The sequence below is a fragment of the Psammomys obesus genome, unplaced genomic scaffold (genome assembly GCF_907164565.1).
Source record: "Psammomys obesus unplaced genomic scaffold, mPsaObe1.curated_primary_1811, whole genome shotgun sequence".
Classification (NCBI taxonomy): Eukaryota; Metazoa; Chordata; class Mammalia; order Rodentia; family Muridae; genus Psammomys; species Psammomys obesus.
The window spans coordinates 24,652,562-24,718,675 of record NW_026596057.1 but is presented as its reverse complement, the minus strand read 5'-3'; the positions used below and the strand labels follow the sequence as shown (position 1 = coordinate 24,718,675).

General features: G+C 36.2%; 1 pseudogene; it reads right to left on the bottom strand.

The window, feature by feature from the left end:
• Positions 1–5,546: 5,546 nt before the first annotated feature.
• On the bottom strand, positions 5,547–51,248 carry LOC129689284 (splicing factor U2AF 65 kDa subunit-like; annotated as a pseudogene).
• Between the last annotated feature and the right edge of the window lie 14,866 nt (positions 51,249–66,114).

Sequence of the window (66,114 nt, the reverse complement as noted above, 5' to 3'; positions counted from 1 at the left end):
TCTATCTATCTATCTATCTATCTATCTATCTATCTATCTATCTATCTCTTTCATCTATCTATCTGTCCGTCTGTTTGTCTGACTATCTATTTATCTATAAATGTGGCAAAGGAAACAAAACCCAAGTAACATATAAAGGCAGACCTATCAGAATCACACCAGAATTCTCAACAAACAATGAAAGCCAGAAGGGCCTGGGCAGGTACCATGCAGACATCAAGAGACCAGCCTACTATACCCAGCAAATTTTTCAATCCACATAGATGGATAAAACCAAATATTCCATGACATAACTAAGTTTTAAAAATATACATGTAGCAAAGGAGCCCTACACAAGATACTAGAAGGAAAACTTCAACCCAATGAGATAGACTACACCACAGAAAACACAGGATAAAAATAACATCACACACACACACACACACTAAGCAAAAGAAAACAAGCACACAAATACACTATCACCACCAACTCCACAATAAAGGAAATTATTAATCACTGGTCACTGATATCTAGCAACATCAATGGACTCAACACTTTGATAAAAAGATACAGAATAACGGAATGTTTGTGGAAACAGGATCCAACATTCTGCTGCGTTCAAGAAACAACTCTGCAGCAAAGATAGACACCACCTCAGTATAAAGGACCAGGAAAGGGTTTTCCAAGCAAATAGACACAAGACACAAGCTGGAGTAGCCATCCTAACATCTAATAAAATAGACTTTTAACAAAATTTAATTAAAAGAGATGGGGAGGGACAATTATTTCTTATCAAAGAAAAGTCCACAGGACATCACAATCTTGAACATCTGTGCTCCAAATACAAGAGTTCCTGCATTTGCAAAAGAACTTTGGATCAATGTCACTGTCAAAGTTATGTTTTCCAATGACTCTCATTGTCAGTAAGAGAATTACTGATGTAAGAAAGTATTGATATAAACAATTATAAATCCTTTTGGAGAACAACAGTACCACAAACAAAAATTAATAAAAACAAATTGATCCATGTTAATCTTTAAAATCCTGTGGGTCCTCTAATTTGTATATATGAAAAATAAAATGAACAATATCCATAATTCTAATGTTGATAATGCACTTATTTTAAAATATAGCAAAAAACATGAATAAAAGTATAGGGCACAATCTTTCAATTAGTCACTTAATATTAGAAGACTGTCTATTTCTGTAATGTTATAAGTTACATGCACAATTGTATTTGCACACATATATATCCTAATAGAGTATAGACTTACATTTGATAATTTTCAACATCCAAAAAATGCAAAACAGCTGAGTTTTCTGTACTTAATAATAGACATGCAAAAGTGGAAAGGATAAGTCTCATGAGGCCTTAAACCTGCAGAAAGAACTAAATACAAATAAGGAAGTCTTCTTTAGGGAAGAACACATGAATTGATTATCTAATATTAAATGGGAAGCCCTATACACAAATACACAGTAACATTATAAGACTAAGTACGTAGTATTTAGAAATGTGTGTGTGTGTGTGTAATAACAATAAATGAAAAAAGAGGCTATGAACCTAAAAGAAAACAAGGAATGGTATATGGGGGATATTGGAGGGAGAAAGACAAAAATTACTATTGTAATTACATTATAATTTTGAACAAAAGAAAATTTAAAAGTGGTAAGTAAAATGTCTTTCTTAAATAACACGTGTTAAGTAATAGATATAAAATGAGAATACACACTTCCAGAGTGGTGTTCACACCTTTTTTTTTTATTATGGTACATGAGAAGTTGTCACAGCCCTAAGAGCAGGAGGCAGGGACTAGCCAGGTACAAGACAGTTCCCAAGCTGTTGCACTGACCCTGTGCTTTCTGGAAGAGGAAATTTAGAGGTATTAATGCTTTGTCCCTTGTCTGGCTCCTAAGTGACTTAAGAGTTATTTTCACAGAAGAGAATGGGTATGTAAAACCTCATCAAGTAGGATAGCACCCCAAAGCAGCAGGTCAAGGAATATGCTAGCTGAAGACAGGAATGTCAGAAGAAACTTCTGTCTCTTACTTCCTAAATAAGCACTCCTGTCTAAAGGCCACTTGTGCCTGAGTCAGACCTGGAGAACACCAGGTGAGCCACCTGCACCGAATAGCTTATCCCCTTCCCATAGTTTCTTTCCATCTTATCCTAGTTTCTGGTAGAAATCCTTTAAATGACCCAGGACAAGGAGCTGGATGAATGGAACACTTCCCTCTTGCTATTTCCCCCAACTTCTGTCTCTCTTATCTTCCCTACTTTCTTGTCTTCCCTCTCTCCATGTTAAACTCTTATTTATGGATCTGAAATAATTTTTTTCTTTGAAATTTACCCTCTGTCTTCCATAAATTCTATTCCTCAAATTCTTTAGTGAAGTCCCAGAAAGATTTACAGAGACTTAGGGCTTACTTTTTTTTTTTACATGCATATTTTAATTCCTTTTTTGTACTTATTTTAAAAAAGAATTTATACAATATATTTATCATTTTTTCCTTCCTTCAACTGCTCATCAATCTTTTTTTTCCCTTAATGGAGGTAATTTTTTTAATTCTTTATTAATTACACTTTATTCACTTTGTATCCCCCCTTGTGGTTCCCTCTCTCCTCCAGTCCCAATCCCTCCCTTCTTCCACCCTCTGCATGCATGCCCCTCCCCAAGTCCACAGATAGGGGAGGTCTTCTTTTCCTTCCTTCTGACCCTAGTCAATTAGGTCTCATCAGGAGTGACTGAATTGTCTTCTTCTGTGGAGCACAGGGGTCTTTCCTGAGACTGATATTCCAACCAAGGACTATGCATGGAGATAACCTAAGACTCTTGCACAGATGTAGCCCATGGCAGTTCAGTATCCAAGTGGGTTCCATTGTAATAGGAACAGGGACTGTCTCTGACATGAACTGATTGGCCTGCTCTTTAATTACCTCCCCCAGAGGTAATTACCAGGCCACTGAAGAAGACAGGGCTTACTTTTTTTGGTTATAGTGTTTCCAAGAACCTCTGAGAAGAGATAATTCTTAAAGATTCATAATAATCTCACATCAACAGTACCTAAATATCCAGTTTAGTGATTTCTCCTTGTATTTCACACCAGGCTCTGAAAAGCCTAGAACAGGTGGAGATAGATTTCCTTGAAATATAAAAGTAAGAAGTAGGCTCATTAACTTACATTTTACTGATATACTAGCATATTTTGCACTACAATTAAACTCAAATATCACTACTTCATTTAACAATTTTTCTTCAAGCAGGAGATTTAAATGTCTATTAATGATATAATAAAAAAAGACAATTGCTTTTATGTTTAATAAAGTACTATCTATAATATTTTATTTATACAGTGTTATCCTTTCCATTTTAAGCTAGAAGATATAAAATAATTCTCATTCACATTAGTATTCCTGCGATAGTCTTTTAGAGAGAAATCCTAGGGACTTTGGAGGAAGTAGTTAAATCATGAATACCAAGTAGATTAGGAGAACAATTTAAGACTGGGCTGGCAATAAAGCGTATGATTAGCCTCATGTGCTTTTAGGAAAGTTTGTTTGGATTTCATACAGAAAAGTACCCTTTGTTCACTTCATACAGAAGTTTTTATTGTGGGAGTGCAGCAGATAATCAAAAGAGGACCAGAGATTCTCTCCAAATCTTCTTTAACTGTTGACAGGCACCCCTGAAGAAGGCAATTAACCACTCCATGACTCAGTGTATTACTCTGTGACCTCCTAACAGGGCTGTTGGTGATTATTGAATAATCAGATTTCATAGAGGACTAAACAGAATGGAGGGTGTTTGTCAAGCAAAAAGAAAATGTTAATGAATCTTTAAAAAAAATGACATGTAGACATGTTTCTCCTCTCCAATTATGTCCATCAACTCTCTTTTTTCCTATTCTGCTTTTTTCCATTTTCTTTTCTTTTCACTTCAGTTATCTCTTCTTTTCTTTTTCATTTTTCTGTTATTTATTTTAACCTTTCCTTTCATTTTTTCTTGACTAGGAAACCATTCATAAAGCTTATCCCAACACTCTCAATGACACCTTTTTTCCTGATAGATGTGTAATACTTTACTGCATGTTCATACATATGAAGGTGCACATGTGTGTGCCAGTGAGTGGACACATGTGATCACATCTGTGGAGAGGCCTGAAACTTACCAAGTAGAACAGTCAAACCATTATGAAAACCTCATGAGTTCTTCTGACACATGCACTTTCTAAACAAGCTCTTTGCTAACAGACTTATCTTCCCTGTCTTCAGAGAAATTGGTTTTGGATTACATCAATCATCGCAAACAAATGGCACAAAACTAAAAAAAATCTGCATGTATCTCCATGTTTGTGGTGTTTTCTGATGGAATAAACCCTATCTTCAGCCACAACCTATCCTCATAACCTTAGAACTATCTCTCCAACCTCTGTTTTGTAAAATTTTCCCCAGGAATCTCTGCCACATAACTATGCATTAGTTTAAAATTAAACTGAGAAAAAATAAGGATACAGAAGTTGCAGTTATATTTCATGGCCAGTAAGTAAATCCAGACTATCCTTTCTGGCTATAGTACTTAGCAGCTGATAAACAAAAGCCACTTAATTTTACTTTTTTTTTCCCCTAAGTTTTTGTTTATTTATGACTAAAAGTATTGCTGTGAGTTTTATTTCTAATTCTTCCATTTTTAGAGTCCATGAATCCAGGGCTGAATAGCAGTTAAGTGGAGGCTTCTGTGAATACTGCTGTGAGTGGAGGGCAATGCATATTTGCAACACAGCTTTGCTGTGTCAACTTCCCTGTTGAAATCTAGAAATTAGAAAATCAAAAAGGAAGCAGATTTATATAATCTGAAGCAGGGCTCATAAGGGCTCACAGGAACTGAAGTAACAAATACTGACCCTGTGTGGGTCTGAGCTAGGACCTCTGCATATAGTTAATGGTTGTGTAGCTAGGTGTTAGTGTAGGACTCCTAAGAGTGGGAGTCAGGGTTGTCCTTGTTTTGCCTGAGCTTCTGACCTGTTTCCCCCCATTGGGATTCCTCATCCAGCCTTAACTTTTGTGTTTAGTTTCATTGTAACTTGTTATGATGTGTTCAGTTGATAGCCTTGGGAAGCCTGCTGTTTTCTGAAAGGAAACTAATAACAATTATATATATATAATGAAAACATATATATACTAGTCTGCATGTGGTGATATCAGGTTGCTAGGCAAGCTAGAGGCAGGCTTGTGAACTAAAAGAAACTGAGTAGGAGGAGTGGATTTGGGGGAAAAGAATGGTTCCAGGAGAGGCTGGAAGAATAAAGAGGGCAGACACTGTTGTAGCGATGTGTATGAGAAAAAAATAAAACCAAAAAATAATTTTTCTAATTAAGCTAAATGTGAGAGAAAAAGAAAAGTACAAATAAGTGTGTGTGTGTGTGTGTGTGTGTATGTGTGTGTGCATGTGTACACACATATATCAGATTAAGAGGCCTCCTTTCCTTTCTGCTGTCATGTGCATGTGAAGCCAAGTCATTATATTTATTGTCCAATGTTTTCACAATGACTGCTCCAGTTGTTAGTGTTAAATCCACCTGTAAAAGACGTAGGAGGATGAAGATAACAGATCACGGGAGCAGTTTGCACTCTGCTTTTCTCACCACAGCAGCCTCCTCTTAAACATCCCGGTGACTGTCTGAGTCAGAACCATCCAGACTTGGTTCAGCTTCAACACCTGTTCAGAAATCTGGGAAACTGCAGAAGACTCTTCATACTCAGATTTCACAATACTGTTTAATTTTGACCACACATTAAAATCAACTGGGGGTCTTTAAAATGCTGATTTCTGAATCAGTTTATTCAGTTACTGAAGTAGGGTAATTGCTGTTATAAAACAGAGGTCATGTTGAGGAGTCACCATTCTACACACCATATTCTTTAGGATTGTACAGCACAGTGTGATAACTCAGGGCTCCCTGGCTGCTCATAAGAAGAGAAGAGAAAGGAATATTGTTTAAGCATTTAAATGTTTCTCCTTCCAGGAGTACACAAAAAGTATGGCATGCAGAATCTGATAAATCAGGTGTCTGGATGTGATCCCAGAAATGGACAGGGAGCAATTCCTGAGGCAGCTACTTAATGAATTTGTTGAGAGAAAATCTGATCATAAGACACATTAAAAAATTTTTACAACAACAATGTGGGAGCATGCCCTTTTATCTAATGTGTTTTAATAGCTTCGTAATCTTTCTGTCACTCTAAAATGTTAGGTAAGTTACTTCCTTTTTTTCTAAATTAATCAGAGATCATGTTTACCACATGGATATAAAAAGGAAACATCTCCTATCAGGGGACTTGGAAAGGGGCAAGGAGGAGACCAGGGAGGGAGTGTGGGGTTGGGGAGGGAATGAGGGAGCGGGATACAGCTGGGACACAGAGTTAACAAAATGTAACTAAAAAGAAAAATAAAAAAAAAGGAAACATCTTATACATGAATATGAAAGTGACCTTAAAAACTGAATAGAGTTGAAGGAAATACATCATGGCCAAACATCACACAAAATTATTTTTGGTGGCAAAGGAATAAACTTTGACAAATGTATAGACAGATGAGAGAAAGAGGAGACAATTTTAAGCAAATGTGTAAAGCCTACAGATTGCTTGATACTGACTGTATGGAATGACTAGAGTTTGGATTTATCCAACACTCAAAATATCGGTGGGATACCTCTCTCAGAATTATTAGTCAGGGAGGTCACATGGGTTTTCACAGAAGTACTTAAAATTCCCTTGCTCTTGATTACTCATCATAAGTACATGGTAACATCCTATTGCTGAAGATACTACGCATTTTAGGTCATGAAAATAGAGAAATCTGTTAGTCTGTGTGTTCTTATAGGATAGTTGAGTCCACTGATGCTGATAGATATTAGTGAGCAATTATTGTTAGTTCCTTGTACTGTGCAGTTGGTGGTGATTGCATGTTTGTATGCTTATTTTCTTTTGCTTTTTTGTGTGATGGTATCTTTATCCTGTGTTTTCTTGGATGTAATTTATCTCAATAGGTTTGAAGTTTTCCTTCTAGCATCATCTATAGGGCTGGGTTGCTGTGCATATATTGTTTTAATTTGGTTTTGTCATGAAATATTTTGTTTTTTCCATGTATGTTGGTTGAACATTTTGCTGAGTACAGTAGTCTGGGTTGACATCTGTGGTCTCTTAGAGTCTGCATGATCTGCCCAGGCCCTTTTGGCTTTCATAGTCTGTGTTGAGAAGTCTGGTGTGATTCTGATAAGTCTGCCTCTTTTTCTTTTCTTTATTTTAATTTTTTTATATTAATTACAGTTTATTCATTTTGTATCCCAACTGTAGCCCCCTTCCTCATTTCCTCCCAATCCCACACTCCCTCCTTCATCTCCTTGTATAACCTTCTCCAAGTCTACTGATAGGGGAGGTCCTCCTCTCCTTCCATCTGACCCTAGCCTATCAAGTCTCATCACTACTGGCTGTATTGTCCTCCTCTGTGGCCTGGTAAGGCTGCTCCTGCCTCAGGGGAAGGTGATCAAAGAGCCAGACACTGAGTTCATGTAAGAGAAAATTCTGTTCCTCTTACTAGAGTACATACTTGGACACTGAGTTGCCATGGGCTACACCTGTGCAGGCATTCTAGGTCATCTCCATGCATGGTCCTTGGTTGGAGTATCAGTCTCAGAAAAGACCCCTGGGCCTAGATTTCTTGGTTTTGTTGCTCTCCTTGTGGACCTCCTGTCCCCTCCAGGCCTTTCTATCTCCCCCTTCTTTCATAAATGCCCTGCACTCTGCCCAAAGTTTGGCTATGTGGTTCAGCATCTGCTTTGATACAGCATCTGTTGGCTAGAGTCTTTCAGATATTACTTGGCCTTTTTCCATTACCGAAATGGAATATTAAAAAATTCCATTTTAATATTATTTTTTTTATTCTGTAGATTCGGTGTTTGGTTATTATGTGACATAATACAATTCTTTTCTGGCCTAATTTATATCAAATTTGCAGGTAAATGGATTGAACTAGGAAAGATCATTCTGAGTGATGTATCTCAGAAAATGAAAGACATACATTGTATATAATCAGTGATGTGAATATTAGTCATATAATATAGGCCAAACATATCGAAATCTACAGATCTAACGAAGCTGAACACAAGGAGGACCCTAGGGAAGATGCTTACTTCTTATTCAGAAGGGAATACTGAATAGACACAGGAAGCTTTAGAAGAGAAGGAACAGGACTGGAGCCTACCACAGATGTCTTCTAAAAGACCCCACTCAGCAGGGGATCGAAACAAATTCAGAGACTCGCAGCCAAACTTTAGACAGAGAACATGGAGTTTCCATGTGTGTCTCTTAGTAAGGGGAGAAGAGACAATCTCTGACATGAAATCAGTTTCCTGCTTCTTCATCACTTCTCCCTCTTGGGGTGATCTAGCCAGCCCACAGAGGAGAAGGATCCAGGAAGTCCTGATGGGATCTGATAGCTTAGTGTCAGATAATTGGGGAAGAGGACAAAGGAAGAGTGATGGGGGGAGGAAAAGGGAGGGAGAATAGGACTGAGAGGAGATGAGGGAGGGGTCTACAACTGGGATTCAAAGGGAATAAATTGTAAATAATAATAATAATAATTAGAAGAAGAAAAAGATGCATGAGAAGAAGAAAGAAAGAAACTTCGAAGAAATACAGGGAAATCTTTCTAAAAGCCTGGACAAAAATCCTTCCTGTTGGCTAGTTTTGATAGTGCCTGAGGGTGTTCTGTAGCCGGCTGGAAGAGGAAAGCCATCCATTTCTTACACAGTGCTGGACTCTTGAGTGCTGCAGTATCAAGTTGCCAGACAAAATGTGTCAAGTGGTGCAATAATGACACGACTGTTAAGGGGTAACTAAACACTTTCTGGTCCGATTTGAGGGCTGCTATACAAAATGGAATTTCTCACCTCGTTGCATTAATCTTGGGCCACACCCCACACCGAGGGAGCTCATACATTATCGCAGGGTAGAACCTAGTCTTGATATTTTGCTAGATAAACATGTTTTCAATTTGTCTTCTAAATATTTATGTTTATACAAGTAAACACCGGGAGTTCCCAACCTTGGTCATGAAAGTTGTTTTTTTGTGGGTTTTTGTTTGTTTGTTTGTAGTGGCCAAGAGATGAGCACATTTATACACTTTTCTTTCTTCCCTAAGCTATAAAAAGACAGAGATTCTTAGAAAAAAGACAGAATGGATAGAGCATAAATAAAGCAAAGGGAAGAAAAGTAATCAGGAAAAAATCTATTTAGTGAAAGACACTCAAGATCATAAATATAGTGTACAGTTAGGATGTATCCCTTAAAAGTTATATGATAGAATATGAGAATCCATGTTCCTATGCTAATGGATTGGTGTCAAGAATCCTTGGATAGTGATTGCATTAAATGATTACATGTGCGTGATCACATGTTAACGTTTTCTGACTTTTGTGTCATATTTTTTTCCTTTCACTGAGTTTTGCTTTTCAGACTTTGACTATAATCAGTCATAAAACAGTGCAAGTAAATTTTGTTAACAAGGGTGGTCTTTGAAATCTCATGCACACTTGGATATTTAAAGTATAAATTGTTGTAAATGTCAAAAACATTTATTCAATTACAGTGGGAATGCATAGATCAAGTTATGGTAACACATTTTATTAGAAGTCAGCCATGTCTATTTTGGATCTTTACTTAATGAGAGTAAAGATGTTTGAAAAGAATACACACACACACGCACGCACACACACACACACACACACACATATACATTTTAAAACACTCTCTTCTTATTAATATATTTTACTAAAGAATAGTACTGGATCTCAAAGGAGTCCCCAATGTCCAGTGGTACTACAGATCCTAAGTGTATATGTAACTGAAGCAAGGCAGGGCATGTGTGGTGTATATGTACGAATGTGTTTGTGTGTTTGCTTGTTGAGTGTACGATATATTATTGTCTTGCTAACAATTCTGAATATATCTTAAAGGATGGTTACCAATTATTTTAAAATCAGACATTTGGTAGACTTTGGTATTTCATCATGATAGGAGCATTAATAGAAAATCAGCTTATATGACTCATGATAGAGTTTTAGCTTACTAGGAAAAATATGAATTTAGGAACTTCTGACATTTTTCTCAAGAAAGACAAGCTATTTGTAACTATGAGAAGGTAGCAGGCTCAATGCTGGGGACAATGCGAATAAGAAGAACCAAGGCTGATGACAGAGATGAGATGGTGGCCAACCAGTGTGCACATACTAGTAACACCTAGATACAACAAATGTGAGCTCACTGGGAAAAAGAAGATGCAGAAACAGCTAAAGATCTTAAGGTGAGGTAATCTTTTCTTTCTGGTAAATAGATAAAAATTTAGCTTAATTGGGGTGATATGTAAATCATCAGATATGAAGAAATCAAGGACTTGGAAAATAGAGGGTGACTCCTTCACATATATGAAGTTTGTTGCATCCTAGAGAAAAGTGGAAGTACTACAGAGCACAAGGAGACAGAGTCCAAACAGTATAATGAATACTTTTATACAATACGTATTTGAGTCATAAATTAAAAAATTAAATGTAAGTTAATTTCAAACTCTTATTTTATTTCTCCTACTTAAAAAAAATTCATTGATTTTATTCAAAATAGAATTTATTCATTTTTCTTGCCCTATTTGCTCTCCCTGGACCATCCCAGTCCTCTGAAACTTCTTTTATGGTCCCCTATTCTCATATTGAGAGTTATTTTTATTTGATGGCTATTATTACATATATGCTATTATTACATTCAAACATAAATATATATGTTTATTCATGTATTTATACACACACATATATAAACACACACACACACACTACCTCTATTACCTCTATCACTGCTATGAAAGTACTGGAACAGCATAATTTTTTAATACATTGTAAGTTATCTTATACCTACAGATAAGTGTAGCTAGCACTCTTACTCCATAGAAACATATATTTGCAACATGTGAAATTTGATTTATTTTTAATTTTAGTTGTATGTGACAAAGAGAGACATAGAGGGACAGGGAGAGAGAGGAGGGAGGCAGAGGTTTGGATATGGGTGCTTGAAAAGTGGAAAAGAGAGTTAGATTCCCTGTAGCTGGAGTTACAGTGGGTGATGAGCTTTCTCATGTGTACTGGGACCCAAAGTTTGGTCTTCTGCCATAGCAGGAAGCACTCTTAACTGTTGAGATAGAGTCATCTTTCCAGACCCCCAGCTGGATACTCAGAAACAGGTTAATTTTTAATGTGATGAAGCTGATTACACTGACAATAATACTCTTATATTTAAATATCTTTTTCTTTCTATTAATTAATTAAAATTTCCAAATTAGAGTAGTTTTATTTTGGAACACTTAGACATATGTCTAAATATTTTAACAAATACTTCTTTCAGAAAAGGTATTGTCTTGTATATTATTTTATGTTACTATGACTTCTACAAAACTAAATATAAGCTCTGCCTATAACACAGAAATGGGGAGATGGAAGGCAACACTTTTAAAAATAATGTTTTTATTTTTCTCTCATATATTATATCCTGACTGCAGTTTCCTTTCATCCCCTGTTCCTCCAGCCCACCTCTACACTTCCCCCAACTCTACCTCATATCCACTCTGTCCTCCATCCCTCAAGGAAGAGCAGGGCTCCCAGGGATATCCTCCACAAATGGCATAACATCATGAAATAAGACCAGGTGTACATAGTCACATCAAGCCTAGACAAGGCAACCAAAGAGGAAGAAAAGAGTCCCACAAATAGGCAAAAGAGTAAGAGAAGGCCTAAGACCCTATGTTAGAATTTCAACAGGAAAACCAAGCTGCTTAGCTATAATATGTATGCAGAGGACTTGTGTCAGAGCCCTACAGGCTCCTTGATCTCTGCAAATTTCCATGAGTTCTAGTCAGCTGATTATATGTGCTGTGTTCTCTCATGCTCATGGTGTCCTCACTCCCCACCCCATTTCCTTCTATTTTTTCTTTCTATTTTCTACATGATTATCAAGCTCTGCCTAATGCTTGAGACTCTACATCTGTTCCCATCGGTTGTTGCAGAAAGTCTCTTTAGTGCCTTTGATGATGATTCTGTTAACCTCTGTTCCCAGCACACCCTGTAGGCAGGACAGCCTATAGGTTGAAGGTTTTGTGGCCAGGTTGTCCCAGTCCCTCCACTTGAGGTCTTTCCTGGTTACAGAAGATATACCCAATATTATAGTTTACATGTTTATATTAACTTTATATTTTACTATATGAAATGTTGATTGGCTGTGGGAAAAATCATCGCTAGGTAACTCTGGGCCATCATAAATTTGAGATAAAGCTCGGCACAAGTCTAAGACTGCCTTCTCCAGCTCCTGAAGTGAGAATGATAGAAACCAGTTAGGAGGTGCTTCTCCTCATAAAATGAGGGTTGCTTCTGGGTCTGTGTAAATGTCAGCTGTGTGATTTAGATTATGAGAGCATGCAGTTTTTTTCCTCTAACAAAATGCATTGGAGGTCGTTTTTCCTAATTGTTGTGGCATCTTTGAAATATCATACCATTTTAACACTCTCCTAATCTATAAAATGCTGTGATACATTTTAACAGCTTTATTCTATATTTGGCCTTTTAAAAACAGCATGTTTTATGGTCCATCAGCTACATAGTGGCAATAATCACAGATGTTTTGTGCATGGTATAAGCTATGTTCAAGGCTTTTTATTTGAGTTGTATATGTTTAATACAAAAATAAATGAATGCAATGAAGGCAAAGTCTTTGAATATGTTAATGATATAAAAATATAATGAGATACACAATGAGATAAAATGGCTTTTTATTCATATATATGCCAAATTACTCTAATTTTCACGTAAATGTCCAACTATTTGAATCATTCGTATCTCCCTTAAAGTAACATAAGATTTTTTCCCCGTGGATCTTGTGAACAATGAAACCAAACTGAAGCTTGAAGACAAATAAGGAATGACAAAGTTACTAATCCGTATTTCATTAGACAAACTCTAAAATCCTCTTTTGAGATTTTCTAGCCCAATGACAATGCATTTAAGTATGTTATCCTATTTTTTTCTATTTAAGGTACACAATAAGCAAAAGTTCTCCATATAGTAAGAAAACAGACAAAGAAAATAAGAAGTAGAAAAAGAAAGAGGGGAGTTGGTATTAAAAGATTCCTGCTACTGTGGCATGTATGGCATATTAAATTATGAATGAATCATTTGAAACTTATCTGCCTAAGGCCAGCCTTATTCCAAATAATTTCTGGTTTTGCAGATTATTAATATATCTCTCACCTATGTATATTGGGCTCTGATTTTTCCAATTGCAGAGTATATTTTTATAATCAATTTCAATTACTTCATGCACCCAACAAACATTTTTCAACACCTGCTATGAACTTTTTTACTTTTTATTGAAGTAGTAAACAAAAACACTATATGGAATGTTTTAAAATAAAGTATTTAATGGGGAATTTTCATTCCAGCCAATTAGAGTTCATGAGCGTTATAGTAAAGAACATGGCTGTAGGCCATGGTATGGAAAAGTAATGTCATTTGCCATGTGCTATTGTTGTAGATTGTGGAACCCTGGAATCTTCTTTCTCTTCTCTCAGGTGTCATAAGATAATCAGGTCTCAGGTACATGAGTCTGCCATGCTGCATTGTTGCCACCACTGACCCTAGGGTTCAGGGTTCAATGTTTATGACCACAATCTTCTCAAAGAGTGAACCAAAATAAATCTGTCTCATTTTTTAGTTGTCTCACTATTCTGTCACAGTGGTAGTGTTAACTAACAAAAGAAGCAAAACCCCAACGAAACCAAGTAACTTAAAAACAGTGAATGTACAGGGTCAAATGAGCCTCACTGTCAGCATTAGAGCTTCTCTCTAGTTTCTTTAAAATATGCTGACATTGTTGTTGCATGTGTTGTGTCTTCTAATGTAATAATTTACTGGAGTTGTATTTCTGTCCTGTGGCATCAATGTAAACATGACACTCATAATTGTTACAAAATTTAGAGTTATATCATTAAAACATTTTTCAATATTAGATAATTCTTTTATAACATCCTTTACATATTTGGTGAGTTTTAATAGCTCTATTTAATACTGTGTGTACTATTTTGCAATGGTATCAATGGTATAAACACCCTCATTGCCTGACAGAGTTTGGCATCAATTCTATTCAACCAATGTGAGATAAAGTTTTCTTTCATTTGCATATAAGAAATCAAATTATTAAAATGCAGGTGGTGACTCAATCTCTTTTCAAATTGATAGTTATGAAAAGGTACCAGGAGAAACTTCAGTATTTAAATGCAAAAGAAGAGCCATTGCTTCTCTCTTTCACATTTGAGAAACTGCTTCTGGACAACAATGAAATCTGTTGTCTGTCTCATATAGAAATGGCATGAAATAGATTTTAAAACATAAAATTCTGAGAAATGAGAATGACTTTACACAAGCTAAGCAGCCACATGTACAATTTAATTAGAATCTTAGACAATCCAAACTTTCTAAAAGCAATCAAGGTATACTGAGAACAAGGACATGTGGTTGGTTGGCATTTTCAATCTTCTGGTTTAAACAAGAAAAAAAATCAGCCATGATGCTTGACCTTAACATAAACCTCAATATGGAATACAATTCAAATCTGTCATTTTTTGAAGATTTTTCAATTATTTTCAGGTGAGAAGAGGTTAAAGGTTTTCTTCTTGGTACTCTGTCCTCAAATGTCTATGCTCTTCTTTTTTGCCCAAAACAGAAAATAAGTGAAACTTTTTAAAAGCAGAAACAAAAAATGAATGGGAAAAGAGGAAAACTGTGAAAAAAAAGAGTGGAAATGAGTAGAAGGAAGAGATAAAGGCTTATGGTAATGATAGACCCAGCAAAGAATTATTGCTCTGAGAATGAGTAGTAGAAAAAATAAAAAGAAGAGAAGAAACAATAAGAAATCTTTTTTCAAAAAAGGGAAAAGCAATGCCTTTGTCTTAGAAACAAGTTGTTGGACTAGCCATGAACATAATTTTGTATTTAAATGTGTAAAATAATGCATTTCACTTTCCAAAATTATGTTCTAATTGTTTCTGTTAATATCAGCATACTATTCTTTCTTCCTTTTTCCTTATTTCTTAATGTATGTGACTATAATAGTGGAGATATTGAATGTATCTTATCACACATATGTGACAAATCCCCAGTTCTAAAAGCAATCAAAGTACTGCACGCAGTGATGAGTAACTCACTGAGATAGTTTATTTTAAATAACTATTTTCATTCTATTTACTTAAATTTAAAATTATTTCAGGGTTTCTTACAATCTTCTCCACAAGGCTTGTTTACCATCATCTAAATATATAATAGCTGTTTGTAAAGGTTTCTATGAAAAAATTCAAGTGTTCATTCTGAGTGATCAGCATGGCATTACATCTTCATATTATCTGCTTTGCCACTGATTCATCCCTAAATCACTGGCATTCATTAAAATGTCCTAATGAAGACCCCTGCCAATAAATAAATGCATATTATTTTTGTCAGACAAGAAACAGTAAACTCAAATGGGTTCTGTTCCTTTGAAGTTATTTTAACTTATATATAGCACAGTGTCTGAAAGCTGATAAATGCACAGTACAAGAAACATTTATTTATTTCCTTATTATATCACAGGATCCAGGGCTGTTTTTAATCTGGTCACTGCTAACATAGTAGAAGATAAGATCTGAACCTCTAAAGTTTCAAAGCTTTGAGAGTTTTCTATTGTTATACCTTTCAAAATAAATTTTTAAAATTTGTTGGTATAATGTTTTGTTTTGTTTTGTTTTTTATGTATATACCTTACCCTTGTTCATTCAAATACTGATTTCTCCCCCACCCCACCCCCAACTCTCTGGTTTCAATCTGATATTGCATTGTGATACTCATTCTAAGCATCCTGTCTCAACCTTTGTGTAAACACAAAATAAAGCAACTAGACACAATGTTGAGTGGGGAGGAGCCAGAGGACAGGAAAGAGGGGAGGAGCAAGAAGGCAGGAGATGAGTGGGAGGAGAAGGGGCAAGAGGAGAGCTAGGAGAGAGAGCTGGAGGAGAGATCTTGGAGGACATGGAGCATGAACCAGACCTAAGATTTCACAAAAATCAAGTATAATGTGGGAAATCTAAATGTTAGGAAACTGAGGGCTTGGAGGTTTAGGAGGGAGTAAATATTGCCCAGCATTGTGTTCTAGGTTAACTAAAAACCCAGTCTCAGTGTGGTGATTTGGTTATACAGCTGCTGAGGATTAACAGCAGCATTACCAGAAGATAAACCAATAGTAAATATTCATAGCCTCTTACAACAAATGGTGCCCAACTAATCTACGTATCCACACCCTTTAAATCATACTTCATCATAATTTGGTGGGGAGAATAAGCTCCCAGTGATGCAAACCAAACATAAAAATCTGAAAACTCCCAGGTCAGTTACTGTCTCTTTAAGAGAGGCTCTTAAACCAGCCCAGGAGCAAAAGACAGCCTCCTGTGAGCAGACCTGAGACTTCCATAACAAAACTGGCTGCTGCTGCAGTTTAACTAAGGGGTAAACAAGCATGGCTCCTTTATACTGTGGCTGGCTCAACTGGCTCAGCTCCACAGCCATGGCAGGAAAGAAAGGAAATGGAGGCAGACAAACCTCTAGAGACAGTTTGGCCTAAACTGCATGTAAAATAAAAATTGCCATGGCAGAGGGTGTTTTAATCTCTTTTGGCTTCATTTTAGCTGCCGTATTCATGGATCTGGTTGCAATATATTTAATGGTGTTGGTTCTTCTCCTTGCCTTCTCCAAGAAAGTTCAAGGAGAAGATGGGGGAAAAAGCCAAGGATTGGGGTACTAAGTTACAGACAATAGTACTCATCCAAATGATTAGGTTAATAACAGCTAAAATTCAAAGCTCTCTGGCTGCAAGGTATTTGTCAGCTCTTTCTGGTAAGGGTCTGCCAATTTATTGAAACATCAACTAAAATAACCAACTGGGCTTTGTTTGTTACAGTGTAAATTGGCACAACTGATTCCAAACTTAAAAATTTCTTGTCTCTTTTTTTGATTTTCATTTAAAGGCTTTGAGCTACAAATATACTGATTTGAAACTATATATATCTGAACAAGTTGGTGAAGACACATGCCTTTCTTCCCAACACAAAGTAAAAAGAAACAGGCAGATCTCTGAGTTCTGGATCAAGCTTATTTACATAATAAAAGCCAGGGTGGCAACTCCTGCTAAACTCCTTAAGTGTAGCCACTTACAGAGATAGTCTAAGATTCAAAATGACAAAATTTTTCTTAAGGTTACCATGTAAATTCTTTTTTCTTAATAATAAATGTTACATCCTTACTGGTCTAAAGGTTGGATTCACATCATTTTTAGGTTTATATAAAGAGAGATAATGTCACATTGCTCTGAAAAGTGCCTTATCCTTTTAAACGTGAGACATTTTCACAGGGGAAATATGTTGGTCATGCTTAATATAAAAAAAAAAAAAAACACAAGAGGCTTAAAGATGGCAAAGTACATGCCAAGCTAGTTTAGTCCTGAAAACTCAAAAATTATATTCATATGTTTAAAAAACAAAACTGTCCATTCCATATCAAAAAGAGGGCAAGCCAAAGAATAACCAAAACCAATGTAAAAACACAGGCACAAGATGCCTGCAATATACTTAAACACTAAGGGTAAGAGAGTTTTTTATGCTAATTCTAAGAGAGTTTATATAAAGTTCAGCTATAAAGGCATAACTGTCCAGTCTGTATATAAAAGGGACAAGCTAAAAAATAGCCACTATCAATGTAAAGCCCAGGTACAAGATGCCTAGGGTATTCTTAAATGCTAAAGGGTAGTGTAAAGCCCAGGTAAAAGATTCCTAGGGTATGCTTATCAGTGTAAAGCCCAGGTACAAGATGCTTAGGGTATGCTTAAATGCTAAAGATAAGAGGGAGTTTAAATAAAGTTCAGCTATAAAGGCATAAGTGTCCACTCTGTATAAAAAAGGGGCAAGCCAAAAAATAGCGACTATCAATGTAAAGTCCAGGTACAAGATGCCTAGGATATACTTAAATGCTAACAGTAAAAGAGTTAATAAAGTTCGGCTATAAAGGTATAACTGCCCATTCTATATAAATAAGGGGATAGGACAAATAGCTACTATATATATATATATATATATATATATATATATATATATAAATCTAGGGCTAAACCTCAAAACACGTACAAGATACCTACGGTATGCTTATATTCTAAATTAAAAAGGAGTTTATATAAAGTTTACTTAAAACATATATTTTCTATTACTCAAGGCAACCAGCTTGTCTCTCTACTGGGAAGATTTCTAGAGAAATAGGTAGCAACTTGGCCTAATACAACAGGCATACAATAGCCTGAAAAGATATTTTAATCTATCTAACCTTGTTTTGATGATAATGATTGTATGTTCAATAAAAATGGTAACTTATATTGCTAATCCCTTTACATGGGAACAATTCTAAAATTGACTGAGACATAAAAATATGTCTCCAGCCAAAACTTCAACAGTACTTGGCCAATAATTCCTTGGCTATAATATCTTCAACATGTATTATGCTAACCTTATAAGTGATGTAGATTAAATTGGCTTACAGTTTAGATTCATCCTGCACATCTCATACATTTATAATTTTAGAACCCCATAATGCTTGTGAGAAGTTATATGTTTGCAAAACAAAAGAACTAGACAACAGAGATGCTGGATCAAACCTAACAGAATCATTCTTCAGCATGCTGAGAAACTGACACATCTGTTCCAGCATCTTGCATGTTCCAGCATTCTGCTTGTTCCTGCCTCAACTGCTTCAATTGTTGTGTCTCATCAAAGCCTGCTCCCAAAAGAACTTTGAAGAAAGCTACTAATTTTAACTGATGGACTAGCATTTTAGTCCAAAAAGGACTTTTATTAAGCCTGAAATTTCTTAACATTCAAATGTTATTGGACCACAAATATTATTGCTTGCTTAATTAACCATTTTTATTTGGGCCCCCTACAGGATTTCTACATGTCCAAAATGTCAGCTAGAAGAAATCTATGAGAACGGCATTCAATTTCCTTTAAAGGAGGTTGGGTATGTTTTTGGTTGTTTGCTATGGCTACGAAATTTTATTGTCATTGGGAGATGTTTATTATTAACGGATATATTCAAAGTAAAACAAGGAATATACAGGGATATTTTATAGAAATAGAAAAAAGGGTAGATTATTGAATCTACTCAACTTAAGGTATTATTTGTTATTCCCAAATAAGGTTAATTTTAACTCTGGTATAGGATTTTGCATATTGATGCAAAAATAAGTGTTTTTAATACATTGGTATAAGCTTTAGTATATTGATAGAAAGTCAAGGTTACTTCTAATATTTTTAAACTACTGTTAAAAGGTGGTTAGGATATTAAGTATGCAATTTAATTGTTAGTTATTCAACTCATAGTCATGTCAGACACTAGTCTAATTTATCACAGGAGTATACATCATATGTTTAACAGATAAATATGATTTTGTATACAAATCGATTACATAAAGATAAGTAGTCTTCAAAAACTTCAGAGACTTACGGAATATGGCATTTAAAATGTTCTTATTATTTTAAAGTTTCTTTGACAATGAGACAAGTCATTTCCTGGCAGCACCCTGCCTACCTGAAAGAAAATAATGAGCATCGAAGAACCTCCATATGGAGATGGCTTCAAATGTGACAAGCAAGACATTTGGGTAAAGAAAATACCCTCGCTTCACAACAGACAAATTCTGCCTAAAATGGGCAAGCTTAAATGCAGGACAGGTCGACTGCTGAACTCTGCCAAGACAGGGTAGGCAAGTGCTAAATAGTTCCTGCTTCACGTATATGTCTGTCAAAATATTCTTAGCCAGAAGGCTGAAGATGATGCTCCAACGTTACAGAGAGTTATGGGTGACTGTTCAGCAGCAAACTGTCTCTGTCAATTTTTTATTTTTTGGAAGCTGCTAACATGCACTTCCTATTTACTCTCATAACTAATTTTATTCCTTCTCAAGTCTCTGATGGGGTTGAAGACCAAATAGTTACAGTGCCACATTTAAGCTTAAGTTGTTTAGAAGTTGAGAAATCTTTTCATATAGGTAATACCAATAAGGATAAAAGTTAATTTAGGTATAGAACTTTAAACTTGTCAAGATAGATAGGATAATCAAATACTTTCTCCTAAGATACCCTCTCTATGTGTTAACTACACATGTACTGGACATTGCACATGTAGATTTTACCTAACAGTTTTCATAATTTCATAATTATTATTGTATTGAAAGAAAAGGAGCCTTTTATTGGACTTAAAGGGGAAAATGTTGGTATAATGTTTTTTGTTTTTTGTTTTTTTTTTAATGTATACACCTTACCCTTGTTCATTCAAATACTGATTTCTCCCCCACCCCACCCCCAACTCTCTGGTTTCAATCTGATATTGCATTGTGATACTCATTCTAAGCATCCTGTCTCAACCCTTGTGTAAACACAAAATAAAGCAACTAGACACAATGTTGAGTGGGGAGGAGCCAGAGGACAGGAAAGAGGGGAGGAGCAAGAAGGCAGGAGATGAGTGGGAGGAGAAGGGGCAAGAGGAGAGCTAGGAGAGAGAGCTGGAGGAGAGATCTTGGAGGACATGGAGCATGAACCAGACCTAAGATTTCACAAAAATCAAGTATAATGTGGGAAATCTAAATGTTAGGAAACTGAGGGCTTGGAGGTTTAGGAGGGAGTAAATATTGCCCAGCATTGTGTTCTAGGTTAACTAAAAACCCAGTCTCAGTGTGGTGATTTGGTTATACAGCTGCTGAGGATTAACAGCAACATTACCAGAAGATAAACCAATAGTAAATATTAACAACTTACAACAAAAATTGATAAATCTTAATTTTGCGCTGCTAGGATACAGATATTATGTATGAATTTAAGTATAAAATATCAAATTTCAAAATCAAGTTTCTTGCAAATACTTCATCTAACTTACCCACCATTATTATAAGAAGCATTTTTAAATCTTTAGTTATACTAAAACATTTAGTTCGATAGTTTTTAGTATAGTGACCCTGCCGTGCAATGAGTGACCCTTCTCCTATAAATCTTACCATTTGTCATCAACTCCTCAATTTTTCCTTTTCCTACCACCAACCAACATCTAGTAGACTCGAAATTATCATTCTGTTATCCTTTTCTAAGAGTCTACATTTTCATAACTGATACATAAGTAAAAACCATGTAGTAGTTGTTTTCTCTTTGTGTCTAGCTTAAATATCCTTAGAACAATATCCTTTCTTTTCGTCTTTATCCCTGAAACAATATGAGTTTTTCTTTGATAATGCTGAGTAATATATATATATATACTGCATTTTCTTTATCATTTACCCATGACTGGCAGTTAGGTGGATCCATGGATTAGCTGCTATGGGCAGTTGTGCAATGCACATGGTGGTCCTAGTGCTCTGTTCGCATATTGATTTTAAATGTGTAGGATACATACACAAAAAGGAGGTGAGTGACTCACCTGATACAGCTCTACTGTCAATTTCTCTGGTAACTTTAATGATTTACATGTCCATCAACAATGTATTCAGAACACAGAACACTGCAATGTGCCTCTTCAATAGGTCACATTGGCAAAACTGATGTCAATGTGCCAGAGAAGGACATTTGATGTTCACTCCACACCATCTGCAACAATTAACTGAGAATGAATTAAATGCTTGGATATAAAACTACAAAATGAACAGTATAAAATGCAGGAGAAAGTTCCACAAAATTTATTTGGGATAGCAATATTTGGCTATTATCTCTAAATAACAGACAAGGAAAAAAATGAAAAAATGCAGGATGGCATTAACTTACAAAATTTATGCACAGCAAAATAAAAATAAAGAAATATAAATAATGTGGGGAAATATTTAATATTGTATTGATGGTAAGGTCTAAATGTCCAGTGTGTGAAATTAACTAACTCAGTAGAAGAAAAAAATAGCCCAACATAAAAAAGAATTAGCAAAAGATATGAATATTTATCAAAAGAAAACATAGAAATGGCCAAAAAAATACATGAAAAAATCAGCATCATTAATTGTTGGGACAATTAAATTTAAAGCCATATTACTCTATCATTCTCATATTTGTTAGAATGTGTTTATAATCAAAACAGATGAAAGTTGACAAATGTTTCATGCTGATAAGTATGCCAAGAAAAGAAAATTCTTGTGCTATGATAATAATAGATAAAGTTGGCATTTCTTTTTTTAAAGATGTGAGAAGGGTTCATAGAAGCTACTCATAAAATAATAATTGTCCTCTAAAGACTTCCAGTCTCTGAGCTACAGAAGTTTAGTATATGCAAACTTATTTTCCTCAAAACCAAATGGTTTCTGAATAAGAAACCTTACTGTTATACTTGCCCAGTGTGACCTTGCTCTTTAGAGCTAGATCATTTTTAGCATAATTTTTATTGATTCTTTGAGAAACTCACGACATGTACCCCAGTCACACTCACTTCTGAGACCTTCTATGTCTGCCCTCCACCCCTATAACCTCCTCCTCCAAAAGGAAAAAATATCCCACTGACCCCTCTGAGCATCGACCTACTTCTTTATTAACTACAGCCTTCTCAAACCCCCTTCAGAGCTGTCTTGTCTCAGTTCTGCCTTGAGAGTGCCACGTTTTTCCCCCTGACTCCCCATCATATAGTTAGGCTGTGTTGGCATTGAGAGCGGTGGTATAGCACAATATATCCTTTTCTCCAAACAGGTTTTCTTGCAAATGTTTATTGCAATGAATCATTGTTCTGGCTTCTGCTCCATCATCAATACTGGGCCCTCACTGAGACTCCTCTTGGCTATGCTGCTGTTGCCCAGTCATGAAGATCTTGCAGTTATGGTTCTGCCAGCTCTCCCATGTCCACACCACTCAGGTTAATGGTCCCACATCCATGCCAAGTCTACCTCTTCCATGACACCATGGTGAGCTCCCCCATGCCCATGCCACTGCTGGCACTGCCTTGTGTCTTCTGAGGAGGAGCAGGGACAGCATCCCTGCACCCATGCAGTACTAGCTCCTCCTTGTGGCTGTCAATGAGGAGCGGGGACAGCTCTTAAGAGTGGACCCAGCAATGCACAACTCTCAGACCCCAGAACATCAACATGACTTCAGTTGGCAGCCCAGACTGCAGCTATCTGCATAACTTTTGTTGATAACACAAGCCAAGTGCCATGGACCCAGGCATGCATGACCCTCACTACAGTATAGGGTGGAAGTCACCATAGCTTCAGATGGCAGAGCAGGCTACTCAGGTTGGCCTGTTCTTCACTCTTCACCCAGTGCCAATTCTCCCTGCAGCACATGAACTGGTCTGCTTCTCCTTCTCCCTGATATGTTTATCACATATTGCTCATCATAGTAGTGTCCAAGGTGGTGGGCAGGCCACTAGAGTTAGATTATGTTTTACCTATTACATGAATCTACAGAAAACTAGATATTTTATGATTTCTAGCCTGTAAAGTGTATGATTAACTATTCATAGCTTAGAGATAGAAATTTTCTGTTTTTGCTAGTACTTTTCAAGATGAAAATTTTCTGTATGTAATTTTACTTTTAGATCTATACTTTGCTCATGGCTTAGAAACATTAATATTCTTCCAGGATCATAGTTTTTTTTATTGTTATATAAATGTCACTTATCTTTAATCCATCTGTAAAAAATAGTTATTTCTTCCTTAAAGTAACAAAGACTTCCTTAAGGAGTAGAAGTATGAAATATTCTACTTATATCAGATACCCTTTTTCTATTAACCTTTTCATGTTATAAATCGTAACTGTTTCACCTAGCTTTTGATGAAATTTTCATAAAAATTCTCATCTTATTAAGCATACACATTCAATTTAACAGAACCTAGACTCACATAAAATTAGTTTCAACTGAGTAATTGATTTTATGAGTTTGGTCTCTGTGAATGTTTATCAAGAATTTTTATTGATTATTAATTGATTCGATAGAGTTCAAGTACTATGGGAAGAACGTTGCCTAGGCAGATGAGCCTGAGCCGTAGAGGAAAGCTAGTTAAGTCAGTGTGTGAGCAATCAAGAGAGTGAGAAAGCAAGCAGGGTTCCATGTTTTCTGCTTTAGAGTCCTGCCTTACATTCCTGCCTTAATTTACCTCAGTAGAGTAACTGTCACTTGGAAGTGAAAGTGAAATATACTCCCTTAGGTTGCTTTTCCTCAGGTCTTTTATCTCAGAAATGGAAAGGAAGCAAGAGCAACCCTGATGCTCCAGAAAATGACATCCAAGCAGAAAGTAATATTATATAGAAACTGTAGGGTCAAGTCAATAGTGTACTTTTTTTACTGTTCTTCTGTATTCCCTGTCAAAAAATCAAAATGTATGATCCAATGGATGGGAGATACTGGCTTCATGTAACTTGATATCATAGATCCATCAGCAGTAATCTTTGCTTCCTTTTCATCATGTCTCTAATGCTTGAATGTTGCCTTCTCCTCTCTTGTACTACTTTCCACCACCAACAAAACAGTAAGAAAATCCTATTTGCATATGTATTGTTCAAAAATCACCTAATGGCTTTACTTGTCCTACTTTAATACATCATCTTCAAATATCTGAACTGAGATATGAAGGGTTGTTAGTGTAGAGAGAAGAGCCGTGTATGAAGAATTTATGATCTAAATTAAGTCTCTGGCTTTGCCTTCTGTTAGTGTTATCACATACACATAATCGAAGGACTTTAATTCTCAGTTTTCTCATCCATAAATATGGATAAGGACATGTTTTCTGCACTTTTATAGCAGGTGAAAATGAGGAACTGTTTGTGAATGTGCTTTGTAAATTACGAATCAATCACTACACAATATGATATTTTTTAATACAGATTGATTTGTGAAGCTTAATAATTTATTACAGAAAGTTTATTTTCTGAAAAATAATTACTTATTAGTAATCCACTAAAAAAATAAACAAACTTATTTGACAATGATAAATTACTAAAATATTTAAATGAAAACACTTCCAATTAGTGTATTGTGTGATCTCATTTTTATCTTACATTGCTTGACTTCTGAAATCTTAATATTTTATTTTCATGATAAGAGTGAGTGTTATTATCCTGTACAACAACAGATCATCTGGAGGTATCTCTATCCCCGATCTCAAGTTGTACTACAGAGAAATAGAAATAAAAACTGCATGGTATTGGCATAAAAACAGAAAGGAGGATCAATGGAACCGCATAGAAGACCCAGAAATAAACCCACACACCTATGAATACTCGATTTTTGACAAAGAAGCCAAAACCATTCAATGGAAAAAAGACAGCATCTTCAACAAATGGTGCTGGTCCAACTGGATGTCCACATGCAGAAAAATGAAAATAGATCTCTATTTATCACCCTGCACAAAACTAAAGTCCAAGTGGATCAAAGACCTCAACATAAAACCAGATACTCTAAATCTGTTAGAAGAAAAAGTGGGGAACAGCCTAGAACTCATTGGCACAGGAGACAACTTCCTGAACAGAACACCAACAGCACAGGCCCTAAGAGCCACAATCAATAAATGGGACCTCATGAAACTGAAAAGCTTCTGTAAAGCAAAGGACACTGTCATCAAAACAAAACGCCTGCCTACAGATTGGGAAAGAATCTTCACTAACCCTTTATCTGACAGAGGACTAATTTGGAGTATATACAAAGAACTAAAGAAGCTGAAAAGCAGCAAACCAAGTAATCCAATTAAAAAATGAGGAACAGAGCTAAACAGAGAATTCTCGACAGAGGAATATCGAATGGCACAGAAACACTTAAAGAAATGCTCATCCTCATTAGCCATCAGGGAAATGCAAATCAAAACGACCCTGAGATATCACCTTACACCCATCAGAATGGCCAAGATGAAAAACTCAAGGGACAACACATGCTGGAGAGGTTGTGGAGAAAGGGGAACCCTCCTCCACTGCTGGTGGGAATGTAAACTGGTACAACCACTCTGGAAATCTATCTGGCGCTTTCTAAGACAAATAGGAATAGTGCTTCCTCAAGACCCAGCTATACCACTGCTAGGTATATACCCAAAGTTTGCTCAAGTACACAAAAGGGATATTTGCTCAACCATGTTTATAGCAGCTTTATTTGTAATAGCCAGAACCTGGAAACAACCCAGATGTCCATCAACGGAGGAATGGGTACAGAAATTGTGGTATTTTTACACAATGGAATACGACTCAGCAATCAAAAAGGAGGAAATCATGAAATATGCAGGCAAATGGTGGGATCTAGAAAAGATCATCCTGAGTGAAATATCCCAGAAGGAGAAAGACAAACACGGTATATACTCACTTATATAGACCTATAAGATATGATAAACATAATGAAATCTATACACCTAAAAAAGATAATCAAGAGAGCAGACATGGGGTAAGATTATCAATCCTCATTTAGAAAGACAGATGGGAAGCGCATTGAACGTATGACAGGAATCTACTGAGCGCATTTGAAAGACTCTAACTAGTAGTGTTTTCAAAGCAAAGACTCATGACCAAACCTTTGGCAGAGTACAGGGAATCATAAGAAAGAAGGGGAGTTAGTCTGATGGGGAAAGGATAGGAGCTCCACAAGGACCAAATATATCTGGGCACAGGGTCTTTTCTGAGACTGACATGCAACCAAGGACCATGTATGGATATAACCTAGAACCTCTGCTCAGATGTAGCCTGTGGTAGCTCAGTAACCAATTGTTGGTTTCTGAGTAACCAATTATTGTTTCCCATAGTGAGGGGAACAAGGACTATTTCTAACAGGAGCTCAATGACTGGCTCTTTGGCCTCCCCACCCCCCAAGGGAGGAGCAGTCCTGTTAGGCCACAGAGGAGAGCTTTGCAGCCAGTCCTGAAGATACCTAATAAAACAGGATCAGATGAATGGGGAGGAGGTCCCCCCTATCAGTGGACTTGGCAAGGGGCACGGTGGAGATGAGGGAGGGAGGGAGGGACTGGGATGGAATGAGGGATGGGGACACGGCTGGGATACAGAGTTAATAAAATGTAACTGATAAGAAAAAAATAAAATTCAAAAGAAAAAAAAGAGTGTTATTGTGTTTGGGATACAATGCAAAAACAAAAGAATAAATAATTTTGAAGTTAAATTTGACTTGTGTTTTTTTTTATATGTAGTATACATTCAGATTTTGCAACAGTGAGCATTCAAAAGCGAGTTAATGTCTTTTTCTTAAATTGTGTTATTTCAGTGTTGTTTCATTATCATTATGTTACCAATGTGTTAGGCATCTATCTAAGTACTTGCTAATATTCTTTCATACTTCCAAAAGTGTAAGTTAATTGGCTACTATGCCTAATTTAAAATATAAAAACACATATGTTATTTATTGAAACCCACAGGACAGTGGAGAGTTGGCTCACTAGTTAAAGATTAAGAGCTTGTTCAGGTACCAGAATCCGGCTCCTAGAATCCATATTGTGTGATTGATTGACAACTAACTACCTGTAAGCTGAGCTGCAGAGAATCTGATGCCTCCTTGTGGTTTCTATGAACAGTCAAACAACACACACATGCACACACACACACACACACACACACACACACTTAAAATAATAAAAAAAATCCCTCTTAGAGAGGGGCAGGGAGGAGATGAGGGAGGGAGTCTGGCATGGGGAAGGAATGAGGGAGGAGGCTACTGCTGGGATACAGAGTAAATAAACTGTGATTAATATAAAAAGTAAAAATTAAATTTAAAAAAGCACTAATAATAACATCCCTGCTGTATATTCATGATTGAGGTATTACTATACACATACATTAGTATTTGTTCACACACAAACATATATTTGTTTTAAGTATATAAGGAATGAGAAGGAACAGTAACTATGAAGTAAATTATAATTAAAAGTAAGAAATTTAGGTGTGCTGTTGCACATGAGAGTAACATTGCACACTGTAGGTAACAGGACCTTATATTTTAAACAGACAAGAGGTTTTTAAGTCATTTTTTGCCACAATATAAAAATGTTTAAAGAAACCGATGCATTTAGCATGTTTATTCACCATATCAGTTTTTCTAAATGTTACATGGTACACCATTAATCTAAACCTTTCAAGTGTATTAATTGATTTAAAAATAAATTTAAATAGACAGCCCCAGGCCACTTGCTCTCCAGGTCCCCTTAGTGCACACCCAGCTTTGGAGAACTGTACCCTGTCCTCTGCACTCCCACAACTCTGCCTGCATTCCCTGAGGCTTACCAGCACCAGGCATAGTCAGGTAGAACCCCAAACTACAAGTTTTTGTCTGCTCGGTCACCTTGGGCTGCAGCCAAAAGTAGTAAATTGCTTCTGGTACCCTGCCGTCCATTTTCTGGGACACAGCTCTATCTGCATTTTCTGAGGCCTGTGGGCACTGGAGACAATCAGGTGAGACCCCTAACCCCAAATCCTCTGCCTGCTGGGTCCTCTTTGGGTACACCCAGCAGCAGTGAAATTCATCTTGACCTATGCCTCTGCCTATATTCCTGGAGGTCTGCCAGCACTGAAGTGAAAATGGTAGGACAATGACCTGTGTCCTTTGCCTACCAGCTCACCTTAAGGCACATCCACCAACAGTCCTGTCCCCTTTATTTCTGAAAGCCTGCCAGTACCAGGGATCACCAGGTAAGAGAACACCCCATCCCTTACATGCCAAGTCCCCTTAAGGTACACACAACAGCAGTAAACTGAACCAGGTCCCTTTCACTACATTTTCCAGCCCATAACTTTACCTGAATCCCTGGAGGTCTGCTGGCACCAGAGACAACCTGATGGCTAAAGGTCAACATAAACAACTAGGTACGATGGTGCACACCTTTAATCCCAGCACTCAGGGAGGCAGATGCAGGGGGATCTTTGTGAGTTTTCAGGCAGCCTGGTCTACAAAGTCCAGGACAACTAAGGTAACATGGAGAAGCCCTGTCTTGAAAAAGAAAACAAAACAACAGCATCAACAAAAACCAAAAGAAAAACAAATAAACAACAAAACAACCAACAAAACATAATTAATAAGAGAAGACCCGGGGCAATATGGCACCATGAGAACCCAGCTATCCTATTACAACAAGCCCTGGATAACACAGATGAAACAGAAGAAAATGACCTTTAATTTAGGAAGATGACAGAGGTTTTTGAAGAGGAACTGAATAAATCTCTTAAAGAAATACAGAAAAAATATAATTAAACAGGTAAAGGAAGAAAATAAAACTGTTTAAGACCTGGTTGCTCAAGGCAACCAGCTTGTCTCTATTGGTAGGCCTCTCTAGGGAAATAGGTAGCAACTTGGCCTAATACAACAGGCATACAAGAGCCCAAAAAGATATTTTAATCTATGTAACCTTGTTTTGATTTCAAAATGATAATGATTGTATGTTCAATAATAATGATAACTAATATTGCTAATGCCTTTACATGGGAACAACTCTAAAACTGACTGAGAACAACTCTAAAACTGACTGAGACATAAGAATGTGTCTCCAGCCAAAACATCAACAATACTTGGGCAATAAATCCTTGGCTATAATAGCCTCAAAATGTATTATGCTAATCTTTTAATTGTATAGGTAAAATTGGCTTACAGTTTAGTTTCATCCTGCACATCTCATACATTCATAATTTTAGAACTCTATAATGCTTATGAGAAATTATATTTGCAGAACAAAAGAACTGGACACCAGAGGTGCTGGATCAAACTTGAAGGATTCATTCTTCAGCATGCTGAGACATTGACACATCTGTCTCAGCATCTTGCATGTTCCAGCATTCTGTTTGTTCCTGCCTCAACTGCTTCAATTGCTGTTTCTCATCAAAGCCTGCTCCCAAAAGAACTCTAAAAAAGATACTAATCTTAATAGGTCCAGTATTTTAGACTGTTCCAAAGAGGGCTTTTATTAATCCTGAAATTTCTCAACATTCAAAGACTGGACCACATATGTTATTGCTTACTTAATTAACCACATTTTTCCAATTTTATTTGCCCCCCTACAGGATTTCTACATATTCAAAATGTCAGCTAGAAGAAATCTATGAGAATGGCATCAAATTTTCTTTAAAAGGGGTTGGGTATGTTTTTGGTTGCTAGTTATGGCTATGAAATTTTATTGTCATAAGGAGATGTTTATTATTAATGGTCTTATTCAAAGTGAAACAAGGAATATACAGGGATATCTTATAGGAATAGAAAAAAGGTAGATTATTGAATCTACTCAACTTAGGGTTTTTTATTTGTTATTCTCAAATAAGGTTAATTTTAACTCTGGTATAGGATTTTGCATATTGATGCAAAAATAAGTCTGTTTTTGATACATTGGTATAAGCTTTAGTATATTCATAGAAAGTCAAGGTTACTTCCAATACTTTTCAACAGCTATTAAAAACGGGTTAAAGTATTAGATAATGCAAGTTATTTCCTAGTTGTTCATATCACAGTCATGTCAGACACTAGTCTAATTTATCACAGGAGTATACATCCTAGGTTTAACAGGTAGATATTTTGTGGACAGATTGATTACATAAAGATAGGTAGTCTTCAAAAACTTCAGAGACCTACAGAATATGGAATTTAAATGTGTATTTATTAATTTAAAGATTCTTTGACAATGAGACAGGTCATCTCCTGGCAGCACCCCATCTACCTCAAAGATGATGAGCATCGAAGAACTTCCATATGGAGATGGCTTCAAATGTGGCAAACAAGCTACTCTGGTAAAGAAAATATCCTCGTGTCACGACAGACAAATTCTGCCTAAAATGGGCAAGCTTAAATGCAGGACAGGTCGACTGCCAAACTCTGCCAAGACAGAGTAAGCAAGTCTTAAATAGTTCCTGTTTCACACATGTGTCTGTCAAAGATTCTGAGCCAGAAGGCTGAAGATGATGCTCCAACTTTTTAGAGAGTTATGGGTGATTGGTCAGGCAGCAAACTGTTTCTGTCAATTTTTTATTTTTTGGAAGCTGCTAACATGCACTTCCTATTTACTCTAATAACTAGTTTTGTTCCTTCTTAAGTCTCTGATGGGGTTGAAGACCAAATAGTTATAGTGCCACAATTAAGCTTGAGTTGTTTAGAAGTTAAGAAATCCTTTCATATAGGTACTACCAATAAGGATAAAAGTTAATTTAGGTATAGAACTTTTAACTTTTCTAGATAGATAGGATAATCAGATAACTTTCTCCTAAGTTGCTAAATACACATGGACTGGACATTGCACATGTAGATTTTACCTAACAGTTTTCATAATTTCATAATTATTATTGTATCAAAAGAAAAGGAGCCTTTCATTGGACTTAATAGGGGAAATATTGGTATGTTCTTTTGAATTGTATACACCTTACCCTTGTTCATTCAAATGCTGATTTCTCCCCCCACACACACACACTCTCTGGTTTCAATCCAGATATTGCATTGTGATATTCATTTTAAGCACCCTGTCTCAACTCTTGTGTAAACAGGCCAAAATAAAGCAATTAGACACAATGTTGAGCTGGGAGGAGCCAGAGGACAGGAAAGAGGGGAGGAGTTAGAGGGCAGGAAATGAGTGGCAGGAGAAGGAGCAAGAGGAGAGCTAGGAGAACAGAGCTGGAGGAGAGATCTTGAATGACCTGGAGGGATGGACTGGACCTAATATATCACTAAAAACAAGTATAATGGGTAAAATCTAAATATTAGGAAACTATGAGGGCTTGAGGTTTAGGATGGAGTAACTATTGCCCAACATTGTGTTCTAGGTTAATTAAATAAACCCAGTCTCGGTGTTGTGGTTTGTTTATACAGCTGTTTAGGATTAATAGCAGCTTTACTAAAAGATATATCAATAGTAAAAATTAATCACTGCCTACAACATAGAGGCTATAAAGAAAACACAAACTCAGAGAATCTTAGAAATAAAAAACTTAGGTAAGAGAACAGAAACAAAGATGCAAGCATCAACAATAAAATGTAATAGATTGAAGAGAGAATCTCAGGCATAGAATATACAATAGAAGAAAATGATACATTGGTCACACACACACACAACCACCACCAACATCAAAATGACAGGAATTAACAACCATTAGTCTTTAATATCACTTGACATCATTTGACTCAATTCCTCAATAAAGGAACACAGACTGTCAAAAAGATACAAAAATAGTATCCATCATTCTGCTGCATACAAAAAACATACTTCAATATCAAATATGGGCACTACTTTAGAATAGATGGCTAGCAATTATTTATCCAAGCAAATGGACCCAAGAAACTTACTGGAGTTGCCATTCTAATATCTAATAAAATAGACTTCCAGCCAAAATAAATCAAAAGAGATAAAGAAAAACACTTCATAATTTTCAAGGTAAAAATCAACCAAGATGATTTCAGTTCTGAATATCAATGCCCCAAATGTAAGGACACCTACATTTGAAAAAGAAACATACCTAAAGCTTGAATCTCATATCAAATGCCACACATTGTGTCTCCAATATCAGGAGACTTCAATATCCCACTTGCAGTAATGGACAGGCCATCTAGACAAAAACTAAACAGAGAAACAATGGAAAAAAAAAACAGAAGTTATGACTTAAATTTAGCTAACAGATATCTACAGAATATTTTATCCAAACACAAAAGAATGTAACTTCTCAAAACCTCACGGAACCGTCTCCAAAACTGACCATATACTTGGTCACAAAGAAAGTCTCAACAGATGCAAGAAAAATTAAAATGGCCGGGTATAGTATCAGACCACCAAGAATTAACGCTGGAATTCAACAATAAGAGAAACAGCAGAAAGACTGCAAACTCATGGAAATTGAAGAACCTTCTAATCAATGATCATGGGGTCAAGGAAGAGAGAGAGAGAGAGAGAAAGAAAGAAAGAAAGAAAGAAAGAAAGAAAGAAAGAAAGAAAGAAAAGACTTTCAATAATTCAATGAAAATCAAGGCACAATATGACCAAACTTATGTGACACAGTGAAAGAAGTACTAAGAGAAGAAGCAAACTATTGAGAAACTAGTGAGATCTCACACTAGTAACTAAACAGTACACTAAAAGCTCTGCTATAAAAAAAGAAGAAAACACACCCAAGAGAAGTGTTGGGAAATAATCAAACACTAGGCTGAAAATGAAAGAAACAGAGAAAAATACAAAGAATTAATGAAACCAAGAGGGGATGAAGGGAAGAGAAAGGGAGGGTGGGACGGGGGAGTTGAGGGAGGGGCTAACATCAGGCTATATAATGAATAAATTGTGAAGAAAAATAAAAATTAAAAATAACATGACTGGTTTTCTTTCTCTTCAGCTTTGTTTTGACTACAATAATTCCTAAACTACCTTTGTAATCACCAGTTCTATGGTTTTACTGAAATTTCATTTCTTGATTTGGAAGTTTAACTTTTAAAAGTAACAACTATCTAATATATTTAGGTAGCTCTTTCATTATGTTTTCAGGTTACAGTTGGTGAGAATGTCTGACTGTTTTATCATTCCACAAAATCATTTAGTTGGTCAAGGTTTTAAAACTCCAATGAAATGCCACTTATTAAGATCATCATGAACACGACGTTTTACCCAAATCTTCTGCCTTTTTAAAAAGTCTTGTTGTATTTTAAGGATTGATAACATTTCACAGTGCTGGTCATACCTGTTCTCCAGCAGCTTTGCAGATTTCTGTACAAATGTCCCTCCTTCCCTGCTAAGGATGCTTACTCTCCCCTAACATCTTTTCTATAACCATACATATCTTAAAATCATAGGTCAACTTTCATTTATGTTATCACTTGAGAAAGATATCATGCTCATAAATACCATCCATGCATTTTCACAGGAAGAGCTCAAGCCAAGATATTTTTACTGAGATTTTGATATTTCCATTTGGATAAGTCATAGATTTCTAAACATAGGATATGCAGAATTAGTACATTTTTGTCTGTTATGATCCAAGTCTTTTATGTTTCCGGAAATGAAGTAACCAACATTATAGTTATAAAGGCCAGAGGTACTCTGAAGGACGATTCTTCCCCATCTCTAATATTTAGCTGCTGAGTTGTGGAATAAAAGTTAAGATATTTTGAATTTGTCTCTGAACCACTGCCATCTACGCAATTGAAAGAATAATCAACCTAAGAGTGCTTAGTACTTTGTTCTCTCCTCTTCAATTTTGCAATAAGGACTAATTTATTGGCAAATCAAATGACTTATTAACTCTTCACATTTTTCCTTCTGGAGTTTCCAAACCATTTTTAATAAAAATACAGTCTTCCAAAGATTTCGATGAAATGCCATTTTCTGTTTACCCCATAACTCATCAAGACTATTGAGTTCCCTGTGACAGTCCCAAGTGCTCACATAACTTTTCTAGTAAAATCACTCCATTTGCTCAACCATTGTAAGTATTTTAAAATGTTCTGTTTCTGGACCAAAAAAACTAGTGCCTATGAATGGAAATAAATGTACTCTATGTAATATGGGTTCATCCCAATAGCATTATGACTCATATATCATGTCTTTTATAGATCCAATATGAAGATGTGCTGAAACCTTTTCCGGAAGTACTGTATTCTGTGATTCACTTAGATTGGAGTCACTTAGTTACTTGTAGTAATAACTCAGTAGTATAAAACCATTAGTTGCAGGATTTGTGTTATATGATTTTAAATTCAGGTTAATTTGTATTTACAGATGTACTTAGAGACTTGTAGTAGTAAAAAATTAGTATAAAACCATTAATTGTAAGATTTGTGCTATATGATTTGAAGTTAACCTTACTACTTTGTAGCAAAGAGAAGTAGAGAAAGCCACTTATTATAGGTGACAACACAGACGACATTGAGGTGGAGGAGATTACTTTACAAGCCGACTTTGCTGAAGAAAGAAAAGATAAGAGGCTGAAATTGGTCAATGGGATTAAACCATCTGTGCTCTCTGATGCCCTTTACAGAAGGTAAGCTTCTTGTCTCTCAATGAGACTAAAGGATGTGTATGGCCCTCTTGTTGATCTATGGATATCAGATCCTTAATGATGACATTACTGGACTACAGGAATTCACAGCTTTTTAAAATTTATTCTTTTAAGTAACTACAATTTATTCACTTTGTATCCCAGCTGTAGCCCTGCACTCATCCCTTTCCACGACTATCCTGTCTCTCTCTTCTCCTCCCTAGCCTCTCTCCCAGTTCACTGATAGGGGAGATCCTTTTCCCCTTCTACCTGACCCTAGCCTATCAGGTCTCATCAGGATTGGCTGCTTTGTCTTCCTCTGTGGCAGGTAAGGCTGTTCCCCCTCAGGGGGAGGTGATCTAAGAGCCACCACTGAGTTCATGTCAGAGACAGTCCCTCTTCCCCTTACTAGGAAACCCACTTAGAGACTGAGCTGCCATGGAGAATAGAGAAAGAATGTAAATTGCATGTTTTCTGCATTAAACACTGTAAGAAAGTTGAAGTTGTGTGCTTACATTCATACATTGTCAGGAACAAACAGTAAATTATTGCGGGAAGACTGAAGATTTTAAAAGGCTAACATTTTACAGCACCTAAATCACTCTGTAGACAGGGATGAGGTGGTCACACCCTTTGGTCTGATTTTCCTGAGGCTAAAGAGTCATGGAATTTTGTGCTGAGAATCACAGGTCTTTTAAAGAAGTTACACGTTAAGGAACCCCTGTTAAAGTAGGATAAATCTCATTAAAAGAGATGGTCTAAAATTCTTAGAAAGTGCTAAATTGTCAGCAGGAGGTAAATCAAAATTATTTTGTTTGAAAGACATCAACTTTCATTCTAAAATAATGGTAGTGTAATATTTGGTAAGTCACAATATATTCTTACTTTATCTTTTATTTAAAATGTAATTTATACTATTTGTTGAAGATATATATTTTTATAAAAGCCTCTGTTTATTCGACTTAATCACTTTGAAATATGAAATGGTCTTTGATTTTTGAGTAGTTGAAGCCAAAGTAACACAGTAAATGTTTATCTTATATGTATTTAATGTATCTTATAACTGACACAACAGCTGTTCCTTAAAAAAAATCTGTTTTGTGTAAACGATAATACATGTTTAATATAATATTTCAAATTAGTGGAAAATTGTAAAATATTTAAAAAGCCAAGAAAAAATATATATATATTTTCTATTTAATCACTTACTGTTAAAAATATAATCACCTAGCAAGGGTTATTTTTGATTCACTTTTATTCTTTATTCTGTTTGGTGGGACATTTACAAGAAGATAGTCTTTACTATTCTTTTGCTCAAGGAAGATTTGGGATCAAAGTCTGTGTACTTAATATCCCTTTTTCCTTGTGTCCCAAAGAGAGTTATTTGTATTGTATCAGAAGTCTTCAGAAATATAAAAAGACTCTTTCTTGTAAATTCCATGATGAATTACAATTGCTGACAAGAATTTATCAGCACTGTGTTAAACTGTCTGTTGAAGTTTGCTAGCTTAAATTTGATGTGTCTGTTCTCTATAACTCCTCCTCTTCACTTCAGTTTTTCTAATAGATCATAGATGCTCCAAGATAAAGATCACTGAAGAGACCCTCAGAGGTATTCAGTCCTCCTTTCATCTGCAAGAACTTAGCAGAAATCTTTCAAGCCCTTTATATTTTTCATGTATTTGCTAGCACTCAAGAGAAAGGAATTCTCACATCTTAATTCAATATGTTTAATATATTTTCATTGGGTTGGTCTTTTATGCTCCAACTGAAACTAGTTTCTTATTGTTAAATACGTAAAATAAAAAAGGTGGTTATTTGCTTTCTATTCACATTTAATGATTGCCTCTCAAATATCAAATGATTCTTTTAAGCTTGGGGAGTCAAAATTATCCAGTTAAAATTATAATAAAAATCAAATATAAGATAAAATTTTCAGCCTTTATATGCTCTCAAAATAATTTAGTTTTATTAGATAAATACATGGACTTAATTAAAATATGTTATAAATTTCTTAACACCAACCAAAATTACTTCAATGTATCAGTTTTCCAATTTATTTTATTTTCCTATCTTCTGTTAAATACATTTCCTTTATTGAAAATATTTTTTTCTCACATACTATATCCTGATTATTGTTTCTGCAAACCCTACTCCTTCCAATTCTTTTCCATTCAGATCCACCTCCTTTCTTTCTCCTATTTGAATACAAACAGGCTTCAAAGGGATTATATATAATATACTATGATACAGTATAATATGTATAGTACATAAGATAAAACAAAAACTAACATTGGGATAGGATTAAAATAAAACATAAAAAAAGTGCCCAAGGAAGGCATAAGAAAGAGAGACCTACTCCATGTATGTTCTGAAATGCCATAAGAGCACTAAACTGGAAATTATATATATGTAAAATACCTGAAGTTTAAAATGAGAGAAAATTGATATATTACAAAATATATGTATAACAAACATAAAAACATATACTATATACACTTTCTCTCTCTTTCTCTCTCTCTCTCTCTCTCTCTCTCTCTCTATATATATATATATATTATAAAATAAAAGTATATACAATTAAAAAAAAAAAAAAAGAAAAGCCCTGAAACAACATTATGAGACAAGGAAATTCCGAAGATTTCATTGAATTTATTTTCTGATGGCCACAGTAGGCTTGGCATGCATCCTACCTTTAAGAGGGGAGGAGGACCTCCCCTATCAGAGGAGTGGGGGAGGAGCATGAAAGAAGAAGGGGAGGGAGGGTGGGATTAGGAAGTGAGGAGCGAAGGGGCTACAGTTGAGATACAAAGTGAATAAATTGCAAGAAATTAAAAAAAAAAAAGAAATAAAAAAGAGTAGTTTGTTTCCCCAGTACAATTCTCTTGGTTATCAATTGGAGATAATGTCTGGGTTAGGGATGAGGCATCTGAGAATTTAGAAATTTTTTTGTTCTTCTGATGAGATCCTGAGGAGCACTGGGATGGCCATCTGGACAATCCATTGGGACTCATTTGATGGGGCTGAAATTACAGTTGTGGTTGTAACTGCTCAAAAGAATGTTGTTGGCTGTCCCAAACTCCATGTTTCACACAATATACTTTGAGGATAATGATGTCTATGACTACATAGGAAGAGAAGTAGTAAGCATTTTACTTGGCTCTTCTCTTTGGGCTTTTTCATTTTGGATAATATCAGCATAACTGTTTGGAATGTGATTTGTAGGAATTATTCAATAAACTGTAAAACTAAGGAGACTAGGAGCAGCTCCTTATGTTGTGTGTATGCTATTGGAAAATCCTTGCATATGTCTACTGGAGAGAACAAGAAACAAAAGCTTGCTTTGAACTTTTTCTGAATATGAATAATGCACAAATGAAAAAATAATATAGCATAATAAGATGAAAGCTCTTATCAATTCTGTCTAATGTTACACTGTTCAATATCAACAGGCTGGAGGCCTTTCATTCCATAAGATGGAAACTGGAGAAGGCAAGAGGCTCTTGGAGTTCAGCAGTTTTCATATGATGCAGTGTTTTGCCCGTAGCCTTGGGTATCAGGATTCTTGGCTCTCCATGTGTTTCAATACTCCTGCAGGGCTAGAACATAGGGATTCTTTTGTCCTTGGCTGTAGCTTCTGGGAAGGCTGAAGAACCCTGCTTCAAAAGTACATTATATTTGTTACCATGACAGCTTCAGACATGAGGTGTATGAAGTTCTTGGTGCCAAATATTTGGAACTATGAACACTTGCAACAATGATAACCTACAATTTCTATTCTCTTCTTACACTTTTCTGTGATTCTCCAGCCTCAACACTCTGCCCTCTCTTGCCACCTGTCTCCCACAGTCTTTCCCACTCTGGCCATTCTCTTGAAAAGTTCAGTGGCCTCTTCTTCAGATGCCAAGCACCCTGAGGACAGTGTGTCATTTTTGCAGTTTGTCATACTAACTGCCTGTGTGACACTGCTATGGTCTTTCCACTGCCTGTACCAATGATGGTGCTGATACATGCCTCCCATTTCTTTGTACTGCCAGGTCAAACCATGTTACTAACAATAGGGCAGGAATGACCACACTATTGGAAATATAATTGGGCATACAGTTGTTAACACTAGGAAAGGCAGCACTGAAAAGAGCCTCCCACCTGAGTCACTATGTGAGCACCTAACTAGGGTGTTAAGTTACCTCCTACTGCTAACACCGTGTTTATTTACAGGAAAATGAATTCATAGGGAATACTTCTGTAACGACACAATAAAATTAGCACAGTCTTGGTAATGAATTTAACACCACTTTTGCTCCAAGTTCTCCAAGAGAGATGATCTCTTTTATTTAGTTCCTTTCTAACCCCATTTGATGTTTCTATTTCTACTTTACTACAATGCCATCATAATTAAACATGAATTTCTAAAATGAGGTCCATGCAAGCCATACCATTATATCTCTTTTTTAAAATTTATTTATTTTTTTTATTAATTACAATTTATTCACTTTGTATCCCAGCTGTAGTCTCCTCCCTCATCCCCTCTAAATCCCACCTGCCATCCTTCATTTCCTCCCATGTTTCTCCCCAAGTCCACTGATAGGGAAGGCCCTCCTCCCCTTCCATCTGACTCTACCTTATCAAGTCTCAACCAGACTGGCTGCTTTGTCTCCCTCTGTGGCCTGGTAAGGCTCCTCCCCCTCACCCCTTCAGGGGGAGGTGATCAAAGAGCAAGTTATAGAGTTCATGTCAAAGACAACCCTGTTCCCATTACTAAGAAACCCAGTTAGAGACTGAGCTGCCATGGGTTACATCTGTGCAGGGGTTCTAGCTTATCTCAGTGCATGGTCCTTGGTTGGAGTATCAGTCTAAGAAAAGACCCTTAAGCCCAAATTTCTTGGTTCTGTTGCTCTCCCTATGGCACTCTTGTCCATTCGAAGTTTTTCTACCTCTCCATTCTTTCAAAAGATTCCCGTACTCTGCCCAAATTTTGACTCTGAGTCCCAGCATTTGCTTGGATACCCTGCTGGGTAGAGTCTTTCAGAGACTCTCTGTGGTATGCTCAGGATCCCTCTGTACCATTCTTGGGCATATATCCAAAATATGCTCAAGTATACAACACAGATAGTTGCTTGTAGATAGTGTTTGTAGCAGCTTTTTTTGGAATAACCAGAATCTGGAAGCAACCTAGATGTCCCTAAATGGAGGAATGGATACAGAAACTATGGTATATTTACACAATGGAATACTATTCAGCAATTAAAAACAAGGAAAACATGCAATTTGCAGGTAAATGGTAGGATTAAAAAAGATTATCCTGAGTGACGTATCACATAAGCAGAAAAACACACATGGTATATACTCACAAGTAGATAATAGACATATAATATAGAATAAACATACTAAAACCTGTACACCTAAAGAAGCTAAACAAGAAGGAGGACTCTGGGTAAGATGATCAATTTTCACTCAGAAAGGCAAACGAAATGGACATCAGAAGAGGGAGAAAAAAGGTAACAGGACAGGAACATCATATTACTTTTGCTTAATTTTTGCATCCTATTACTTTTGCTTAATTTCTGCTCTTGAGAATTATCCAGTTTATAATTTCTTTAAAGAACAAAAAATGCTATTTTTCAGTTCCCTTTTCTCTTCAACAGATTAAAACAAAGAAATAAGCATTAAAGTTCTTATGTAAGTTCATTCCTGTTAACAATATAAAATCAATTCTAATTCTACTTAATCTTTGTGTTTTTTCCTTAAAATCACAATTATAATATTTAAACTCAAGCATTACATGGATATCAGAATTCAAGGATAATCACTTAATAGAAAAAAAGATCAAAGAAATTTAAAATAAATATCTTTATACTTTATTAAAACAAAAAAGTTTAGAAAAATTATAGACCACAAGTTTTTATGATGAGATGTATGCTTCAGCTTTGTATTTACTAAAGAAAGAGAAATTAGTTTGTGACATGCTAAACCACACAAATAAAGTAGCATTATAACGGGTATATTTATTAGTCTTGGAATAATCCTTATACATATATGCTAAAATAATAGAAGGGATATTCATAGAGTTCTAAGATGGAACTATATCTGAAGGACATAGTATCCGAAACTCCAAAACAGTGGACAGGTGGCTGGATCCAAAGCATCAATTTTGGTGCTTCCCGGACTGGAGGAGACATCCCATGAGTTTGGGCGTATAGGATCCAGCCCCTAGCCCATGGCTGTTCCCCTGAGTCAAGAGTCAGGAACTGTGGATCCCCTCTACTTTCCACACACTCTGGTGAGTGCAGAGCCCCAGGTCCAGGAACCCTCTGTGCTAACAGCCAGACATCAAATCCTTCCCCCTACCCTGAGGGCAGCATCAGGATTCCTGGCACAGCATCCCAGCATCCAAAACAGGGTTCTGCTGGTTACCCTGTGGAGATCAGGTAAACAGGAGAAGCCATATGGGTCCTGGATCTAATATTGTATAGTCAAGACAAATCTGAGACACAAGAGCACAGAGTCTGCTAGGCCTGTAAGGCACAACTCAGCTCCCTTCTGAGGCATCCCACAATTGCCACCCATGCCAAGCCCATCAAGCCAACTGCATAAGCTCCTCACCCATACACTTACCTGTACCTGCACTCTTCCCTTCAAACCACTTGCTCACACATTCCCACTGACCTTCAACACCCACCCCACACACAATTCTTCATGAGTGCCATGGCTTTCAAGTCAGCTTCTACTGCCCCCTGACTTCCTTAGCTGCATCCAAATCACCAGCACCCATTCTTGTACCCTGGACCTCTCTCATCTTCCTGAAGCCTGTCCAGACTCCAGAAACAGTCTGACCCAGTCTGCAGTACAGGCTGTAGGAGCAATCAGGGCTACAGACAACCAGATGGCAAAGGCCAGCTTAAGAGCACAATCAACAAAAACCAGGGCATGGCTTTACCAGAACATCAGTGGATATTCTAATGCAGCTGACACACCGGAAAATGATCTAAAACCTATGATTATACAGTTAGTAGAAGCACATAAAGAGGAAATGTACAAATCTCTCAAATACTGGTGAATACAAACAAATAGAGGCCATCATAGACAGAGAGGAAACCACAATCAAACAGGTGAAGGAAATGAATAAAATTGTTCAAGAAATAAAAGTAAAATTAAATGAAACACACACACAAACTGAGAAAACCCTGGGGAAACCATAGAGAAGAAATCAAGATCCAGAGAAGTAAGTATCACCAACAGAATACAAGAGATGGAGGAGAGAATCTCAGTCACTGAAGATACAATTGCAGAAACTGATACATTTCTCAAAGAAAATATAAAAATAGAAAACTTTCCTGACACAAAACATCTGATAAATCAAGGACACCACAAAAAGACAAAATCTAATAATAGGAATAGATAGAAAAGAAGATTTGAGCCTCCAAGTTCCAGAAAATATTTTCAAGAAAATTATAGAAGAAAAATTTCCCAACCTAAACAAAGAGACCACCTTAAACATAAAAGAGGCTTACAGAACACCAAATAGACTAGGTCAGAAAAGAAAGTCTTCCAACCTCATAATAATCAAAACAAAAAAAATCTACACAATAAAAAAAAGAATATTAAAAGTGGTAAGAGAAAAAAGCCAAGTAACATATAAAGGTAGACCTATCAGAATCACACCAGACTTATCAACAGAGACTGTGAAAGCCAAAAAGGTCATGCAGACTCTAAAAGACAACAGATGCCAATTCAGACTACTATACCTAGCAAAAGCTCTATCAACATACATGGAAAAAACAAAATATTCCATGATGTAACTAAACTTAAACATTATCTATGCAGCAACCCCGCCCTACAGAAGATACTAGAAGGAAAACTCCAACCCAACGAGATCAACTATACCCAAGAAAATACTTGATATAAATTACTTCAAAAAATCAAAAGAAAAAAGCATGCAAATATACTAACACCTCCAACTCCACAAAAAAGGAACTAATATAAATTGGTCACTATTATGTATCAAAATCAGTGGACTCAACTCTCCAATAAAAAGACAAAGACCAACAAAATGGTTGCAGAAACAGGATCCAACATTCTTCTGCATTTAAGAAACATACCTCTGCAACAAAGATATACACTACCTCAACATAAAGGGCTAGGAAATTTTCTTTCAAGCAAGTGGATCCAGGCAGCAAGTATGAATAGCCATCCCAATATCTATTAAACAAACATGCAACCAAAATTAAACAAAAGAGATGGGGAGGGATACCTTATTCTCATCAAAGGAAAAATATACCATGAGAGCATCATAATCCTCCATATCTATGCCCCCAATACAAGAGCATCTGATTTCTTTTTTTTTCATAATTCCATAGTTCCTTTATTAAATGAAATTTAAATCTGAGACACTTCAGCACAAAACAGATTTTTTTATTACAACTCCCAAATTTTCCATCCAGTGATTTATTGATTGATTTTAGGATGGACATTTTATCTATCTATCTATCTATCTATCTATCTATCTATCTATCTATCTATCTATTAAAATATATTCACTCTGTTTCCCGGCTGTAGCTCTCTCCCTCTTCTTGCCCAATATCACCCACCCTCCTTCTTACCCTATGAGTTTCTCCTAGTCCACTGAGACTGTAGGACTCCTCCGTGCCCCCTTCTTTCTGACCCTAGACTATCAGGTCTCATCAAGGCTGGTTCCATCATCTTATATATGGAACTCCATTAAAGTAATCCATCATATAAACAAATTGAAAAACAAACAAAGAAAAAAACAAAACACATGATTATCTCTTCAGATGACAAAGGAGCATTTGACAAAATCCAATGCCTGTTGGATTTTTGGAGTTTTGGAGATATCAGAGATACAAGGCACATACCTAAACATAGTAAAGACAATATATAGCAAGCCTATAGCCAACATCAAACTAAATGGAGAGAAATTTAAATCAATTCCACTGAAATCAGGAGCAAGGCAAAGCTGCCCACTCTGTCCATATCTTTTCAATATAGTACTGGAACTCCTAGCTAGAACAATAAGACAACTAAAGGAGATCAAGTGTGCACAAATTGGAAAGGAAGGGGTCAAAGTATCACTATTTGCAAATGATATGATAGCATATATGAGTGACCCCAAAAATTATACCAGAGAACTCGTATAACTGATAAACACCTTCAGCAAAGTGGCTGGATACAAAATTAACTGAAAAATGAAAACAAAAATCAGTAGCTTTCCTGTATTCAAAAGACAAAAAGGCTGAGAAGGAAATTAAATAAAAAGTTCACAGTAATCAAAATAACAAAGTACCTTAGTGGTAACTCTAACCAAGTTTGTAAAAGACTTTTATGAAAGGAAAAAAAAAAAACTTCAAGTGTCTAAAAAATGAAAATGAAGACGATATCAGAAGATGGAAAGATTTCCCATGTGCATGAATCTGTAGGATTAACATAGTGAAAATGGCCATCCTACCAAAAGTAATGTACAGATTCAATGCAATTCCCATCAAAATACCAACACAATTCTTTACAAAAGAACAATTCTCAATTTCATATGGAAAAATAATAACTACAACCACCCTGTACAATAAAAGAACTTCTGGAGAGATCTCCATCTCAAGTTGTACTATAGAGCAATAGTAATAAAAACTGCATGGTATTGGCATAGAAAGAAACTGGAGGATCAATGCGATCAAATCGAATACCCAGAAATAAACCCATACACCTACAGACAATTGATTTTTGACAAAAAAGTCAAAACCATGAAAAAAACAAAACAAAACAAAATAAAAAACAGACAGCATCGTCAAAAATTGGTGCTGGTATAACTGGATGTCTACATGTACAAAAATGCATATAGATCCATATTTATCAGCACAAAACTAAAGTTCAAGTGGATAAAATACCTCAACATAAGATCAGACACACCAATTCTGTTAGGAGAAGTGGGGAAGAGCCTTGAAAGAATTGGCACAGAAGACAACTTCCTGAACATAACACCAACAGCACAGATTCTAACATCACGAACAATAAATGGGACCTCATGAAACTGAAAAGCTTCTGTAAAGCTAAGGACACTGTCAACAGAACAAAATAACAGAGAACAGACTAGGAAAAGATCTTCACCAGCACTGCATCTGACAGAGGGCTGTTATCCAGAATATATAAAGAACTCAAGAAATTAAACATCAACAAACCAAATAATCCAATTAAAAATGGGGTACAGAGCTCAACAGAATTCTCAACAGAGGAACATCAAATGGCAGAGAAACACTTAAAGAAAGACTCTACCCAGCAGGGTACAAAGCAGATACTGAGACTCATAGCCAAACTTTGAGCAAAATGCAGGGAATCTTACAAAATAAGAGAAAGATAGAAAGACCTAGAGGGAACAGGAGCTCCACAGGAGAACAACACAACCATGAATCTGAGCCCAGGGGTCTTGTCTGAGACTGATACTCCAATCAAGTACTATGCATGGAGATGGCCTAGTGCCCCTGAACAAATATAGCCCATGACAGCTCAGTGTCCAAGCGGGTTCTCCATTCAGGGTAACAGGAACTGTTTCTGACATGAACTCAGTAGCTAGCTCTTTGATCACCTCCCCCTGATGGGGGAACAACCTTACCAGGTCACAGAGGAAGACAATGCAGCCAGTCCCAATGAGACCTGATAGGCTAGGGTGAGAGGGAAGGGGAGAAGGACCTCCCCTATCAGTGGACTTGGGGAGGAGCATGGTAGGAGATGAGTGAGTGAGGGTGAGAATGGGAGGGGACAGGAGAGAGAACTACAGCTGGGATACAAAATGAATAGACTGTAATTAATTTAAAAAAGATAAAAGAAAAAGAAAAAAATGTTCAGTGTCCTTAGTTATCAGAGAAATGCAAATCAAAATGCCTCTGAGATTCCATCTCAGACCCCTCAGAATTGTTAAGATCAAAACTTCAAGTGACAACACATGCTAGAGAAGATGTGGTGAAAGGGGAACCCTCCTTCATTGCTCACGTGAATGTAAGCTTGTACACGGGCTTTGGAAATCAATCTGACACTCTCGCAGAAGATTGGGAATAGTGCTACCTCAAAACCAGTCTATACCACTCCTGGGCATACATCTGGAAGATACTCAACCATACAACAAGGACATTTGCTCAGCTATGTTCATAGAAGCTTTATTTGTAATAGCCAGAATATGGAAACAATCTGGATGTACCTCAGCCAATGAATGGATGCAGAAATTGTGGTACATTTACAAACTGGAGTACTACTCAGCTATTAAAAACACAGAAATAATGAAATTTGCAGGCAAATGGATGAAACTAGAATAAAAAAAAATCATCTTGAGTATGGTAACCCAGAAGAAGAAAGACAAGCATGGCATATACTCGCTTATAAGCACATATTACCCACATAATAAAGGATGAACATACTAAAGTCTACAGACCAAAAGAAGTTCAACAACAGTGAGGACTCCAGGGAAGATGCTTAATTCTCATTCAGAAGGGCAAACAGGATAGACACTGGAAGTGGTAGTAGAGGTAGAACAGGATGGAGCCTACCCCAGATGTCCTCTAAAAGGCTCCAACCAGCAAGAGATTAAAGCAGACTCACAGCCTAACTTTGGGCACAGTGCAGGGAGTCTTATGGAAGAAGCAAGAGGTAGAAAGACATGGAGGGGACAGGAGCTCCACAATAAAACCAACAAAGCCAAAATATCTGGTCCCAGCTGGGATTGCAGAAACTGATGCATTAACCAAGGACCATGCAAGGAGAGGACCTAAGCCCCCTGCTCAGATGTGGCCCATAGCAGCTCAGTCTCCTTGTGGGTACCCTAGTAAAGGGAACAGGGGAAGTCTCTGATATGAGCTAGTTTGCCTTTCATCACTTTCCCCTGGTAGGGTGGCCATACTAGGCTGCAGAGGAAGAGGATTCAGGCAGTCCTGATGAGACCTGATAGGCTAGAGTAGGGGAAGAGGGCCTTCCCTATAAGTGGACTAGGGAAGTGGAGTAGGGGAGGAGGTTTGGTGGATGAAGAAGGGAGGGTAGGCCTGGAAAGAGGTAAGGGAGGGGTCTACAACCTGGATTAAAAGTTGAATATATTCTTAAAATATTAATAATAATAAAAAGAAGTGATATTCAATGTCACTTAATCTCTATCATTAATTGATAAAAACTGCAAGAATATTAACCTTTATGAATTTTTGTCTTTTATTAGTTAGCTTTCTTAATTTCTGGAGTTTAGATTAATAAATATAACAAAAAATAAAACCATTTTGTCAATTAATGAAAGAGTAGAATAATCCATTTAATAATTTAAAGGCTTCTTCTCTTGTATAGTAAATAAATACTGCTCCATAAACATTCATGGAGAAATTAAGCTTCCAGTCTTTGAGTAGATTTTAACAAGTTATTCCCTATTCCTCAACCTTTGTTATGTTGTGCTGTTCTGTCCCTTGTATCATCTAAATCATAACGAAGGTTAATCCAAAACTTTATTCTAGTAGTGACTGACTTATAAATATTCTTAAACAGGGGGTGATTTTGTGTCCAATAAAATTAAGCTTTGACCTTGAGAAGGGTGTTTGGGAGGAGGCAAGGAGAGAGGATGTTAAGGGTGAACATGCATCAGGGAGTACAGAAAATATCTTGCCAACAATTGGAAGCATATTTCATTTATTTTTGTTTATTTTATTTTCTTATTTTTTTTTCAATAAAGCATATTTTGAAGAAGTAGTATAGAGGTTGAGAGTTTCCAATGCAATGGAGTGATAAATGTTTAAGAAGGTAGTGGTAACACCAATTCCTTTTATCTGGTCTCTACTTAGTACATATATGAGCTGAGATATAGGAACAATAATTATGTGTCTGTCAAATATAATCATTTATAAAAGAAATATCTTTATATTTTCAAGGAACAAGGAATTGGGTCTTTGCCTCTCTTCTTCATGCGTTTTCATTTTCTGTAGTCATTTATTTTCATTAAATTAGGAAATATTTTCTAATGGAAAATATAAGCTTCAACATAAAAAAAAACATTATGAGACAAATACTATACTTTGTTATTACTGAAACTATTGCAAGAAAAAGAATCAAGTAACAATGTTATCAGTAAGCAAATGGAAGAGGGGTCTGGTTATTTTCTCCAGCCTCAAGCTAACCATCCTATTGATATACCCAGCTGCAATTATCACAATAAAAAACAGGATTTGTTCTGCAGATTCTTAGGAATGTGCCTGCTTAATTTTTTCTGTCAATCTGTTCAGTAAGATTAAATTGGATTCTATTTGAAAGTAGGTAAAACAGAGGCAAGATTTTTCAGTTGCTTTGTCTCAATAAGTTTATTTTGAACATTAAGAAAAATTAGTAGTACTTCATATGTGATGCATTTTTAGATTTCATAAAAATAATAAGGGTGAAAATGAAATCATATTTGATTTTAAAATGATGCATTATTGTTGGGTCAATTTAATCTAAATACAAAATTTTTCAAATTTTAATATACTCATGCACATGCAAAAAATTTTTTTATTTCATGTCTTTAAGAACTTTGTAAAGCTATTATTTATTAATAGACATTTAAAATACAGATTACTTTTAATAATAATTTTTTATTAATTTTTATTTTTTATATTAATTACAGGTTATTTACTTTGTATTTCAGCTGTAGCCCCCTCCCTCAATCCCTCCCAACCCTACCCTCCCTCTCTCATCTCCTCCCTGACCCTTTCCAAGTCCACTGATAGGAGAGGTTCTCCTCCCCTTCCATCTGATCCTAGCTTATCAGGTATCTTCAGGACTGGCTGCCATGTCCTCCTTTGTGAGCTGTTCCTCCCTGGAGAAGGGGGGAAGTAAAGAGCCAGTCATTATTAAAACACGCAATGTAAATGATTCTGAGTGATAGCCTGAAATATCAGGCACTTAAAAAATTTTCCTCATGTTTTAATTTGTAAAGAAATAAATGTAAAAATACACACTCAGATTGGGTACATGCTGATTTAAGAAATCACTGATTGTTATATACACTTCTTAGGGACCAAATGAACTCTCACTTTCAAGTTTTTAGAAGACCCTAAGTGACACTACTTTCTCTTTAGAAAATAGTTTTATGATATCAAACTAATGAAGGAAATAGTCGTTCTTGAATTTTGCAAAGACTTAAAACATTGTATGGTATTTAATATTTTATGTGATTTCATACACACAGTAACATATAGGGAAAAGGGTAATGGTACTTTAATCAAGTCTGTCACACTACCTATGGCTTTTACATTCTTTTTAACCCTCTTCCTTAATGATTCTTAAGGGTTAGAAAGAGGGGATGTGATATATATTTTATTTAGGGCAGAGTATTTTGTAATCTCTTTTCCTGTGTACATTGACCATTTTTGTGGCTCTGTGATAATCACCTTTTGATGCAAATGGAATCTTCTCAGAAGAGTTACAGAGATGCATCAATCTATCAAAATTACAAAGTCATTAGTTGGTAAAATTATATTGTCCATTTAGCATATATATATATATAACTACATATATTATATATACCATATATATTACTACATAATACATAATTATATATAATATATTACATACTACAGGAAATGTATATATATATATATCATATACTACAAGAAAAGAGAAAAGTTTGAAATAAAAAAGGCAAAAAATCAGTTCCATGTTCCTTGAGCTATATATATATGTACATATATTTATATATAATTATTGTCAAATAGCATATAATATATATGTTTTATATATGATTCTCACCTAGGGATTTTTAGAAGACAATATCTTCAACAAGTGTTGTTAGTTCAGCTGGATAAATACATTTAGACCAATGAATCTATTTTCTTGTTTCTCATCCCACATAAAACTCAAATCTAAATTTCCCTAGACTCTCAACATAAGCCCTGATACTTGTAGTCTTTGTTTTTCTTGAAGAATTTTTTTTAAATACACCAAAATGATTAATGAGCAAATTCGTATTAGTAAATATGAAACTGCCACAGAGAGGAGGAGCAGGACAGAGACCACGGGCTGAGGTCAGGAAAAGACTAAGGAGAAGAATAACTACATTAGAAAGCAGGGTGTAGAACAAGGAGGACCAGAAGCTGGAGAACGGGAGCTGTGGTCCTGCGAAGGGAGAGGGCAGGGCACAGGGCCGACAACAAAATTCAAAATGGTTTGGCCATAAAATATAAACACACTATGTTCCTACCATGGGGGAAGGGAGGAGGAAAGAGGTGTAAGGAATAAGAAGAGGCTGTTTGGGAAGGGGCTGTGGGGGTCCTACCCGCCCTGCTGTGCACACAGTCCCCATCCCAGCCCCTTCCCTCTGTGTCTGTGTGGATGCATGTATCTGTGGTGGGCCTCTGTGCACTTGCCCAGTCCCTTTCCTGCCCTAGTCCCCTGCCCTCCACCCCACTTAATTGCTGCCATTCCAGTTGCTGCCGGCTGTCATTTGGCTGTCGCTCCTCTCTCTGCCCATCATCTTCAGAGGGGAGAAAGGAGGGGGAGGCAGGTGGGGGAAAAGTCCCAGCCAACCCTGCCCCACCCTCCCCTGACCACCTATACCAGAAGTCCGGACGGGGGTAAGAGTCAGGGTCACAGTATTTTGTGACCACCACTCCGTTGGCAAACTTGCGGCTGGTTAGACCCTGCATGGCTTTCTGGCAGTCAAACACAGAGGTGAACTCCACAAAGATCTTTCCACAGCCAGGCACCTCGACGCCATCCACCGGCCGGGGAATTTCAATGGCCTTGACTCGCTGCACTTGTCTCTTACATCCTCTGCGATCTCCTCATAATTCTCATCGTCCAGGAGCTCCTCAGGCATCACCGTGTTCATGAGGCACAGGACCTCATTGGGTAACCGCCCCTCTGCACCTGAGAGCTCAGCAGACCAGGCAATTGAAGGGTCACACCTGTCTGATTGACGGTGCTCAGGAGGCGCACCAGCATGGCATTCTCAGCTCCCACACTCGCCCTCTGGACAAGCAGCTTCTTGTCCCCTAGCTGCATCCCATTTAGACCCGCAATGGCCAGATTCTGTGCCTCACAGAAGGCACAGCCCTTGGAGAGCCCTGTGGCACTATCTTGGACCAAACTGAAGGCCTTGAGACGCCCAAAGGATGTCAGCAGCTCTTTCACCTGGTCATCATTCAGGTAGTTGGGCAAATCCCCTTTGAACAGCTTGTGGGCAGAAATTTATAATACATAGTAATCAAAGTCACACATCTCTGCAGTCAACACCAAACACACACACATACAAACAAGAATAACAATGCAAAACCTCCACATGCTCTTCCTGTACTGTGAAATCTAGCATATCTATATGTGTATATATATATATATATACATACATATATATATGCTCAAATATACATGATGGTACAGTATAATGTTTAGAAAAAAGAATTAGAATTACATTTCTGACCTAATTAAATATTTGAATAGTGTTGGACTAATGGGAATAAATTACTGTATTATAATACTAACCTAAAAGATTAGTAGAAAGCATTGTTACACCTTCATCAGTTGAAATGTGGAAACAAGTAACAATGCACAACAGGCAAGATTAAATATCACACATAATACATTTATCTCAAGAAATTTTCTAGATTTATAAGAATATTTAAATAAAATAAACATTAATTTGTTTTTATATTTAAATGCATTAAAATATATTTTAACTAAAATTAAGTATATATATCATTAATTTATAGGAATGATATAAAACATAAATTTGTTCACTGATCTCTAAGAAAATTATTTATGTTATTCAAAGAGAACTAGGTTATTTTGGGTGAATTTGTGTTTGTAAAATTTATCTGTTCATGAGCATAGAGATGTGTATGGAATACCCTTTCAGTGTTTGCCGTGGGTGTCAACTAGAATCAACCCTTGAGGATTAATCTCTGCTCTTAAATGTAGCCTCACCCATGAAATTGTTTCAGTGCTTCCAATATCTTCAATTTCTCCTTCTGACATAAGCTAGGAAAAAAAAACCATAAATCTACTTTGTCCATGCCCTGTGATTATATTGTACCAATCAAAATTGTTATTCCTAGAAATATAATTTAATTCTATAATATTTCATAATAACTGTATTGTTCCCACTCAAAACAAAGAGAAAGGGCCATTTGCTAGTATTTACACCACTCTGAATGGCAAAGAAATTAAGTTATTTTTAAAGCATCTATCTCTTCTTAACTATATATGTTAATGTCTTAGTTCTTTTTCTATTACTGTGAAAACTCCACAATTAAATAAATTTATATCAGAAAGAGTTAATTGGGGGTAAACCTGTTCAGTGACATTCCGTTAATGTCATTCATGAATGTCCGTGACATTCATGCAAGGAGCATGACAGAGGGCAGGTAGACGTGATGTGGGAGCAGTAGCCGAAAGCTCACATCTTGACACAGCATGAAAGAGGCAGAGAGAACTAATTAGGAACACTTTGAACTTTTACGAGCTTAACCACTATCCCTAGTCACACACCTCCTCCAACAAGACCTTGCCTCTTAATCCTTCTCAAAGAGTGACAAAAACTGGCAACCTATCAGTCCAATATATGAGCATCTGGAAGGATATTCTCATTCAAACCTGTGCAGTAGGCTTTTGAAATTTTATTTTGAAGGGACTGAGTAGTTTTCTAGGTTTAAGTTTAATACTAAGTGGTCCCCAGACTTTTAATAGATATTTTGTTTAAAAAATCCTCCCTGTTCTTTTCATACACTCTTAAACCTTAAAAATTTCCCCTTTAACAAACAAGGTTTATCTCTGACATGAACTCTTTGATCCCTTCCCCCTGATGGTGGAGGAGCCTTACCAGGCCACAGAGTAAGACAATGCAGCCAGTCCTGATGAGACCTGATAGGCTAGGGTCAGATGGAAGGGGAGGAGGACCTCCCCTATCAGTGAACTTGGGGAGGGGCATGGGAGGATCTGAGAGAGGGAGGTGGGATTGGGAGGTGGTGAGGGAGGGGGCTACAGCTGGAATACAACGTGAATAAATTGTAATAAAAATTTTTTAAAGAAAGAAAATTTTCCCCTATCAACGCTCTTTTCTTCTACACATTCAAGGGAACTGAAATACCTAAAATTCATCAAATATTCCAGAAAGAACAGAAAGAAACAAGAATGGATAGGGAAATTGTAGCTTCTGTTTCTGTAAAGTATGTGTGTAAGACTCATAAAACTGTATATTTGTACATGAATGTCTGAATAAGTCAATATGCCCAAAGATTAGCACTACTATATTTCCCAAATAAAATCATGACAATTATGGGGAAATAAAATAAAAATATAGTACATAAGATTTTTTCAATAAAAATAAATAAGGTTGTAATTTGAAGAGATTGGAAAGAATAGACAAACTAATTTCCCTTAAATTCCCTTGCTGGCCTGTCTTCCAAACTTTGAATTATGGCACTGAGTAGAATGAATGAAGACTACAGGTATTATAGCAGGCTATAGAGTGAGTATGACAGACATAGGCTAGACTTGAACTCTGGACAACAGATATATCCAGATATGTTTCCTTGGAGAAATAAGGTAGCAGGGCTACGTGATAGTCTCATTTAAAATTTTCTTTTAATTTCCTTTGTACCAAATGTGAATACTTCACATGATTTAACCACATATAACTTATCTTTAATACATCTATCATCTATCTATCTATCTATCTATCTATCTATCTATCTATCTATCTATCTATCTATCTATCTATCTCTAGGTAAGTTAAAACACTATGAAGTCAGAGACTGATTTTATGTTTTTTAGAAATGACTGTCCAAATCTTGGGATTCCACAGCCACACATAAGGATGTAAAAAATATATACTGACAACCAAACAGATTGTGAAAAATTTTGATCTGGGGTACTGTTATAAAAACCAAATATAAATTATAAACCTTATGAATGCAATTAATAAGACATATATTCAGGATTAAAATATTATCATAAAGACAATATAAAACTTTCTTCATATCCTAGCCATAAACATCCATAAGTAAACAGGGTGACAAAAGCCTTTCTCTTCTTTTAACTCATTCACATGGAGTCATATTTAACTAGAGAAATTTATCTTACTGGTGTTTACTACGGACACCATATTTCCCAATTATCTACATCAAATGCACTTAGAAGGCTTAGGTAAAGTAAAATGATAACATCTTGACAATTTTACTTCACACTATTATAAAATTGTTCAGGAGTTACTGATGAGAGGTCAAAATTGTTAAACTCTCTGCTTCAAACAGGGGCACCTTATCCTTTTAAGTTGCTTTTTATAGACTTTTCTGACAACTTAGATTCACATTTCTATTACATGTTCTATAGGACTTCCTGATGATAATTACTATTCAGCTTCACATTAAAGGACAATTTTGATCAAAGTAATTATATTTGGATCATAGTCCTATGACAAAGCAGTTCAAAGGATAATTTCCCACTGAGTATGTAGCAGAGGTTCACAACATAATTAAGGAATTGTTAGATGCTTTTTTTTTTCCAACCATGAAAAACCCTTAGGTAATTATAATTATTGCCATTATATTCCTTTTTTAAAAAAATCAAATTAAACATGCGTTATAAATTACACATCAAAGCACATAATGTTATATGTATAAGACATTGTTCTGAACCACAAAATCATGCAACTTGGTGATGTGTTCTTAACATGCTTTTATCACATTTCAGTGCTTCTGATGCATTTGAAAAGGTTCGATGTTGCAGTAGTAAAATGTCTTATATTGACCATAAGAAAATTATATTCCTGCTACCAAAATCTTTTTTTCAAAACTCAGTGCTTTGCCTTTTATTGACCAAAATCACTGTATATATCAGCTTTATGTTCTGAAAGACAAAGAGATGCTTATATCTATTTCAGGTGTAATTCCATTGGGTTGATACTTAAATGCAGTGCAATGAACGGGAAACCTGTTCATTTGTGGTCATGCTTTTTTGACTGTGATATACCTTCATGTCAAAAATCCATAATTTTAATTCCCTTCTGCTCAGAGGAATTCAGTTATGAAATAAAGTTCAAAATGATGATTAGATGACAAAGAATAAACAAAGATTTACTATTTTTATAAAATATTGAAGTATTAGTTCTCCATTTCTAATTAGGTTGATTCTTTTTCTACCTATGTTATTTACCACAGCAGATTTGCTAACATTTCTCTTGCTTTTTTGCTGAAGTGTTAAACGTCATTGCCATCATTTTAAACCATTAGTAAATTCAGTTCTTTTTGGAGTAAAAAAAATTCTTTATTTCATTCCTATTACTTTATGTTTGAGAAGAAAACCACTGCACTAGCACAAATAATTATTTGTGTAAGGTGAATACTATAACTTCATTTATAATATTTCATAGTAATAACACTGATGCAACAAATAATAATTTATTCCTTTGCTCATAAGCATTTCAAATTTATATTTAGTACATTTATTTCTAGATAATAACCTTATGTAAGATGAAAGAAAATTAAGTAATGGATATATGTATTAGGTGACCAAGAGGGACGGCATCTAATAAGGAGCCCTATTAAACTACAGAAAATTGTCACTCTGGGGAAGAAGCACAAGCTAACTGCTGACATCATGTGAAACTGGACCAGAAAAAAAGCAGCAGTAGGAACTAATAAAGGGAAATAAATATGTCTTAGCATGGAAGAAGGTGATGTAATGACCATAGTTCTTTCCCTTTAACATAAACAAGTTGTCCTATAACTCACCGCGTCCCACCAAAGCATAAATGTATATAAACATATAAATGTATAAATATAATTATATATTGTTTCACCAAACACACCCATTCACATTTTTGGGGAAATTATGATTCTTAAATTTAGAAAAATTTATGTAATTCATCCAATTATTTTTTAATATCAATGGTGCAGTCTATTTCTTTATTGTATGATTTAAATTTAAATGTCATTTAAGTAGAATATGTTGATCTCGCTAGACTATTTAAAAGCATTATAACCCAACCTAGTTCACTTTGGTATGTCTATTGTTGTTTTCCATGTTCATAAAAATCTCTGATTGTCCGGCTTGTAATTAAAATTATTTTTAACTGATAAAATATTTTAAATGTATACAATAGGTTAGGTTAGTACTTTTTTTATACATCAATATATTTTATAAATTTTAAATTAAGAAATTCTGCCACATTTACATTTATTGTTTTTCTTTGCAAAGAGTTTTTTAAAAACATTTTTGTAACTACATTTAAAGTTCATTATTGTTATGTATAATGATATACATACAAAATTTTTAATTAAAATACAAAGAAATTTAAATGGACCATTAAGGAAAATAAAAATAAATCACAGTTAAGTGAAAATGATTTATCAGAAGTTCTGCGATTTTTAAAAAGAAGGAATAATTTATGAATATCAGTGTTTACATCAGAATATTAGTAATCTATCACACAAGCTAACAATCTACTTTAAGGGCTTAGAAAAATACAAATAAGGTGAAGTCAAAAGCACTAGACTACAAGCATAAAATAAGATTAATGAGGAAACCAAAGAAATGGAGCATGAAAAAGTAATACGTAAAATCATGCTAACAAAAAACTACTTCACTTACATGGAAAAGATAACAAACATGATGAAGAAAACTAACCAAAATAAATAGAACACACAAATTAATGAAATTGAAGAAGTAAATATCAGAAGTGATAGCAATATAACCCAAATAATCAGTAGAAATATAATGAAATCTCACAATATAAAAGTGGAATAACTGGAAATGACCTTAAACACCATGATCTACTAATATTTGAAGAAGGTATAAACGACATGCCATTGTTTGCAACCAATGATGAGACTAAGGTTGAAATTAAAGGTCTCCCAGGGATGCACAGGACCACTGACAAATTCCAGCACTGCTTTAAGCAAGAGATAACAACACATTTTCTATGATGCTTAATATTGACTGAAAACTTCACAAAGTGTACAATTTCCTAACAGAGAAGCCTCAGGAAGCATCTGTAAGGACTGATTTAGTTTAAGCTAGCCTCTGGGCATGCTTCTGAGAGATGGCCTAAAGCTCCTGCTTTGGGACTTCACTATCAAAAGGGACTGTAGTTTTGAACTATGACCCTAAATAATTTTATCTCACTTAATCTGGGTGTTTTATAACAGCAACAAGAAAACTGACATATTTCTCAACTGTTCCAAAAAAAAAAAAAATTAAGGGGGAGAAAGCACAGCCATCTCATTCAACAAAGCCTGCATTATACTAATAATAACCAAAAAGAGAAAGAAAGAAATAGTTCTTAGATTCATTTCCATGATGATCATAGACACACATTTTTTACAAGGAAGATGCTGTCATGTGGCAGATGCCATGCTCCCCTGGCAGAGAGTTACATCTATGCAGTCTTAATCATATGGTACCCTACAGAAGATCTTCAAAATGACAGTACCACTTGTCATTCAAGTGTAAGTGGGGGAAATCTCACAAGGCCCTAGCTTTACATGAAGAATCATAGGCCATTTGTCACATCTAAGAGGAGTAGACATGATCTGAAATAATCTTCTCCAGGGACAAGATTTCTGATAGGTTTTCTAATTTTAAGTGTCACAAATACCTAAACATATTATAAGTAACATTAAATAGGCACAATACAGAATAAATACTAACATTACTTAATTATAGCGATAATTATTGATTTTTCAGGGTTCTTCAGAATAATGGTGATAATTTCCTGGCTTTTTTGAACTATTATAAGATATGCCTTTCTGCTTATTAATGCTGTCTCATGGCTTACTATGCCAGAATAATAGAACATAGAAGTTGTAACCCGGGAAACAATGTTACTAAATTTTTGTTTTGTTTTGTTTTATTAAATTTTTATTTTTTATATTAATTACAGTTGTAGCCCCTCTCTCATTCCCTCCCAATCTCCCTCTCACTCTCTCATCTCCTCCCTGCCCCTCTCTAAGTCCACTGATAGCAGAGGTCCTCCTCCCCTTCCATCTGACCCTAGCTTATCAGGTCTCATCAGGACTGGCTGCAATGTTCTCCTTTGTGGTTTAGCAAGAATGCTCCTCCCTCAGGGGAGAGGGGGTCAAAGAGCCAGCCACTGAGTTCATGTCAGAAACAGTCCCTGTTCCCCTTACTGGGGAGGGCACTTGGATACCGAGCTGCTATGGGCTACATCTGAACAGGGGTTCTAGGTTATATTCATGTATGGTCCTTAGAAAATCAGTCTCAGAAAGGACCCCTATACCCAGATATATTTGGTCCTTGTGGAGCTCCTATCCTCTCCAGGTCATACTAACTCTCTTTTCTTTCATATGATTCCCTGAACTCTGCCCAAGGTTTGGTTATAAATCTCAGCATCTGCTTTGATACTCTGCTAGGTAGAGTCTTTCAGAGGCCCTCTATGTGGGGCTCCTGTTCTGTTTTTTGTTTTCTTCTCCTTCCAATGTCCATCCCATTTGTCTTTCTAAGTGAGGATTGATCATCCTTCCCCGGGTCCTCCTTCTTGTTTAGCTTCTTTATGTGTACAGATTTTAGTATGTTTATCCTATCTTATAGGTCTAGTACCCACTTATAAGTAAGTATATACCATGTGTGTCTTTCTCTTTTTGGGATACCTCACTCAGGATGATCCCAACATTTCCCTGCAAATTTCATGATTTCCTTGTTTTTAATAGCTGAGTAGTATTCCATTGTGTAAATGTACCGCAATTTCTGTATCCATTCCTCCATTGCAAGACATCTGCATTGTTTCCAGGTTCTGCCTATAAAGCTGCTATGAACATGGTGGATATCTGATTTTGACAAGGAAGCCAAAACCATTCAATGAAAAAAAAAAAAAAAAAGACAACATTTCAATAAATGGTGCTGGTCCAACTGGATGTCTACATGCAGAAAAATGCAAATAGATCCATATTTATCACCCTGCACAAAAGTAAAGTCCAAGTGGATCAAAGACCTCAACATAAAACCAGACACACTAAATAGGTTAGAAAAAAAGTGGGGAAAAGCCTAGAACTCATTGCACAGGAGACAACTTCCTGAACAGAACACCAACAGCACAGGTTTTAAGATCAACAATCAATAAAGGGGACCTCATATAACTGACTGCCTACAGATTGTGAAAAAATCATCACCAACCCTTTATCTGACAGAGGACTCATATCCAGTATATATAAAGAACTAAACAAGCTGAAAAGCAGCAAACCAAGTAATCCACTTAAAAAAATGCGGAACAGAGCTAAACAGAGAATTCTCAATAGAGGAATATCAAATGGCAGAGAAACACTTAAAGGAAAGCTCAACCTCATTAGCCATTAGGGAATGCAAATCGAAACAACCCTGAGATTTCACCTTACACCCATCAGAATGGCCAAGATGAAAAACTCAAGTGACAACACATGCTGGAGAGGTTGTGGAGAAAGGGGAACCCTCCTCCACTGCTGGTGGGAATGTAAACTGGTACAACCACTCTGGAAATCAATCTGGCGCTTTCTCAGACAACTAGGAATAGTGCTTCCTCAAGATCCAGCCATACCATTCCTAGGTATATATCCAAAAGAGGCTCAGGTACACAAAAAGGACATTTGCTCAACCATGTTTGTAGCAGCTTTATTTGTAATAGCCAGAACCTGGAAACAGCCCAGATGCCCCTCAACTAAAGAATGGATGCAGAAACTGTGATACATCTATACAATGGAGTATTACCCAGCAATGAAAAATAAGGAAATCATGAAATTTGCAGGTAAATGGTGGGACCTGGAAAGGATCATCCTGAGTGAGTTGTCCCAGAAGCAAAAAGACACACACAGTATATACTCACTCATATAAACATACAACATAGAATAAACCTACTAAAATCTGTACATCTAAATAAACTAAGCAAAAGAGAGGACCCTAACTAAAATGTTCAATCCTCATCCTGAAAGGCAAAGACGATGGACATCAGAAGAAAAAGAAAACAGGAAACAACCTAGGAACCTGCTACAGAGGGCCTCTGAAAGCCAGTAGAAGAAAACAGGAAACAACCTCGGAACCTGCCATAGAGGGCCTCTGAAAGCCTCTGCCCTGCAGACTGTCAAAGCAAATGCTGAGCCTGATGGCCAACTGATGGGCAAAGTGAATGAAATTTTATGTAAGAAGTGGGAAATAGTAAGAGCTGGAGAGGATAGGAACTCCACAAAGAGAGCAACAGAACAAGAAAATTTGAACACAGGGAACTTCCCAGAGACTCATACTCTAACCAAGAACTATTCATGGAGATAACCTAGAACCCTGACAATGCAGCCACTTCTGATGAGAACTGATAGACTAAGATCAGAAAGAATTAGAGGAGGACCTCTCCTATCAGTGGACTTGGGGAGGGGCATGCATGCAGAAAGGGGGTGGAAGGGTAGGACCGGGAGGGGAGGAGGGAGGGGCTTATGGGGAGATACAAAATTAATAAAGTGTAATTAATAAAAGTTAAATAAAAAATTTTTAAAAAAGATTTAAAAAAAAGAATGTTTTTATCTTAGATTTACTGGTGAAAAACTACATTTTAACAAGCCTCACATAATGCTAATAAAAGCATATGTCATAAATTAGAATACAATGATCTTTTCATGATATGGAAACCTAAGTACCACATTTCAGAAATCTGAAAAAATGGCATTCTGCCAAATACGATAGTGATATTATTTAATTCTATGGCGTATTCAATCTTTAGATATTCCTCACTAATGCATAAAATTTTAATCAAATCTACATAGATGTCATTATTAATTATAATTTTGCTGAAGATGAAATAATTATAAACTCAAAAAAGATTATTCCAACAAATATCCAAGATGAAACTTAAACGCAGACCTATCTCAAGATGCTTGCCTAGTTTCTAATTGTTCAATGAGAAAAGATAAGCCTAATTATAGGACTTTTCAATGAGTCAAGATTTTGCAGGACTCTAGCTACAACAAAACCAGAGGGATGCAAATTATTAGAGGAATTGTCACCACATGTGCTCACAAAGATCAAGAAATTGTGCTAGAGAGATTGTTCAGTGGTTAAGAGCACTTATTTCTCTTGTAGAGAGCTTAGGTTTGCTTTCCAGTCCACACATGATGGCTCACATCAGCCTGTAATATTTTAGTAAATCAAAAGCCCTGTTCAGATTTCTGTGCACTCATTCATATTTGTGGTACACGTACATGCACTCACAATCAAATAAAATTAATAGGTTTAAAAGAAACTTAACCATCAACTTTCCACAAACTAAACAACAACAAAAGGAACATTGATGCTAAAATTCAGTCTGAAATGAAGGCCTGAAAGATAGACAAAGGTCATGTGACACTTCAAATGTCTAATAACCAAGAGATGTTTTGACTGATTACAGAACATAAATATAAAAGAGATCTTCACATTTCTCATTTATTATTTTGAAGGATGTCTTCAAGGAATTGAATGGTGTCCCTCATGTTTGTGAGGAGAAATGCTTTCTTACTTTACTGATTTAAAGTTTAATCTTTTCTGGGAATATGCATACAGATAAATGTGTGAATATGCTTTCTTGGCTATCTAGCCAGTTTTTATCCCAGTTGTGTTGAATATAAATTAACCATCAAAAATATTTTACTTAAAAGAAGTTTAAATTTTAAGTAACACCCAGGTTTCTAAATACTGTATAGTTAGTATTCTGGCAAGAGTACCAAACAGGACATGTTTATACTGCTCTCAATCTGGTCCCAATCCAATCAGTAGGGTTATACTGACTTCTTAACATGCCCCAAGCAAGGAAATAACAGACAAAAAGCCACACCTCTGCTCTAGAAAAATCCCTTTCTGCTCACTATCTTGTGTTTCCTCTGTTCATTCCTTCTTTTTCTCATCATGTCATAAAATGAAATCTACCTTTATAATGATTTTTGTGTGGGACAGAATGAACTGTACAGATCATTGCATAGTACATCTGTAGAACATTCTACTTCCTTAAATTTCATTTACCTAATACTATTTAGAAATAATTATCAACATTCCCCATCTCTGATGCCTTTTTAGTCTGTATTGCAATTGGCAACCATTGACACTGAAACTTTCCCAGGCCCTTAAAAAAGCAACTATTGGAGTAAATACGGTATTTTTTTGGAATGTATACAACATATCCTGTTCACTCAGATGCTGATTTCTCTACCCTACTATATGGTTTTAATCCAGACATTGCATTGTTATGCTTATTCTAAGTATAATCTGTCTCATGTTTGTGTAAACATGTCACCATTTGTTCTCTATACTGTCAGCCAGCCTCAGTGCTATGCAATGGAGAGGATAGGGTGGAGCATCCTGGTGTGGAGGAGAGGGGAGAGTGAGGAAGCACGAGAGAAGAGTGGAGAATCCCCAGGAGAGGTCTTGGAACCATGTGGAGAGATGGACAGGAACTAAGATATGACTAAAAGCAAGTATAGCAAGTGAAATCTGAATGGGAGAAAACTATGAGGGCTTGGAGGTTTAGGATGCAATAACTATTGCACAGCATTGTGCTCTAGGTTAATTAAATTAAATCAAAGAAAGAAAAGCAGCTAATATGTTAAAATGTTTTTGTAAATACCTTAGAATAATAAAAAATAAAATAAAATAACTAAATTAGATGCTAAATAACAACTCCTCTGTCTTCATTGTGAGTTTTGGTCTTCAATAATCAATTAGAATTTTTCTTCATCTGTTAAACTTTGTTTTTTTCCACAACTTATTCACTTTATATCCTTATTGTAGTCCCCTCCTCAACTCCCTGTCCCACCCTCTCTTCCTCTTCTATCCATCCCTCTCCCTTAGTCCTCCTCCCCTACTATCTGACTCTAGCTATCATGTCTCATCAGGACTGCCTGGATTTGCTTCCTCTGTAGAAAGCACTCAAGAAATTAAACAAACCAAGTAATACAATTAAAAATGCGGTACAGAGACAAACAGAGAATTCTCAACAGAAGAATATCAAATGCTCAACAACCTTAGTCCAAGGAAATGCAGATCAAATGACTCTGAGATTAAATCTTACATCCAGCAGAATGGCTAAGACCAAAAACTAAAGTGACAACACATGCTGGAGAGGATGTGGATAAAGGGAAACCCTCTTCCATTGCTGGTGAGAGCTCAAACTTGTACAAACACTTTGGAAATCAATCTGGCACTCTCTCAAAATATTGGAAACAATTCTACCTCAAGACCCAGTTATACCACTCTGGGCATATATGTGAAAGATGCTCTACCACACAACAATGTTCATAGAAACTTTATTTGTAATAGCCAAAATCTGGAAAGAGCCTAGATGTCCCCTAACCAAAGAATGAACACATAAATTGTGGTACATTTACACAATGGAATGCTACTCAGTGATTAAAACAAGGAAACTATGCAGTCAAATGGATGGAAATAGAAAAGGTCATCTTGAGTGAAGTAACCCAGAACCAGAAAGACAAGCATGGTACACACTCACTTATAACCTGATATTAGCCATATAATATAGGATGAACACACGAAAATCTACAGACCTAAAGAAACTAAACAATAAGGAGGACCCACGGAGGTAACTTAATTCTCCTTCAGAAGGGAAACAGGATAGCCAATGGAAAAGGCAGAAGGGAGGGAACAGAAAGGGAGTCCACCATAGATGTTCTCTGAAAAACTCTGCCCATCAGAAGCTTGAAGCAGATGCTGAGACTCACAGCCAAACTTTGGCAAAGTGCAAGAAGTACTATATAAGAAGGGGGGTGGGGAGAATATAAGGACCTGAAGGGGAAAGGAACTCCACAAGGAGACCAAGAAAGCCAAAAAATCTGGGCCCTGGGGGCCTGCAGGGGTTGATGCATCAACCATGGATCAAGCACAGAGAGGACCTAGACCCCTGCTCAGATGTAGCCCATAGCCACATAGGTCTCCATAAGAGATCCCTAGTAAGGGGAGCAGGGGTTGTCTCTGAAAAGAGCTCAGTCGCCTGTTCCTTGTTCAGTTTTCCCTGGTGGGGTGATCTGTTAAATATTTTATATCTTTGACTTGCCAGATGTTTATTTTATAACCAATGTAACATGCATTCTCCCAAATCGATTCTATTTTAATATTCTTTACTTTTAAATCTCCCTAATCTCTCTTTAGATTTTAACTTCGGATCTCTGTGTTTATTAATTTGTATCACAAAAGTCATTGCTTTAATATTATACCTCTTAAAGTGAAATAATATGTAGTAAAACAAATACTTTGCTTAATTCTTATATTGACCAAAGCTAAAGATATATAAAACAGCTTTTCAAAACATCTAGAACTCATCCTTCCAATCAAATATGTAGTGTTATGTTTTACTTTTTTTTTTTTTTTACATGAGCATATCAGTGAAACAACCTGGGTGTTAGGAAGTAAGGTTTTTCATGTGTCTACACCTCAATATGCAGGTTCAAACATCATCTAAACTTCCTCTCTTTCTCTTTCTCTTTCTCTCTTTCTCTTTCTCTCTGCCTCTTAAAAACATAATCTCACCTTTTGACATATTAACTAGAGATACCCTAGCCTAGTCATACTGTCACCAGTAACCTCTAATCCTAAAACCCAATTCTATGTCTTGAAACTCTCCTTCATTAAGAGAAAATAAATGGTATGAGAGAAGTGAAAAAAAAATAATTTATAGCTTTGTCTAAAACTGGGAAGAAAAATCTCAACTGGTCTCTGCTTTGCTCTTCTGTATCTTTTCATGGAAACACATGAGCAAATATTTATTCAACCTAGGTTGCATACGAACAATAATCCAAAGAAAATTCTCTCAAGCCCAGTTTGGTAAACATACGAGTTTATTGGGATTACTTGCTTGAACATGAGTGGAGGGTTATTTTCATGAGTAAAAGTTTTTTTCACCTAAATTCCTATTTTTTAAAATTTGTATTTCTTTTGTTTTCATTTAATTAAAAGACAATTATTCATTTCAACTTCCCTCCAACCCTACCATATGATCTTTCTTATTTATTTATTTGTTTGTTTATTTATTTATTTATCTATCTATCTATTTATTTATTTATTTATTACAATTTATTCACTTTGTATCCTGGCTGTAGTCCTCTCCATCTCCTCCCAGTCCCACTCACCCTCCCTCTTCTCCCCCTATGCCCTTTCCCTAGTCCCGTGATAAAGGAGGACCTGCTCTCCTTCTATTTCCCAGCCTTCTATCAAGTCTCCTCCTATCAGACCCTCTTAACAAGTCTCATCAGGGCTGACTTCTTCATCTTCCTCTGTGACATGGCAGAGCTTCACCCCCCAGGGGGAAGCGATTAAAGACCTGGCCACTGAGTTCATGTCAGAGTCAGCCCCTTCCTCCTTTACTAGGGAACCCACTTGGAAATTGAGAAGGGGGTATAGGTCTTCTGCATGCATGGTCCTTGATTGGAGTATCTGTCTCTGCAGGCTCCCTCTGGGCCCAGGTTATTTTTGACTCAGTTGTTCTTGTTGAGTTCCTGTCCCCTCCAGATCTTTCTATCTCCTTCTTCCATAAAGTTTCCTGCACTCTGCCCAAAGTTTGGCTAAGAGTCTCAGTATCTCCTTCCATACCCTGATGGGTAGAGTCTTTTAGAGGTCCCCTGTGAAAGGCTCTTGTCCTGTTCCTTGTCTTCTCCTACAGCATAGGCTCTAAGATAAACAATCAATAAACGGGACCTCAAGAAACTGAAAAATTTCTGTAAAGCAAAGGAGGCTGTCATCAGAACAAATTGACAGCTTACAGACAGGGCGAAGATCTTCACCAACCCTATATCTGACAGAGGGCTATTATCCAGAATATAAAAAGAACTCAAGAAGATAAACACCAACAAAGCAAGTAATCCAATTTAAAAAATGGGAGACAGAGCTAAACAGAGAATTCTCAACAAAGGAATTTAGAATAGCCGAGGAAACACTTAAAGAAATGCTCAAGTCATTAGTCCTTCAGGAAATGCAAATCAAATAACCCTGAGATTCCACCTCACACCCATCAGAATGGACAAGATCAAAAACTCAAGGGATGACAGATGTTTTAGAGGTTTTGGAGAAAGGGGAACCCTTCTCCATTGCTGGTGGAAAT